Source organism: Lithobates pipiens, unplaced genomic scaffold (assembly GCF_037356315.1).
Source record: "Lithobates pipiens isolate NorthernLeopardFrog02 unplaced genomic scaffold, aLitPip1_a1.2 Scaffold_25, whole genome shotgun sequence".
Classification (NCBI taxonomy): Eukaryota; Metazoa; Chordata; class Amphibia; order Anura; family Ranidae; genus Lithobates; species Lithobates pipiens.
The window spans coordinates 101,048,820-101,120,908 of NW_027507787.1; positions in this window are offsets into that span (position 1 = coordinate 101,048,820).

Consider the following 72,089-nt stretch of genomic DNA (forward strand, 5'->3'; position numbering starts at 1 on the left):
TTGGCCTTTGTAACGCCCGTCAGTTTTCCAGGAATTTATTAACAATGTCCTCCGAGATTTGTTGCAGTTGTGTGTGGTGGTTTATCTCAACGATATCCTCATATTTTCCAAATCCCTGGAGAGCCACCACACAAATGTCTGTCGTGTGCTTCAGAAACTAAGAGAGAACAGAGAAACTTTCAGCAGTCCTACAATGGCCCTTACCCTGGATATATGTCCTCTGCAGCATTTTCTGGGCTTTGCCAACTATTATCGTAAGTTTATTCGTAACTTCTTGTCTATGGTCAAGCCCCTGACGGCTATAACCAGAAAGGACGGTAACCCACAGAGTTGATCTCCGGAGTCCGTTAAGGTCTTTGAGAGTCTCAAGGCTGTCTTTTTTTCTGCTCCTGTGTTGGCACATCCTGATCCTATGTTACCTTTTATTCTTGAGGTTGAGGCTTCTGAGACTGGTGTTGGAGCCCTTCTGTCTCCACGTCCTACCTCTGAGATCGCTATGCATCCTTGTAGCTCCTTTTCCAAGAAATTGTCACCTGCGGAGTGCAATTACGAGATTGGTGACAGAGAGCTGTTAGCGATCATTTTAGCCCTGAAATAATGGAGACATCTGCTCGAAGGTACAACTGTGCTGGTTATCATTCTCATTGTATTCCAATTAAGAAGTTGCCCACTTCTAAGGAACTGGCTTCCAGTTTTGCTTGGGAGATCTTTCACTTACATGGGCTGCCCAAGGTGATTGTCTCGGACAGGGGTAGTTGGTTTGTTCCCCGGTTCTGGTGAGCCTTTTGTGCACAGTTTGGAATTCAGCTTGCTTTTTCCTCTGTCTATCGCCCGCAGTCTAATGGGAATGCAGAACGAGCCAATCAGTCCTTGGAGCAATTCCTATGTTGCTATATTTCTGACCATCATAACAACTGGTCAGACCCTTTACCATGGGCAGAGTTTGCTCACAATAGTGCCTTGAATTTTGCTTCACGATTGTCCCCATTTATGGTGAACTATGGTTTCCAACGATCCATGTCACCTGCCTCATTTGTTCCACAAAGCAATCCTGCGTTAGAGGAGAATCTCCGTGGTCTTCGTTCCACTTGGGCACTAGTCCAGGAGGCTTTGCGAAATTCTAATGATAGGTACAGACTCCATGCTGACCGCAGATGCCTGCCTGCGCCTTCCTACAAAGTTGGGACAGGGTCTGGTTGTCATATCGTAACCTCTGACTTCGTGTTTCCTCTCTGAAGTTCGCACCTCGGTTTATTGGGCCTTTCCATATTCTTCGCAGGATTAACCCAGTGGCTTAAGCGTTAGACCTTCCTTTAGACCTTCCTTCTAATATGCATATCTCAAATGTATTTCATGTCTCCTTATTAAAACCTTTGGTCTGCAGCTGCTTTACCACCTCGGTGCCACGTCCTCACCCTGTACAGGTTGAGAACCATGAGGAGTATAAAGTACAGTCCATTGTTGACTCTCGTAGGTTCCGTGGGCGCATGCAATACCTGGTACATTGGAATGGGTACGGTCCGGAGGAACACTCTTGGGTCTCATCCTCGGATGTACATGCCCCTGTCCTCCTTCGTGAGTTCCATATATGTTTTTCCCTCAAGCCTGATGGTCCTCTTAGGGGGAGGGGTTGTTGAGGAGGGAGGTACTGTCAGGGCTGGGCTCAGCCCTTCCTTCTCTGAGCTGGCTGCTCAGCTGTCAGCTAAGTCAGGAGCTTAGGGGGTTACCTGGGCCTACCACTAATGCTGGTGATCAGTAAAAAATATGAAAACTGCACTTTTCGACACAGTGACAGGGAGTGAAGGGGTGATAAGTGTGCCTATGTGTACTGTGTCAGTGTAGTGTTGGTGCAACTCACGTTTGGATGTCCTCTCTCCTCGCTCTAGAAATGAAAAGCATTCCATGAGGAGTGGTGGCATCACTTCATCTGCCTGTGTTTACATTACACAAGCAGAGGACAGTCTGCCATTCTCCAGAGCAGATCACCAGGTCCAGGCCAGAAATCATTGGCCTGAGCATGGAGACTGATCAATTCTGAAATAAATCCGATCACCGCAGGTTCCCCCACATGCAGCCATGTGCCTGACATAAAGCTACGGCGATTCGCCCAGGGGAGCCAACTTGCCACAGTATAACTGCGGAGGCAGGTCCTTAATCACTTGCCGCCCGCCCTATTACAAATTGACGGCGGCAAAGTGGTTTCATTATCCTAACCGGACGTCATATGACGTGATTAGGATAATGAGCCGCTGCGCGCCCCCGGGGGCGCGCATCGCGGCGATCGTTGTTGCGGGGTGTCAGTCTGACACCCGGCAACTACGATCTCGGTAAAGAGTCTCCGACGGAGACTCTTTACCATGTGATCAGCCGTGTCCAATCACGGCTGATCACAGTGTAAATGGGAAGAGCCGGTGATCGGCTTTCCCTCACTCGCGTCTGTCAGACGCGAGTAGAGGAGAGCCGATCGGCTGCTCCTCTGACAGGGGGGGTCTGTGCTGATCGATTATCAGCACAGCCCCCCCGAGGATGCCCACACTGGACCACCAGGGACACCACTAGACCACCAGGGAAAAGGTAATAAAAATCCATAATCCTCCCTAGACCACCAGGGTGCCAGTCAGCACAATGGGTGCCAATCAGTGCCCATAATGGATGCCAATCAGTGGCCACAATGGGCATCACTGATTGGCATGCATTATTGTTTGGCACTGATTGGCATCCATTACTATAACACCGATGCCGCCTATGAGTGCCCACCTGTGCCGCCTATGAGTGCCCACCTGTGCCGCCTGAGTGCCCACCTGTGCCGCCTGAGTGCCCACCTGTGCCGCCTATGAGTGCCCACCTGTGCCGCCTATCCATGCCCACCTGTGCCGCCTATCTATGCCCACCTGTGCCGCCTATCTATGCCCACCTGTGCCGCCTATCCATGCCCACCTGTGCCGCCTATCCATGCCCATCCGTGCCGCCCATCCGTGCCAGCTATCAGTGCCAATTTGTGCCACCTATCAGTGTCCGTCCGTGTCGCCCATCCGTGTCGCCCATCCGTGTCGCTCATCAGTGCCGCCTATCAGTGCCACTTCATTGGTGCCACATTGGTGCCCATCGGTGCCACCTTATCAGTGCCCATCAGTGTAGCCCCATCAGTGCCCATCAGTGAAGGAGAAAACATACTTATTTACAAAGTTTTGAAACTGAAACAAAAAAAAACATTTTTTTTTTCAAAATTTTCGGTATTTTTTTATTTGTAGCGCAAAAAATAAAAACCGTAGAGGTGATCAAATACCACCAAAAGAAAGCTCTATTTGTGGGAAAAAAATGATAAAAATTTCATTTGGGTACAGTGTAGCATGACCGCGCAATTGTCATTCAAAGTGCGACAGCGATGAAAGCTCAAAATTGGTCTGGGCAGGAAGGTGTTTAAGTGCCCTGTATTGAAGTGGTTAACTGGGTAATAGAGTTTGAAGCTCAGCTCCAAACATTTTACATGTTCAGGAGTTCTGGTGTGAACCAAACAGGGGGGGGGGGGTGTTCGGACCAACTCTTTTTAGAACATATCACACTGCTTGTGAGTCACTTTGTGATTGGTCACAGAGCTTCCTGGGATACCATAGGCATCTATTTCCATGTATTTATAAAAAAGCAGATCAAGGAAATATAGTGCGATAGGCTTTTATTTATGTTAAGCCCCAGAAACAATAACAATATAATAGACTCCCATATTAATGGTGCTTCTCTGGCACCTAAAAGACCTGCCGATACTCTTTCAATAAACACCGCTGCTCTGAACCAATCTGGAGCCAGCGTCGCGCATTCCAAATGGTGGAAGCAATGTCACAACTGGAAGTTCTGTGCATTTTGTAACATCCAGGACATTATCAGGAAGCTTTCTTGCACAAAACTTTAGCAGTTCATGATTGCATGAATTACTTAAATTAGGTATCTAGTTTATTTGGCACCAATTGGCCTCATTAGGGGGCTTTAGTGCTCAGGTTTTCATATTTAGCAAACCTGAAGTTACATTCAGACAAACAAGACAACTTGATACAAAGTCACTGTTTGGGCAGGTAATAAAAACTCTCTAAGGAGGATCTTTCCATGTGGTGGATGCCCCTAAATTTGGGAAGGGGAACAGGTTAATTTATCCAATGGTTATTTCCGGTCCCTTCATCAGCATGTTAACTTTCAAACCACTGACATGTTCAGTCTCAGGATATGTGATGTAGGATCTTTTATATCGAGAAAACAAATCACCAATTTTGGAGACGTATTTATTACCATCTCTATTTTGTTTCAAATTGGAAAATATCCTCTCCCATCAGTTGTCACATAGGGTTATATCACAAATATGACCCTAAAGCCAATCAATTCTGTGCCTTTGAGCATGTGACCCCATCCTCAAGAGGGGAAATATTGACAGGCAACTATCACAACTGGAGACAAAACGGATGAATGTGTTAAATGCAACAAAGTATTGTATTCTCTTTGTATTGCTTCCTTTGTGTGAAATCTCTGGTGTTCCTGCCAGTCCCTCTGCTTTCCTAATAAAAACTACCCATGCTATGCTGGCAACTCAGCCTGCTCTCCTCCAATCATCAAACTTGTCCTGACACCCCAACCCCCCCCCCCCCCGCACAGCCTTTCACCAGGAAGATCAGTGTGCTGCTGCTTGCCCAAGCCCCCCCTTTCTAGCTCTAATGCAGGTATTTATAATGTTTTTATATATGTATACACAAATGTTTTGCTTTTCCTTTTTTATTTTAAACAGAATGAGTTGTTTTAGAAGGTGATTGTTTACAATCACATTAATTAAATGATTAGTTGTAAACATTTATTTAGCTCATCTGTAGATAAAACTATCTAAAGTATTAGAGGATTATTCTTCTATGTGCTTTACACACTTGATACTTAATATCCAAAGCATCTATTGGTATGCTGCTCAAACATGCATTAATCTATCTAATCTAATCAATCAATTAAGTTATCTGCTACTTATGATATACTGTACATGGTCTATGACTATTTATCTCTAGAAATTTATATTATTCTCCTTTTTCTGTCCACGGTATTAACAATTTATTAATTTTTTCATTGATGTTATTAATTTTAGTTTTTTGTGTAACCGATGCAGTTATTAGTGATATGTGGTCTTTTATTTCTTCAGCAGGGGGCTTACAAGCATCGCTATGTCAGGAGACTGCTTATACTGACCCGATAAGTGGGGGATAGGGCTGCGTTCATGACAGGAAAGCCACGCATGCCCAAATGCCCAGTGACATGCCCATGTCACGATGATGCTTCCATGGTATACACCAGTGGTGTCACACTAGGAGGGGCAGAGGGGCATGGGCACCATATTTAAACAGCCCAGAGATGTTCCTTCATTGCCAACCTGGCCTGGAGAAAGGGTCACCTGGACACCTTTCATTTTGCTGGCAGGTACTTTTACACACTTTGATGTCCGGACATGTTTAGATCTACTATGTCAGTGATGGCGAACCTTGGCACCCCAGATGTTTTGGAACTACATTTCCCATGATGCTCATACACTCTGCAGTGTAGTGGAGCATCATGGGAAATGTAGTTTCAAAACATCAGGAGTGCCAAGGTTCGCCATCACTGTACTATGTTGTTGGAATTGGGGGCTTTAAAGGGTAAGTTCATTTGTAACATGTTTAACCCGTATACAGGGTGTAACATGTTACAGTATAGCACTAGCTGCACACTTCCCTCACACTCTCAGCCCCAACCCCCCCCCCCCCCCCAGCTGTGCAGGACTCTGCTCTCATGCTCTCGCATAAATGTAATTTATTCACAGAGTTCTCCGAATGAATGGACAACAAGTACGGTGGATGGCTTGTAGTTCTCAGTGAACTGTGAGAGCACTGGAGAGCACTCTCGTAAGTCATTGATTCTTCCTGCCATTCAGTAACTAACCACCTGCCCGTATGAGAAGTCCCGGTAGACAGCTGACAGTGTCTGCAGGATGCTGGTATTGCACCTGCGATCTGCTGATCACGGATTCAGTGATTTACAGGCTGTAGTGTATAAAAATAATCAATGCATATTTTTGGTGAACTTAGCCTTTAAATGGTGGATGTGACATGCCCGATTGTGTGATACAGCTGATATTTTTGTCCAGGATCTTCATCATCACAGCTGACCTTACACCAGGGGTCTCAAACTGGTGGCCCTCCAGCTGTTGCAGAACTACAATTCCCATGAGGCATAGCAAGACGGACAGTTACAGGCATGACTCCCATAGGCAGAGACATGATGGAACTTGTAGTTCCGCAACAGCTGGAGGGCCGCCAGTTTGAGACCCCTGCCTTACACTATGTATAGTATGGATTACTTCTACACCCTGTGCACTTTTTTGAGTCCCTGTACTGCTGAATCCTATCATTTTATATATTTACTCATAGGTTTATCTTTATGGGTTCAATTACCTCTCCAGTCCTTCTGCCATCCCTCTTTTGTTGGATAGTGCTTGGTGTCATAGGACTCAGTGCTAATGCCCATCTCCATGCAGCAGTGGCTAATTCCCATTCCCCTAACGCCAATGGGCATGCATGATGTCTCCAACAGAGGCGAACGAGTTTCGGAACGAACATGTGCACGCGCGCACCCATACGAAATTGTGCGCCTACCCGCACGCACATTCGCGTCCGCCAATCCTGGCGCATGGGGCCCTATATAAACAGAGTATCTGCCTGATACCAGTGCTGGATCATCTTAAGCTTGTTCCTGAGTTCCTGATTGCTGTTTGACCTGTTACCTTACTCCTGACAAACCCGGCTTCCTTGACCATTCTTCTGGATCACCCCTGCCTGTTATCAACCACTACTGATTATACAGACCTCGGCTTGAAATTCTCTACTACGGCTCCGCTTCCTGATTCTGTACCTCGCTGCCAGCCCATTGCCAACCTCTGGAGAAACAGGAGCGTGGGATTACAATTAGAATATACAGTAGCATTTATTATAAAATAAACAAAGCATACTTACATCTAAACTTCTGTATAGCAGCAGGGGTATAGAGACTGAGGGGTGTAACATCAATGTACACATATGCGGCTGCTCAGGACCCCTTGGCCGGCTTAGAGGGACCCACTTAGTGTTGCATCATTTGTCCACCAAATCACGGCATCCACCACACCAAAACTGACTTGTGGCAAGGCTTAGCATCAGTCTCAGGGGGATTAACGAATGCATTTAGAAAAGGAAATCCTTCTTTGTAAGGTATTTGCCTGGATCTTAAAAGGAAGCTGCAGGAACCTGGGAATAAACATATGTGTCCAATTACAGTGGACACTGTGAAGCTGAGACTTGATGTGCGCTTTTGTGGTTTGTCCTTTTTTTCTTCCCCATTTTTGGGGAAGCCCATTTTTTTCTGCTTTCAACTTCATCAACTTCTGGGACAATGGTCTCCATTCACAAGATACCATATGAACTATACCAGGCCAAATGCTGTCAGCATGGGGGGGGGGGGGGCTTTGGTGCAGGAGGGCTCTGCCCCCCCCCTCAAAGCACCTTGTCTCAATGTTAATGGGAACAAGGGCCCTTTTGCCCCAACCCTGGCCGGTGGTTGTGGGGATCTGTGGGTGGGCAGATTATTGGAATCTGGAAGCCCTCTTTAACTAGGGTATTCCCAGATCCCGCCCCCCATGTGAATAAGTATGGGGTACATATTACCCCTTCTCATTCACCAGAAACATTATGTAACATATCAAAGATAGAGACTTCTATAGTGCCTGCAGTAGATCAATTCCAACAATGCCGACTCCGGTAGGGGGGACCAACCCGCCACCCCTCAAAGGAACTGGCTGTGCTGAGAAGGGAAGGCCCCCCCAGGCAAAGCCGAATGTCTAATAACAAGGTATATAGTGTAACAAAAATGGACCAAAACATTAAAGACAGGAGAGAGGAAAGAGAGCGTACCTCATTCAAAGTGTCTAGCATGAAGACATCATTGCTGGCATTATTTTTTTTTTTTTACATTCAGCTGTCAGTGGGGAACCTGCTGACAGCTGATGACTCATTGGTTGTTAAGGACATAGTGGCCGCCAGCTCCTTAACAATTATATTGTTTACTGCTTGTTAAGGACGCCGACGGCTGCAGGTTCCTTAAACATCGCATGACGGGACCACTTCTTATTTACCACATGCATTTATTTTTATTTTTCTGAATCGACTTTCAATCCTGTTTTATGTGGTATTTACTGCAAGTTTTTGCTTCATGCAGTAAATACCGCATAAAGCAATAGTGAATTGACATTTTCAGGATTGCATGCAGTATTTGTTATCCACTGTCAGTGGTCATATAAAGTTATGGCCGGTTGGTATATATCCTGTTGGTGTAAAAACATCAATCTTGGTTTAATACTTGAAAAACTTTTAACCCACAATATGTCAATAGTATTATGCTTTTAAAGGTATTTATATGACTCATATTGCTTGAGAGGTAGTACCTTGGTCAAAGTGCCATTTTTCTATGTGTTTGAGTATACAATTTACTAAGGATTTGGTGCTAAATTGAACCACCGATACACCCATATTTACAGTTGATACAAAAAGTCTACACACCCTTGTAAAAATGCCAGGTATTGAGATATATAACAATCAAACCAAGATAAACCACGTCTGAATTTAATGTGACCTAATGTGTGACCTAAAATATGTGCAATTCAATTAAAAGCAAAATTTAATCTTTTAATTGAATTACAAATATTTTAGGTCACATTAAATTCAGAAGTGGTTTATCTTGGTTTAAAATAACATGGTTGCATGAATATTATGCACACAAAAAATAATTTGTTGAAGCACCTTTCGATTTCATGACATCTTAACTTGGGAATCTTACCGTGAGAATCTTACCTTGGGAATCTTTGCCCACTCTTCCTTCCAAAGCGCTCCAAATCTGTCAGATTGTGCACAGCCCTCTTCAAGTCTTTCTGCTTGAATCTGTTTGCAAGATTTCAGAATAGCCTCCCAGAGCTGCTGTTTGGATGTAAACTGCCTCCCACCTCATAGATCTTTTGCTTGTGGATGCTCCAAAGGTTTTCAACAGGATTGAGGTCAGGGGAGGATGGAGGCCACACCATGACTTGCTCTCCTTTTATCCCCATAGCAGCCATTGATACAGAGGTATTCTTTGCAGCACGAGATGGTGCATCGTCATGTATGAAGATGATTTTATTACGGAAAGCATAATTCTTCCATCTGTACCAGGGAAGGAAGTGGTCAGTCAAGAACTCCACATAATTTGCAGAGGTCATCTTTACACCTTCTGGGACAGTCCTGTGCCAGTGTGCCAACCTGTGCTTGAGTCCCTGACCCCTCCCTCTGCCCGGCCCTTACCCCCACCTATGCAGGGCTCCACTGCGGTGGTCCGGAGGTGCCAGTCCAGTGCTGATCCTCAGCCATGGTGCTGGCACTGCCTGCTGATTGGCTTCTCCGCTGCTACCTCCCTCACTGACACCAGCACTGAGATAGAACACTGACACCAGCACTGAGATAGAGACTGAGTACTGACACCAGCAACGTGATAGAGAGCACTGACACCAGCACCGAGATAGAGAGCACTGACACCAGCATCGAGATAGAGAGCACGGACACCAGCATCGAGATAGAGAGCACGGACACCAGCACCGAGATAGAGAGCACGGACACCAGCACCGAGATAGAGAGCACGGACACCAGCACCGAGATAGAGAGCACTGACACCAGCACCGTGATAGAGAGTACTGACACAAGCACCTTGATAGAGAGCCGACACCAGCACCTAGATAGAGAGCACTGACACCAGCACCGAGATAGAGAGCACTGACACCAGCACCGAGATAGAGAACACTGACACCAGCACCGAGATAGAGAGCACTGACACCAGCACCGAGATAGACAGCACTGACACCAGCACCGAGATAGACAGCACTGACACCAGCACCGAGATAGACAGCACTGACACCAGCACCGAGATAGACAGCACTGACACCAGTACCGAGATAGAGAACACTGACACCAGCACCTCGCTGCGGGACCCAAAAATATGACACAGCTCAACCTCTTCAAACAGGAGGGTATAGGCATATAGTATGGTAAAGGAAGGAAAAAAGGTCCGTGCGCTAGATTATATAAATCGTTTATAGAGTTATGCATATACATGGTCTACTAGTCACATGTGTTGAATTCCTCTGAGGTCCATGCCTCATTCATTTTTATAAATGTGAGGTAGTCAACACTGTCGTGAGCTAGGCAAGTGCGCTTATTTGTCATGATCCCCCCTGCTGCGCTGAATGTCGTTTCAGACAGGACACTGGATGAGGGGCAAGCCAACAGTTCCATTGCAAATTGTGCAGGCTCTGGCCAGAGGTCAAGCTTGCCCACCCAGTAGTCCAGGGGTTCATCACTTCTCAGAGCGTCCACATCGGCCGTTAACCCGATCTAGTCGGACACCTGTCGGTCTAGGCGTTCCTGATGCTGCATCCGGATGACGCCTGTCGATGGGTCGGCTGAAAGAATGATCTCATATCAGAAGTCACCAACACATCTTCAAACCGCCCTCTTCTTGCTGTCGCTGTTGGATTGGTACCCACAACTTTTTCTGCGGAAGTGGGAATTCCTCTGCCAGCGCACGCAAAAGCAAAATGCAGCATTTCTCTAAGCAAGGCCTGGAAGTGCTCCATTCTGACAGCCCTTTGTGATGATGGTAACATTTCCGCCATTTTGTGTTTGTACCGGGGGTCCAAGTACGTTGCCACCCAGTACTGGTCCTTGACCTTTATGCTTTTTATACGGGGGTCCCTGTTAAAACACTGGAGCATGAAGGACCCCATTTGCACTAAACTGGAAGCAGTGTGGTGGCCTGGCTCCTGCTTATCATCCAGGATAATGTCGTCCTCCTCGTTATCCTCCCCCCATCCACGGACAACAAAAGGGATCCCAGAAAGGTTTAAAGCATGCTCTTCTTGCTCCTCCTCATCCGCCCTGGCACCATCCTCCTCTAACTTCTCTTCAGACTCCTGTTGTTGACTTGTCTCAGATAGAGTAGCCCCCCCCCTGGGAATTCATCCAGAATTGCGACTTAGTCATCTTGCTGCTCCTCCACAGCTTGATCAATGACACGACGCAATGCAGACTCCATAAAGAAGGCGTACAATGTCACTGATGGCGCCATGGCTGCGACTGACCAGTTTGGTGATCTCATCAAATGGCAGCAGAAGTCTGCATGCATCGCGCATGAGCAGCCTCTGGCGTGGTGAAAAAAAACCAAGCTCCCCAGAGCCACAGAGGTCGTACAGGTAGTCGTTAACTGCATGTTTCTGCTGGAGCAGCCTATAAAGCATATAGAAGTTTGAGTTCCATCGCACCGGGCAATCACAAATAAGATGTCTGACTGGCAGATTGCGTCGCCGCTGAATGTCAGCAAGGTGAGCCATGGCCATGTAAGGTCTTCTGAAATGGGCCAAGATTTTCATTGCCTGCAGCAAGATGTCCTGGACCTCAGGGTATTTGACAACGAATCGGTGCACGACCAAGTTTAAGATGTGAGCAATGCATGGCACATGTGTAATTTTGCCCTGTTTCAATGCGCTAAGCAGATGGCACCATTGTCACACACCATTTTACCAACTGTCAAATTGAGCGGTGTTAGCCACTGATCTGCCTGTGAACGCAAAGCTGAAAGGAGTGCAGGACCAGTGTGGCTCTTGGCTTCCAGGCACAACAGATGCAGCACAGCATGGCAACGTCTCACCTGGCATGTCGAATAGGTTCTTGGGTGACGCAGCGGAAGAGACGCTAGCAGCAAAAAAGAAGGAGTCAGCCAGGAGGAGGAGGAGAGGGAGGATAGAGTAGGAGGAGGAGAAGCGGCAGGCCTGCATGCAATCCGTGGCGGTAAAACTAAATCTACATGGGTGCCACGGGTTACATGCAGTATTGTCAGCAGCGGACACGTTAAAAAAACGTCCACACTGTGGAGCCATGTGCCGGCGTCCTGGAAGCGCCAGATGTGACCCTACATGATCGATGCCTCGCTTCTGATACATTAGCAGTCTGGTTTGTCCCTCCTGTGCAATGTAAGTTCTGCCTGCTTCTCTTCCCTCTCTGCTGGTCCATATCTCCCTCTGAACTCCCCTCCTCTTCCTCTCTTGTGGGCACCCACGTGACATCACTAGACATGTCATCATCGACGTCACCTTCCCCACCGCTATAATTAGCGATCTTGGAGTAGGCAGCAACAGCGGGGACCAACCTCCTTGGGCTGATCTGGGTACTGTCGTCAGACTGCTGAGTGGCGGTTGTTGCTACCTCCTCTTCCTGATCCAATGCCAAGAATGGCTGAGCATCGGAAATGTTTTGTGATGGATCGGAAAATAATTCCTGTGCGGAAGAAGGTATATAACACCCCGCTTCAATCTGTCATTTTGGGGGGCCACTGGTCTATCACACCAGTTATAATACTTTTTTCTAATTGTGTTCGTCACTCTTTGTAGTATCGCTGCAGAACCGCTAAGCAGTCACAATGCTGCACAGTAGAAATGCACTATACTATGCTTTCTATATTTGAAAGTATTTTATATGTGTATTACACCCCTATATACTGCACACCAAATAGTACACCTATACCAGTCCTTAAAAGGACGTTTGTGGACCTAATAGTAGTTAGCTAGTGAATTACAGACTGTCCCTGCTCCAAACAGCAAACTCTATTCCTACACCGAGAAAAGACAGCTGCAGAATCGGTCAGCACTGCAGTGCACTATAATATGCTTTCTCTATTTGAAAGAAAGTATATTATAAGTGTATTACAATTACAACCCTATATACTGTACACCTATACCAGTCCTTAAAAGGACTTTTGTGGACCTAATAGTAATAGCTAGTGATTACAGACTGACTGTCCCTGCTCCACACAGCGTCCTTTCCCTACACTGACAAAAGACAGAATGTAAAATGGCTGCCAGATCAGGTCTATTTAAAAGGTAGGGGGTATGTCCATGTGCTGAAATGTCTCAATTGGCTGTCTTGTACCCCATGATGGATGTGTCATGGGTCAAAGTTCTTCACAATGTAAACGAATATGGCCACCGCGAACAGCGCCATAAGTCCGCCGGTTTGGCGAATCGTGAACGAGCAAACTTCGCCGTGAACCGACCGCGGGGCGAACCGCAAGGCCATCTCTATGCAACAATCTTGACAGCTTTGCATGATGACTATGGACATTAAGGAACAGACAGAACTATCCGTTTAGTCAGGGATAAGTTCTATTGGGCCAACATGAGGCAGAGTTATTGTCACTCCTGTTCAGCTTGTATCCAGCACAAGACATTACCAGTTCAGGCTGCTCCCATGGGACACTTGCAGAGCCAGGAGCCTTTGGAGTTGGTTTGCATTGACTTCCTGGGCCTGGAACCTTACACAGAAGAAGCAATGTCCTGGTGGTGACCAACCATTTCACTGTTATGCACAGGCTTATCCCACTAAAGATCAGCAGGCGACCACAGTGGTCAAAGTTCTTGTTGAAAAGTTTTTCCTGCATTATGGACTGCCAGTTCAAATCCACTTTGACCAAGGCCGGGACTTTGAGAGCAGGTTAGTCCATCAGCTGTGTACCTTTTTGGGTGTAAAGAGGTCTCGGACCACACCTTATCAACCGCAAAAGGGATCCTCAACCCAAGAGATTTAACAGAACTTTGTTGAATATGCTGGGGACTTTGCCCACTGAGACGAAACAGCATTGGGTAAGTCCCATTGCAGCTGTGATACATGCTTACAACAGTACTGTAAGTGATGCCAATGGCTATTCCCCCTACCAACTCATGTTTGGAAGAGAAGCTCAGCTTCTTATTGATCTAGCCTTTGGAACCTCTGTTGACAACACTGCCTTGGCTTCTCATGGGGGTTACATTGAAAGGTTATAAAATAATCTGCAACGACCATATGCAAAAGCCATGGAACATAGCTTGACCAGAGAACTGGGAACAAAAATAATTTTGATTTAAAAGTGAGAGTTCAGGATTTGCAGCCTGGAGATTGTGTGTTGTTGAATAGGGAAGAGCCAAACACCCGCCGGTTCGGTTCGCACCAGAACATGCGAACAGGCAAAACCTTTGTACGAACACTCAAACACTGTTAAAGTCTATGGGACACAAACATGAAAAATCAAAGGTGCTAATTTGAAAGGCTTATATGCAAGTTATTGCCATAAAAGGTGTTTGGGGACCTGGGTCCTGCCCCAGGGGACATGTATCGATGCAAAAAAGAGTTTTAAAAATGTCAGTCTTTTCAGGAGCAGTGATTTTATTAATGCTTAAAGTGAAACAATAAAAATGATATATCCCTTTAAATATCATTCCTGGGGAGTGTCCTTAGTATGCATGTAAAATAGCACACTTTACCGTGTTTATAACAATGCCACAGCAAAATTATATTTCTAAAAAATATCATTTAAAACTACTCGCGCTGTAATGTATTGTCGTGTCCCAGCAATATAGATAAAAATCATTGAAAAAAAACTGCATGGGTCCCCCCCCCCCCAGACCATTACCAGGCCCTTTGGGTCTGATATGGATATTAAGGGGAACCCCACACCCAAATATAAAAAAAATTGTGTTGGGTCCCCCCAAAATCCATACCATTTCTGATATGGATATTAAGGGGAACCCTTGCACCAAAATTTCAAAACAATTACATAAAGGGTCCCTCCAAAATCCACACCAGACCCTTATCCGAGCACGTAACCTGGCAGGGCGCAGGAAAAGGGGGGACAGGAGAGCGGCCCCACCCCCATCTGATGTCATGTAACCCCTCAACCCCGCCCTCAACTATATAACAGCTCTCATCACGGAGAGGCTTCAGTCAGCAGGAGCCTCCCATGGAGGCAGAGTTTTTTCTGACCCCACCCAGGACCCATTTATGACAACTAGATTCTATACCCATTGTGTCACAGGAGGAAGAGATAGATTGTGAGAATGAGGAAATAGTACCTTATTGGCTGTGGCCTACAGAAACAGAGACTGATAAAAGGACCAGTGGAGTGAGTAGAGGAAGAGAGCTGACTGAAGCCATAAGAAGTGTACCTAGTCCAGAAGTTGAGACTTTACCATCTTTTCAGGAAACTGACCAGATCAAGGTTGAAAGTACTAGCCCAACTTCTGAGAAAGAAACAGGAGATTTGATCAACTTCATTGATGAAGCTTTAATACTGCCTGAGCTAGATTGCCCTTCAGAGATTGAAAGTAGGGAATGCCAAACACTAGCCCCTGTGGTCATTGAGAAGATTGATCTCCATCTTCTAAAACCTGGCTCTGACTCTGCAGGTACGGATTTTCCTCTGGAATCATGTAGCCCTGCCCATGCCAGGAGCCCAGCAGGGAATTCTCACCAAACACCTGAAGAGCATTCCCCCATTCGGCTGAGTAGAAATATACATCCTCTGTAAGAGAACCAGTTGCTCCTGTCCATTGCTCACTCGTGTGCGCGTGCATCCGCACATACCTGTGCGCATCAATGTGCATGGGCGTGCGTGGCAGGTTGCATGCATGCGTGGGCATGTGCCCATGGCGCAAATTGGCGCCAGAAGGCCTATTTAAAGGAGTGCTCTGACCCCAAATGGTTGCTGACTGATCTTCAGCTGTTCCTGTTACCCTGCATTCTTCTGCCTGATACCTCCTGATGTACCCAGCTTGCTCTGACCATGCTTTTGGATCCTGTTCTGGCTCTGATCCCCGGCTCCTGACCCTGGCTATTCTTGTAACCTCGCCTCTGCCTGCTGACCTGTACCACATTGCCCGCCTGCTGCCGAACCTGGCTTCCCACAAGACCCTGCTTTCGCTGCTGCTCATCCTGCCAATGCCTGCTACCTTGATCCAGTGACCTTCTGCGATCTTCTGCTGTAAGCCTATCAAGGACTTAACCACACCGCACATTCCAGTTCCACTGTTCCTGTGGAGTTCACCTTTAAGTCCAGCTGATCCTGGGTACCAGACAATCCATCCAGTCCTGATGGCTCATCTGACTGTCCAAGTTTGCTTCCTCTGCTGCAAAGCTCTGGGTTCACAGTTGCAGGCACTCGTGTTCCTTCTGGCCCTCGGTTCCCTCTGTACCACTCCCAGTAGGGCATGGGCGGAAGATACAAGAGAGGCTGACCTCGTCAATTCAGTCTCCTCCAAGGTACGTGACATCCTCCAAAGAGACTCACTTATGACACTTTAGAGGAAAGCTCTGATAAGCTGATTCCTTCTATTGAAAGGCAATCTCCCCTACCACAACCCCCTACTGTCAATTGGGTAGGAGGGACTCTGCTCTGACCTCTGACACCGATGGATGGGACACTGCAATTGTCCTGGCCTGTTCGAAAACTGATTTTGATCTAACTGAAAAAGTGTATATAAATGGTTCCAGCAAAATCCAGATGTGTGTCAATATTTTCTGAATTTAGATTGTGGTTAATGTCATTATAGACCTATTAATTTACCCTTTCCTTCCATAATGTTTAAATAGTTTATTGTCTCCCAAAGAATGGGGACCAAAGAATTCAAGTGGGGGGGGGGGGGGGATTTATGCAGGAGCTAGCAATTCAGGGACAGTGTACAGCATTATTAATGTGGGTCTATCCCCTCTAGTGTTGGCTTGGATTTCATGTGTAATTTCCTTTGAGACAAAACTTAGAGCTGAGCCAAGCATCATGGGATGTGTAGTTCAGAAGACTGAGGTTTCAATTCCCGCAGGACTGATCTGAACTACCACTACCAATTGCTGAGGAGAGACAAAGGGAATGCTGGTAGAGGATGTAAAAAGGGTGGATGTGGCCTAGATCGTTCTCTTGGGATGCCGGTTTAGAGCTGCTGCTGAACCATGACCTGTACAGAAGGTAGCTTCACAGTTGCATCCAGAGGGATACCTGCAGACAGCATCAATTGCCATCTACAGCGGACCGGAGGCTGTTCCGGGTCCTCCTGCAAAGCCTGCACTTCAGATCCGGGTAGGCCACAGCAGAGTGTGATGGAGGTCAGATGCCATTCCCAGAGCCAGGATCCAGAGCGAGTTCCCGAAGGAATCATCCTTATCATCTGCACCATTATCAGCAATCTCTGTGATGTCGGCAGTGAGCAGGTATTTGCCCATTTAGTTCCTTAAGACACTGCATAAAGACATCACTTAATCCAACTTCCTGGTATTGTGGTACTACTAAAGCCAGTTTATTCTTTTCACTGAACACTGGATGCAGACATCAGTGCCCTGTTCATGTTTCTATCATCTGTAATCTTATTGTATAGAATAATATTAAAGCGGAGTTCCACCCAAAAATGGAACTTCCTCTTTTCAGATCCTCCCCTTCCACTGTCACATTCGGCACCTTTCAATAGGGGAGAGGGGAGCAGATACCTGTCTAATGCAGGTATTTGCTCCCACTGCCGGGCATAGATCACGATGCAGGCTCCACGGCGATCTATGCCATGTCTGGCCCCTCCTCTGTCTCCCCCGCTGTCTTCTGGGATGAAGACAGCAGGGACCAGTGAGGAGGGGCTGCGTGACTCCGGTATGCACAGTAGGGACCCAGGCTGTGAAGCCGCAAGGCTTCACTCCCTGATTTCCTTACCGAAGATGGCGGTACCCCCACCTGTGAGCCGAGAGACAGGTCTGCTTTGGGTGAGGACATCGCGGGCACCCTGGACAGGTAAGTGTCCATATTTTAAAAGTTTTTAGCTGCCGACTTTAAAAAAAATAAAACATTTCTGCGGAACTCCGCTTTAAGCCACATAGAAAGAGTTTTGAAGTAAAACAAGGCTAAACCACAGATCAACTAAATTTATTCTACCATACCATCAAGGATTACCCTATTCATAATACTTCAAAGCTAGCTGAAGATTTGTCGGATTTCAAGGAATAATATTCAAACCTTTTTTGGCCTCTTCTTATTTGAGTAACCGCCTCAATAAAGGGCACGTTCACCCCCTTCCTGCCCAGGCCATTTTTCAGCTTTTAGCGCTGTCACAGTTTGAATGGCAATTGCACGGTCATGCTACACTGTAACCATGTGAAATTTCTATAATTTTCTTCACACAAATAGAGCTGATTAGGTGGCACTGATGAGGAGGCATTAAAATGCTGCACTTATGGGCACTGATGGATGGCACTGATGGGCATTTATAGGCACTGATAAGCAGCAATGATAGCCAGCACTGACTGCCATCACTATTGCACTGATCAGCTATCCTCGTCACGCACTCTGTCAATGTCAGGCAAGGAGCGCTGATTACCAGCATCTCCGTGTTTACATGTGACTGGCTGTGATTGGACACAGCCAATCACATGTTTAAAGAGCCACTTTTTACAGAGATGGGGGTCATGCCATGTCCTAGCAACACGGCGCGGGCGTAAGAGCAGTCGTTCTGGAACAAAGTTAAATGACGTCATCCCTGAACAAGAGCCACACCGCCCCTCTGTCATTTGGCGGCGGGTGGGCGGCAAATGGTTAAAGTGACTAAAGTTTTTAGCACAAAGGGTCTGCTCTCACTTTTCCTGGAACTCTAAAGGAGCCAGCCACTTTAAACATAATAGTTTGAATAGTGTTTGTCATGTTGTATTGATTTAATGGGTCGTGGGTTGAGGAAACAGAAGGGAGTGAACCTGACATAGGAAGTAGAGTGTCAGGTCTCTACCCTTCTGCCAACCTGTCCACATTGAGGGACGAGTTATAGAGTCTCTATGCAGACGATACGTTGCTATACCTTGCAGACTCTGGCTCATCACTAGCTAAAGCACTACTACTTATAGAGCAATTCGGAGCATTCTCAGGCCTAAAAATAAACTGGGACAAGTCCCAGATACTGCCACTGGATGCCTTCCCCCCCACGTACTCTTATAACACCCTCCCTCTACAAAGAGTTGCAACACTTAAATACTTAGGACTGAACATCTCCAGAACCCCAAGTGATTATATTGCCATAAATATTGAACCCCTTTTCTCTATAATTAGAAGTAAAACACACGCATGGTCTCGCCTCCCTCTTGGAGTGTGGGGGCGCATTAATCTTATAAAAATGATAATTTTACCTAAAGTACTGTATGTCCTCTGGCATTCCCCTATCTATCTTCCATTAAAATATTTTAAGAAAATAGAGGCACTCCTAGGTCAATTCGTATGGGGGCGAAATAGACGTAAACTCCCATGGCAAGCTCTAAAAAGCCCAACAGACAGGGGAGGAAAGGCACTACCGGATTTGAATCATTATTACATCGCAGCGCAGCTCTCTCAATTTTTCCATCTGGATAAATCCGATGGAGAACGGTTTATGACACTGATCTGCCCCAAATGGGTCCAACAAACAGGAGACCCTCTATATGCTATTGCCGCGGGTTTGGGAGCCTCCGGTTGGATGGAGCCCTTGCTCCAATCCTGCAACAGTATAGGCGTATCTGGGATATAGCTTCCCGCAGGCTGGGGACCCCGACCTATAATGATTTTACACCTCTGTGGGCCAATAAATAAATGAATGAATTTCTTAATCTACAAGGACAGGATGTATGGAATAAGCGAGGCATATACTATTTACAGCACTTACTCATGGATGGGGCCCTTAAGACCTTTAGTCGAATAAGGGAAGAATTGGGGATCCATAACAGAATGCACTTTCCATATATGCAGATCCAGCATGCGGGCTCGACGCAATTCTCAAGAGGGAGATCCACAATCCACTCCCAATCGTGTCCATAGCCAGAAGTGAGGACCCCAAAGGCCTTATCTCCTCCTATTATGCTATGTTGTCTACCCCTGTAGCAAGCAAGTATGCATATGCCCCAAAACCGCACTGGGAAAGAGATCTAGGTCCCATGGAAGATAGAGAGTGGGAGGAGGCACTGGAGACATGTAGGGAGGTCTCTCCCAAGTTGTCGAATAGATTGTCCCAAATTTATATAATACACAGAGCCTATTTCATCCCTCTTAGAATAATAAGATATAGAAAAGACTTCCCACTCACCTGCCCAATGTGCAAGCTAACTACGGGTACCTTCTTCCACCTCATCTGGTCCCGCCCCCAAGTTCTGGGGTTTTGGGAACAAGTAGTACACTTTCTGCACAAAAAACATGGGTACACCTGTGGGATTAGATCCCAAACAATGCCTTCTAGGTATCTACCCTGACACACCAAAACATTTATGCAGGAGACTGTGTTCTCGGCTAGAAAAATCATTGCTAAAGTGGATGAGACCTACTCCCCCAATGTTGGCAGAGTGGAAAACAGACATCAATCTGACTCTTCCCTACAAAAAATGTATTTATAGTAATAGGGGTTGCCAGGCCAAATATTATAAAATATGGGACAGATGGCTAAATGACGCAGACTCATGTGGGTAGACATATGCTGGAAATTCCATTATAGGCTTGCTGGTCAGGAATGGGCAATATCCGTCATTTCCATATCTGATGCATAGATATTATCATCTTGTGGGATTACCAATGATCAATGTGAATTGTGTTACAGCATACAGATGTATTATACCATGGTGCAAGTTTTTCTTACTGTGCATGTACGTATTGTACACCGTGCTTTGACTGTCTGTACCTTTGTTAAATAAAAAACGTTGTTTATAAAAAAAAATGACTGAACCCAGAGTGTTAGAGGACTTTCAGAAGTGGGGCAACCAGTGAGGTACAGATTCTATCAGCGGCCCTCACGAGGGTAGCGATACACATTTTTAAATTTTAAACTTCATTTGCCATGTAGCTGCCCACCCCTCAATTCTTTATCCTTGGAAAGTTACTATATACTGTTGTGAAGTTATTGCCCTGCTTAGCTTTGTATCATAAGTAAATTACTTGATTACTAGACCGTCCTAAGGAGGAGAGTTTAAGGTTCCTTTCACACCAATGTGTTTTTTCATGCTTTTTGCAGAAATGAACATTATTTTTAACATTGGTTCCTAGGGAACACGTTCGCATCAATCCATTTTTGTGGCTCTGTGTTTTTGGAAAGGGTCCGGGACTTTTTTAATGCAAAACTGTGCTTTTTTTGTTTCAATAGTTGGTTTGGTTGTCTTGGTTCTAATGCAGAAAAGCATGTAGTGCATTTTTACCGTGAGTTTGCTGCCCAATGACAAATTTTCCCCCCAAAAAAAGCATTAAATAAATGCAAAATGCAAATTGCGGTAAAAAAAATGCAAAAAAGCACTGCAGAAACGCTCAAAAGAAAACTGCATAGTTGTGAATGGAACCAAAAATTTAAGTCTGTTTTCAGAAAGGCAATTACCTTTGGTGAGTGAGTTTCTGTCAGGAGAGGGATCACAGATCACCACCTGGAGCACTTTTGTCCAAATATGTTTGAGCATGGACTATAATATATGAACTTTTATATAGCGCACATTTTCCTGCTGTCTCAGGGATCTTTCCCCAGCCTGGACTGGCTGACTGATGTCAGCCGACAGCTTGAACTGACTGGCTGAAAACTGTTGTGGAAATTGTTGTCCCCCAGTGTCAGTTTTGCTGTAATACGCTCATGCAAATGTATTCACACATACAGACGTTGGTGGAAGACCATTGGCTGCGGAAACTTTCCTGTGGACACGACAGATCTGTTTGCTCTTTTAGGGATGATCGTTTATGCCTCACCAAGAAAAGGGGCCACCTCATGGCAATTGCTTTAACGCTCCTAGCAAACGGATCTGCGTACATGGTAACTATTGCATAACCATACAAAAATCATGGCCCACTGAGCCATGTTAGCGTATGGCTCGCATCATTGGTAGCGGTGGGAATGTGCATAGGATCGTGTTCAGAGCCCTGTAAGTAGTGTTAAAATTGTGAGACAATTTGTGTTTCACAAGAAGCTGGCCGCATGGTTCTGCACACGTCACTACTGGAATTCTATTTGAATATATACATGTGTGTGATTGGTTCTTTTGAAAGAATACAAGTGTCTGATCTGCTGATTCTGAAGCTACCACCTTCCTTTGTTATTCATGTTTACAATACTGTATAAATAAAAGCAGCAGGTCATTGTTGTGAGTATTTTTCTAAGCTCAACGTGATACCAGCATCTGTCTGTGTTACTTGGAGATAAACAAGCACGCTTTCCCAGCATTATATTAGCGCATGGAATTATTTGCTAATAGGAAAAGCTTAGACTGTCCACCACAAAACAGGTCACAGGAGTGCAGAACGAACTGTACACCTGTGATCCATAGATCTATGGGCAAAAAAGCTTTGGCCATACCTCTCCTTTAAGGGTTTTAGAGGAGCGGCAGCATTAAGGTTTATTTCTATTTGATTTTTTGAAACACTTTTGGCACTGCAAAAGAGCGCAGAGTGGGCAAATTGAATTTGTACTACTAAAGATACTATTTTCATCATAAATTCTAGTATATGGTCCCTTTTTCCTTCCAATAGTTTACATACTATTGATGTTAGACTGACTAGTTTGTAGTTTCCAGATATACAGTATATATCAGCTCTCTTTCAAATATTGCTAATCACCAAATTAGGGAAAATAACCTGACAATAACATGGCTAAGTTCTTTGAGAACTCTTGGGTGCAAAGTCACATTTTCTAGTCTTTTTTGAACACTGGTTTCTGTCGGCCACAAGGTTAAATTTCATATAATGTTATTAACATTACTGTTGTGCTAATTTATTTTTTAAATGTCTTTATTATTAGTGGCAAAGTTCCTTAAATACAGCAAGTCACGTAATTTTCCTATACATGGATACATTTAGTCGACACATTCCGAGATACACGGCATTCTGAGACATTCCGAGATATATGGTAGCATTTATAAACATTGAAACCCGGAGGCCTAAAGTGCCCCTAAAAACCTTTACCATGCTAACCAAAACATTGAAGGTTTATCAATTAAGTGAGTGAATCTAATACTAATCACATTACTGACAGACTCAAAAATCCTTAAATTTCTTATGATCACTACAATTATATTAGCAGCCATAACAACAGCTGAGGTGCAGAAACGTAGCTTTGACAAAAGAAAAAGAAGAAATAGGAGGGAGGGGGAGGGGGAGGGGGGAGGGAAAAAATGGGGAGAGGTATCGTACTCCCACCCTGTAAACAGACACCCCAGTACAATGCTCAGCGCTTTGGGTAAATTAATTCAATTGGGCTTTGGAGTGAGCCACCTCCTGCAGGTACGCATCTGGGCATGTGAAATGTCTCCAGGGCCTCCCCTTGTCTAGGAATTGTTCTTCTGTATTATAAAGAGTAGCTGTCAATTCCTCCATACGGAGTATACAATTGACTTTGGAATACCACAGGACCCTGGTTGGTGGTTGAGGTTGCCACAACGCAGGGATACACGCCCTTCCTGCATTGAGGAGTTGCACCGTAAGTGTCTTTTATATTTCCGAATGGGTCTCTCTGTCAGGTGTAGGAGACATGCGGCCAGGTTACCTTTAAATTCCACTGAGGTCAAGTTTTTGATGGTTGTTGTTACCTTCTCCCAAAAAAATACCAGTACAGGGCAGAACCAAAAAATTTGAAGAATAATACCAACTTCCGCATTACATCGCCATTACTTATCAGGAGAAGCTCCATCCATCTTGTGGAGTATATAGGGAACTCTATACCACCGGGATACAATTTTGTACCCGATTTCCTTGTATCGGTTCGCAATGGAGGACTTGTGTTTGGAATCCTTATTCCAATGCCAGTCTATGACCCTCGAGAGGTGCACTGCCCTGTAGTACTTGAAGAAATTGGGAAGACCTATGTCCCCTTTCTCCTTTGGCATAGATAATAATTGCATTTTAATCCTAGGTGACTTATGAGCCCAAATAAAGTCTCTAATTATCGCCCGAAGCTGTTTGAAAAATATCAAAGGAACACGGATCGGCATAGCTTGGAGTATATACAAAATCCTCGGGAGAACCGTCATCTTCAAGGCCTTACACCCCCTGAACCACGTCAAGGTCAGGGAGTGCCAGTTGCGGGGGTCAGTTTTCAGTCTATGTAGCATGGGTAGAAAATTGGAAGGATACAGGTGTGCCAAGTCCCGAGCGATGTGTGGTAGTGTGGTACCCCACCAGTGTATGGACACAGCATTTTCAACCAGGCGGGTTGAGGGGCTCCAGGGAGCTTGCAACGTTGAGAGGAAACTGACTTTTCAGTTGCCTCATTATTTACTAAATTCTGTTTTGGGATCTGGAGCCCGGGGATTTCGTAGTGATCCGGGTGGGATGAAATCCCCAGTCCTGGGTTCAGATTTTGGGATTCACCAGCACACTCACTGGTCAGGTGTGTGTTGGTCTGTTTCTAGACACCTGACCATGGTTCTGGGCTCCACCCTCCCGAGGAGTCCAGGCAAACAAGGGAGAAGCATGCATGTCTGCATGGTGTAGTCAGAAGGCCCAAAGCTGTTGGATGAGCAGTGAGGAAGAGTAAAAGAGGTACAGTCCGTGATCTCTGTTATATGGCCAAGAGGGCTGACGGGTAAAGCCCAAACGGCAGTACTGCTGACCATAAAGCCAGGTGGCTTGGTATTTTTCGTTTACTACTACTGCTGTGAAATTGAAACCCCTGCGTGGGAATTATTAATGGACATTTTCTTTTCTTTTTTTTTTTAAATAAAAGTGGGTCATATAGCCCTGAAATTGAGTTCCTGGTGTGGATTGGTCTCGCTAGCGGGTGCTACACTTGAGTTAAACAACCCCCAATATCACAAGTGGTGCTTGGATGCGGGCAGACCTGGAGATCCCTGCAAAAAGTGAGTTCATCTGTTATATGAACTGTGTTTGTGTGCATGAGACAGCACAATCCGTGTGTGCAGGTGAGGAGAGCTTGCACGAAGAGAAAAGCAACTTGCTTTAAAGTGGCAGTGTTATATATATATATATTTTTTTTTTGCTGGATGGCGCAAAAGTCTGGTGGAGAGACTGCAAAGATGAAGCAAGGGTTTGAGCCTGCTGGAGAGTATTGCAGACTGTTTTTTGCTACACCAACCCCAGTTAAAGGGGACGTGCATATTGTTGCCCCTGACAACGCTGGTGCAAGCAGGCCAGCTATGAATGTGCGGAAGCCTAAGTTCGAAAGAGGATGCAATTGGGGAAGCCATGTTAAGGCTCTGAAACAAGAGCGCTGTTTGCAGTGCAGAGAGTGGGGTCATGTTGTCGCCATGTGCCCATTGTCTCTGTCTCCAATACAAAGTGACATGGCCATACAAAAGTCTACAGCACTGTTTGGGAAGCCTGATTTGTGTGCCAGGAGTGATCAACATGCTGAACGGAAGTTGGAGAGGTATGTGGTTGCCCGTAAAAACAGTGGTAATTTCAAGGCTGCAGACCACCACATGAGAAAAGTATTGCCTGCAGAGGGTTGTGGCAAGGTGAAAACAACAATGCTGCAAGGAGTGCAAAATCGCTGCATTTGGGAGAGTCCAAGTACAGCTGGAAGAGTGCCATCTCCCTTGGCAACAAGAGATGGTGTGTTAACTGGAAGGAGGAGCTACAGTGGAGATGTGGAGCGGCGTCCCACTAAAGATATTTGCAGAACTGTACCATGCCTGGAATGTGGTCAACTGGGGCATGGAATTTTTTTTGTCCCAGGTTATGGAACTTGCCTGGAGATGTGGTTACTGGGCAGAAGTCTTTGTCCGCAAGCGATTTTTGTGCAAACGTGTTTTCAGTCACCTCTGGCAACAGTGAGGAAGTACCTGTTGTGCTTGCAGGGGGTGCTAAGGAGTCAGAAGTGGCTGTTGCAGTTTCGTTCCATGGCCACCAGGGAGAGTTGGCCAATAAAAGTGTGACAAAGGAGAGACAACGTACTCAAATGAACCCAGAGTTACCTGCTACAGATTATGGTAAGACTGTTGCAGTTTGTGGGACTGATTCCAGTGAAGTGGGAGTATATCCGGCTGGGAGATCGGCAGAAGGTGTAAAAATGGACTTGCTGCAGTGTGCTACCCTGAGTAGTGGGGAGACACAGGTTGAAGCTCAACCTGCAGCAAGGTTAAGAACTCAAAAAGACTGGACTCTGTGTGTGCCTGGTGTAATCCACCAGAGTGCTGGAAGTGGTAACCTAGGGGTGACCAATACAGTTTGTGTGCCAGGTTCCCTAGTGACTGGTGCTACAGAGATGCCCAGGGAAACCTACCAGGAGCCCGCAGTGGTGAGGCACGTGGTTTCCCAGGACAACTGTGAAGTCGCCCTAATAGCCAAAATAATGCCTTTGGAGAGGAAGGGTGGTATGCTGAGCGGTACATGGGGTGCTGAGTGTACTGACCAAAAACAGCCTGTAAATGCTTATAACACTGCTATGTCTATGAATGCTGATGGTAAAGGTATTGCCGATGATAAATGTACTTATTCTGATTTGTTCAAAAGTAATGAGGAAAGAGGGATGTCTCCCTTGGCAACCTGACGCAGAGCCACAGGGTTGTCCATGGAAGTCTCAGGGGCTCTCCATGCATTTGAGCCAGAGATTTTCCAGGACAGCACTGAATTTGCTCTGGTGGAACAGACTGGGTCTACACCATGCAATGATAGTTTGTGTGAGCAGTCTGTTTACCATATGTGTAACCCAGTTGGTAAGGGGTTAAGTCCACTGGCCAAAGCTGAAGGTACACAGCTGAGTGTGCTTGCGCCCCAGAAGCAAGGTGGTGATGGTGTATTGCAGCCTGCCTCATTTGATGAAGCATTAGCGAAGAGTAAAAGCATGTTGTCAAAATGCAATTTATATAGAACTGACAAAGGTACTGATTGTACTGTAGAATCCCAGGTGCCTCCTAAAGCAGATGATGAGGTACTGCTGAACCCTCATTATGGAAGCACAATGGATTGGGACAGTTGGGCCAAACAATTACTAGCCATGTTAGACAAGGCTATGTTGAGTGACAGGGGTGTGAATACAACAACTGCTATGCCAGACAGGGAGATTGCAGAGCGACCGATGGTTGAGGATGCTGTGGTCACTGTAAGGGATGTTTCCCTCCAGTCGGAAGGACCAGATCAGGGCGCATGCATGGCAGATGTGGTGCTCACAACCCAGCTGCGAAATGTCAAGTGTCAAGGTGACACGGTAATAAATTTTGACTTGCAGAGACTTATTGGTGAGTTAGAGGGGATGAATGGGAGACATGCATCTAACAGTGTTCCAGAGCAGCATCAGGTGGTGATGGATACCTCCAGTGAGGTGGAGGCCCCCTTAAATGTCATGGCCCCTCACGCTGAAGTGAATGAGCCCCTTTATGTCTCTGATAAGGCAAAGGTCCCCAAAAATGTTTTGCATGTTGATGTGGAGTGTGTAGAATTTACAGATATGCTAGTGGAATTACTTGAACTGATGAAAGCACATTCCTTGTATACCTGCGTGCCTCTGTTACAGTCAGATGTGGTAATGCTGCATGGTACCAAAGGGTGGAGTCAGGTAATGCAAGCTGTGCTGGGTAACATTAATCACCAGTGGAACTGGGTGGTATGGTGCTTAATAATCTGGAAAGTGACCTCACAGTTCCCTGTGAGAGTGCTTCCAGATGCAGTTCAGTACAGAAGGCGCTCTAGGGGGTTGCTGGAGACATCAGAGGTCTCTCCGCCTGATGCAGTGATAGACATGTCTGCTAGTGCAGTCCGAGGTGCGGCTGAGCAGGGTATAGTAAATGGTGTGGATACTGCATCATCCGCTAGACCTCGTAAGAAGGAAGGGCCAGATATGGACACGGCAAAAGCAGAGATTCTGTCTGTCACCTGCAGAGAGGTACAAGTTTGGGTACCCGGAGACGCTCTCAAATATAGTATGGAGAGGAACAAATATTGTGACATGGAAAAAGGTGAGCTGTCAAAGATTGGTACTGCTGGAAATGGGTCATGCGTTGTTCAGTGTCAATTGCCCACTGAGATTTGGACAACAGGTGAAGTGAAACCTTGTGAAGATCCCATAGGAGATAGCTGCTCACCTGTGTGTTGTCCCTCCTTGGGCCTGGCCCTAACAAATCCCGAGCAAGAAAGAACTGACGGTATTGGTAATTGGAGAAATGGTGGTATATTACTGAATGTTAGTGTAAATAATGGCCTTGATATGAACATGAATAATTTCTTGGAAAATGGGCAATACACAGATGTTGAGCTCTGGGGAGTTGGTGGTCAAGGGTAAAGGCAAAGGAGTTGGTAAACCCAAGAGACCTTTTGTGATGGGGAAACCAGGTACCAGTGAGGGAAAAGGTAGTTCCTCATCAGGTGTACTGTCTGAAGCAGGTTCCCTACGGAATCTGGAAACTGAGTTGAAAGGAAGTAGTAGGAAAGGCGGTGGGCCACCAGAAAATAAATGTGAGCTCAGGAATCCCAAGGACAGAGGGAGTAGGCTGAGGATACAGAGCTGTAGGACCCCGTTGTGATCCAGGGTAGGGCGTGCCTGGAAGCACACCCGGAAAAAGGGTTGGGCCTACGTGGCTGATGGCCAGCACAGAGGTGTCCCAACTGCTATGGTGGGTGCAGGTGTTCCTCCCTCTGGGTCAAAACAAGGGGGGGGATATGTGGTAGTGTGGTACCCCACCAGTGTATGGACACAGCATTTTCAACCAGGCGGGTTGAGGGGCTCCAGGGAGCTTGCAACGTTGGGAGGAAACTGACTTTTCAGTTTCCTCATTATTTACTAAATTCTGTTTTGGGATCTGGAGCCCGGGATTTCGTAGTGTTCCGGGTGGGATGAAATCCCCAGTCCTGGGTCCAGATTTTGGGATTCACCAGCACACTCACTGGTCAGGTGTGTGTTGGTCTATTTCTAGACACCTGACCATGGTTCTGGGCTCCACCCTCCCAAGGAGTCCAGGCAAGCAAGGGAGAAGCATGCATGTCTGCATGGTGTAGTCAGAAGCCCCAAAGCTGTAGGATGAGCAGTGAGGAAGAGTAAGGCCGCGTACACACGGGCGGACTGTTCGCCCAACCTTGTCCGCTGAACAGTGTTTGGGCGGACAGTCCGCTCGTGTGTGGGCTTTCAGCGGACAGTTTCAGCGGACAGTTGGACGGACAAAGTCTTTCGGAAATTCCGAAAAACTGTCCGCTGAAACTGTGTTTGAGCGAACAGTCCGCCCGTGTGTGGGCCTGTCCGCTGTACTTTTCGAAATGAGCGGACTGTTCCCGCTCGGAAAGTCCGCCCATTTCGAGCGCGTGTACAGGTAGGCGGGGCCCGCGAAGGAGACGTCGCGGGCTCCGCCGCCTGGAATGGGCTTAAAGGGGAACCCCAACGCCGAAAAAAAATCGGCGTGGGGGTTCCCCCAAAGTCCACACCAGACCCTTGTCCGAGCACGCTACCCGGCCGGCCAGGAAAGGGGGGCGAGCGAGCGCGCCCCCCCTCCTGAGCCGTACCAGGCCGCGTGCCCTCAACATGGGGGGTGCCTTGGGGAAGGGGGGGCCACGCGGCCCCCCCACCCCAAAGCACCTTGTCCCCATGTTGATGAGGACAAGGGCCTCTACCCGACAACCCTGGCCGTTGGTTGTCGGGGTCTGCGGGCGGGGGGCTTATCGGAATCCGGGAGCCCCCTTTAAGAAGGGGGCCCCCGGATACCGGCCCCCCACCCTATGTGAATGAGTATGGGGTACAATGTACCCCTACCCATTCACCTGTGAAATAAAGTACAAAAAAAAACACAGGGGAAAAAATATTTTATTGCACAGCTCCGGGGGTCTTCCGTCTTCGGGGGTCTTCTCGCCGGACTCCTCCGCTATGTGTGTGTAGCTCTTTTGCTAGCGGAGGAGTCCGGCTTTCTTCCTCCCCGCCGCCGGCCTCTTCTCCCGACTTCGGGGGTCTTGTCCCCCTCTTCGGTTCTTCTGCCGGGCCACCGCGCCTTCTTATAGCTCTTTTACAGGCGGTGGCCCGGTCTTCTGTCGCCGCTGCCTTCCGTTCTTCTGTCGCCGCCTTCGGTTCTTCTGCCGGGCCACCGCGCCTTCTTGTAGCTCTTTTACAGGCGGTGGCCCGGTCTTCTGTCGCCGCTGTCGCTGTCGCCGCCTTCCGTTCTTGTTCTTCTTCTTGTTCTTCTTCTTCTTCTCCAGGCGATGTTGACACGTCGCTCCCTCCGGCCGGAATGCCAGGGACACGCTCCGCTGCCACTTATATAGTGACAATGGGGCGGTGTCACATGGTATATGTCACATGGGTTGGTCACATGGTGACCCCGCCCCCTTACGATGTCATAGTCCCCATGTGACATCAACCCATGTGACCAACCCATGTGACATATACCATGTGACCCCGCCCCATTGTCACTATATAAGTGACCGCACAGCGCGGCTCTGGCATTCCGGCCGGAGGGAGCGACGTGTCAACATCGCCTGGAGAAGAAGAAGAAGAACAAGAAGAAGAACAAGAACGGAAGGCGGCGACAGCGACAGCAGACCGGGCCACCGCCTGTAAAAGAGCTACAAGAAGGCGCGTTGGCCCGGCAGAAGAACCGAAGGCGGCGACAGAAGAACGGAAGGCAGCGGCGACAGAAGACCGGGCCACCGCCTGTAAAAGAGCTACAAGAAGGCGCGGTGGCCCGGCAGAAGAACCGAAGAGGGGGACAAGACCCCCGAAGTCGGGAGAAGAGGCCGGCGGCGGGGAGGAAGAAAGCCGGACTCCTCCGCTAGCAAAAGAGCTACACACACATAGCGGAGGAGTCCGGCGAGAAGACCCCCGAAGACGGAAGACCCCCGGAGCTGTGCAATAAAATATTTTTTCCCCTGTGTTGTGTTTTTTTTTGTACTTTATTTCACAGGTGAATGGGTAGGGGTACATTGTACCCCATACTCATTCACATAGGGTGGGGGGCCGGTATCCGGGGGCCCCCTTCTTAAAGGGGGCTCCCGGATTCCGATAAGCCCCCCGCCCGCAGACCCCGACAACCAACGGCCAGGGTTGTCGGGAAGAGGCCCTTGTCCTCATCAACATGGGGACAAGGTGCTTTGGGGTGGGGGGGCCGCGCGGCCCCCCCTTCCCCAAGGCACCCCCCCATGTTGAGGGCACGCGGCCTGGTACGGCTCAGGAGGGGGGGCGCGCTCGCTCGCCCCCCTTTCCTGGTCGGCCGGGTAGCGTGCTCGGACAAGGATCTGGTGTGGACTTTGGGGGAACCCCCACGCCGATTTTTTTCGGCGTTGGGGTTCCCCTTTAAGCCCATTCCAGGCGGCGGAGCCCGCGACGTCTCCTTCGCGGGCCCCGCCTACCTGTACACGCGCTCGAAATGGGCGGATTTGCCTCCGCCTTACGTGGGCGAGTCCGTTCATTTCAAAAGTTGAGCGGACTGTTTGGCAAACAGTTCGTTGAAACAGTCCGCTCGTGTGTGGGCAAGTCCGCTCATGCAAATTTTGAGCGGACTGTTTGCCGAAACTGTTTGACGAACAAGGTTGGGCAAACAGTCCGCGCGTGTGTACGCGGCCTAAAAGATGTACAGTCCGTGATCTCTGTTATATGGCCAAGAGGGCTGAAGGGTAAAGCCCAAACGGCAGTACTGCTGACCATAAAGCCAGGTGGCTTGGTATTTTTCGTTTACTACTACTGCTGTGAAATTGAAACCCCTGCGTGGGAATTATTGATGGACATTTTCTTTTCTTTTTTTTTTTAAATAAAAGTGGGTCATATAGCTCTGAAATTGAGTTCCTGGTGTGGATTGGTCTCGCTAGCGGGTGCTACACTTGAGTTAAACAACCCCCAACATTACAGATGTCAATGCCCAAATATCGTATTGATTTGTCTGCCCAATGAAACGAAAAAAGACGTGCGCATGCTATGGACTTCAGAGTCAGGGATCGTTATATTCAGTACTGCAGACTTGGCACAATTGACCTTAAAGTTTAACAATTCTCCATACAACTGTAGAGCCGCTAGAATATTGGGAAGCAAAACACGCGGGTTTGGAGAAGTATAATATCAAGTCATCGGCATAGGCTGCAATTTTATAGTGCCCTGAGGGTTTCTGCACACCCATAATATTGGGGTCATCTCTTATGTAGCATAGAAAAGGCTCAAGAGTCAAAATAAAAATGAGGGGAGACAGGGGGCAGCCATGTCTTATCCCATTCACAATTGTGAAAAAGTCAGAGCGCCATTCATTTACCCGTACAGCCGCCGAGGGGGTGGAATCGAGAGATAGAATCCATCTAAGCATATTGTGGCCTAATCTAATGTGTCACAAAATTCCCCTGCTATATCCTTAGAAGTATGTGCTTTGGGTCCCCTGTCTAGTTGTAATATATGGGATGAAGGTGCACTTCCTCGGACCAGGTAGAGCTCTAGCAAGCATTGAACCAAGTTTATTTGAGAATTCAGATAGGGAGCTTCTTGACCAGGCCAAGCTTTGAGCAGTCTTTTGGTAGAGCAGATCTTTCAGCTCCTCTCTGGCCTTCAGTAGAGCCTTAAGATGAGTTTCTGCCAATGTACATTTGTGTAGTAGCTCAAGAGAGTGCACCTGAGATATTAGCAATTCAATCTGACTAGATCTTTCCCGCTTCTTTAATGCCCCCATCAATAAAGAATACAATCTATAGTGTGCTCTAGTGTTGGCTATACAGAGCCTGGTGCAAGTATGCACGGCCTATATGCGGGGAGTGGAAGACTGACCCTGTAATGCAGTGGGAGACATGCTGTCGGGTGAGAACCTATGATCAGAAAACACTAGACTGGGACCTCAGTTAAGGAGTACCTCACTCAAACCAGGGTATTGGCCTAAGAGGGAAACTGAGTCGCTATTTGCCGCATCTGATGTGTATCTCGTACAATCACTATCGGCCTGAATGTAAACTCAGTGGAACAGAACATAACAATAATACAAAAAACTCAAAACACGGCGTCCCATAACCTTCCAGAGATAACCTGCCACACACCCCAGTCACATGCCAGGGGAAAACAAAAAGAAAAACACCTAGGATGTAGTGATGGGGGGGTGTAGCAAGTCAGTCCCCATCCAGCCCCAGAACAAGGCAGATCGGACCTTTTGTCTATGTGAAAAAACATAACATGAAGAATGTTCTAAAGGTTCAGAGCTGAGCAGGCCATCCACTTGGTTAGCAAACCCTAGGCCCGGTTTGAGAGGACAAAAGATACATAGAACTTGTCCAATTTCAGGGACATTGGAGCACGTGGTCATCTTATCCCAAAGGGCACCCGGTAAGCCAGTTTAAATTAAAGTTCAGGTGAAGTCGGTGCTCCCCTGGGTTCAACTCTTGGTCTGGAATGCTGTCGTTGTCTTCTGGCTCTTTGGAGTCTCAGAGATGCAGGATGGGTATTAGCAATTGTGATTGGAAAGTCCAGCCAGTCAGGGATGGGTACCTCTGGGATTTCCAGGAAGGTGAAAAGATCTGGAAGCTGGTCAGGCCAGCGCAGAATGAAGGAGTCATTCCCTTTGAGGACTGCAAGATGAAAAGGGTGGCCCCATCTGTACATGGCCCCTGCATTTCTAATGGCTTCCAGTAATGGATGTAGCACACATCTCATCCTGAGAGTAAGTCGTTAGAGATCTGAAAATAGATGCACAGATGCGCCAAAGTCTACTGGGCCCTTTGTCCATGCTTGCTGCATTATTTCCTCTTTGACTGTATAAAAATGGACCCTGGCCAGAACGTCTCTCGGAGAAGGTGCGCCCCCCCTCTGGGTCCCTGTACTTTGTGTACCTGGTCGAACTCCAGCTCTGCCGTGGGCAGCTTGTCCAACAGACGATTAAAAATGGCCGTGACCCTGGCTCTAAGATCACCCCCAGAGGTGGTTTCTTAACCACTTTCAGACCGGACCATTTTGCTGGTAAATGACCAGAGGTCTTTTTACAATTTGGCACTGCGCTGCTTTAACTGGTAATTGCGCGGTCATGCAATGTTGTACCCAAACAAAATTTGCGTCCTTTTCTTCCCACAAATAGAGCTTTCTTTTGATGGTATTTGATTGCCTCTGCGATTTTTATTTTTTGCGATATAAATGGAAAAAGACCGCAAATTTTGAAAAAAAATGATATTTTCTACTTTTTGTTATTAGAAAAATCCAATAAACTCAATTTTAGTCATACATTTAGGCCAAAATGTATTCAGCCACATGTCTTTGGTAAAAAAAAAGTCAATAACTGTATATTTATTGGTTTGCGCAAAAGTTGTCACATCTACAAACTAAGGTACGTTTTCTGGAATTTACGCAGCTTTTAGTTTAAGACCGCCTATCTCATTTCTTGAGGTGCTAAAATGGCAGGGCAGTACAAAACCCCCCCAAATGACCCCATTTTGGAAAGTAGACCCCCTAAGGAAATTGATAAGTGGCATGTTGAGCCCATTGAATATTTTATTTTTTTGCCTCAAGCGATTGAATAATGACAAAAAAATTTTTTTTTTTTTTTTTTTACACAAAGTTGTCACTAAATGATATATTGCTCACACATGCTATGGGCATATGTGAAATGACACCCCAAAATAAATTCTGCTGCTTCTCCTGAGTACGGGGATACCACATGTGTGGGATTTTTTGGGAGCCTAGCCGCGTACGGGGCCCCGAAAGCCAAGAACCGCCTTCAGGTTTTCTAAGGGCGTAAATATTTGACTTCACTCCTCACTACCTATTACAGTTTTGAAGGCCATAAAATGCCAAGATGACACAAAACCCCCACAAATGACCCCATTTTAGAAAGTAGACACCCCAAGCTATTTGCTGAGAGGCATGTTGAGTCCATGGAATATTTTATATTTTGCCACAAGTTGCGGGAAAATTACAAACTTTAATTTTTTTTTTTTTTTTCACAAAGTTGTCACTAAATGATATATTGCTCACACATGCCATGGGCATATGTGAAATGACACCCCAAAATAAATTCTGCTGCTTCTCCTGAGTACGGGGATACCACATGTGTGGGATTTTTTGGGAGCCTAGCCGTGTACGGGGCCCCGAAAGCCAAGAACCGCCTTCAGGTTTTCTAAGGGCGTAAATATTTGACTTCACTCCTCACTACCTATTACAGTTTTGAAGGCCATAAAATGCCAAGATGGCACAAAACCCCCACAAATGACCCCATTTTAGAAAGTAGACACCCCAAGCTATTTGCTGAGAGGCATGTTGAGTCCATGGAATATTTAATATTTTGCCACAAGTTGCGGGAAAATTACAAACTTTTTTTTTAAATTTATTTTTTTCACAAAGTTGTCACTAAATGATATATTGCTCACGCATGCCATGGGCATATGTGAAATGACACCCCAAAATAAATTCTGCTGCTTCTCCTGAGTACGGGGATACCACATATGTGGGACTTTTTGGGAGCCTAGCCGCGTACGGGGCCCCGAAAACCAAGCACCGCCTTCAGGCTTTCTAAGGGCGTTACAGTTTTGAAGGCCATAAAATGCCAAGATGGCACAAACGCCCCCCAAATGACCCCATTTTGGAAAGTAGACACCCCTAAATTTAGGGGTACACTAGTGAGACTAGGTAATAAATGGCGGGTGCCCGGAAACTATAAAAAAAATAACTAACCAACCAGCGTCACCTGTAACCGTTATATGGTGATCACTGGTGAAAGGGTTAACTAGGGGGCAATCAGGGGGCTTTATGCGGTAGTATATGGGGGTCCCTGGCGCTATAAAAAGCTGCGGCGAACCTAAATACCTACCTGCCTAACTAGCGTCACCTGTGACACTAATACAGCGATCAGAAAAACGATCGCTTATTAGGCTGGGTTCACACTGGAGCGATGCAGGAACGCCACAAATCCGCGGCGGGTTCCCGCATCGCATGCCTCCCGGCGGCAGTTCACACTGCCCTATGCGAACTGCTGGGAGTGTCAGTGAAATGTTAATGACACCCCCAGATCAGTTCGCATATCGCAGTGCGATCTGCAAACTCGGATCGCATGGTGTGAACACCCATGCAAACCGATTCTGCTGCGGACCAAAAAAAGGGTCCCGTGCGTGTTTGCGGCGGGTGCGACACGAATTCAGCCATACTATCTGTATGGCTGAACTCGAATCGCACAGAGATCGGATGTGATTTGCACTGCAGTGCGGTGCGAATCACATCCGTTCTCAAACCGCTGCAATGTGAACCCAGCCTTAGTGACACTGGCGACGGGGGGTGATCACGGGGTTAAACCTTTATTGGGGGGGTTAGGGGGGTACCTTAGAACTAAAGGGGGCTAACCCTAACTGCCCTAACAGTTATTACAGTCACAAATGACACCCGCCGGGTGATCAGGGGGTTAAACCTTTATTAGGTAATAAATGGCGGGTGCTCTGAAACTATAAAAAAATAACTAACCAACCAGCGTCACCTGTAACAGTTATATGGTGATCACTGGTGAAAGGGTTAACTAGGGGGCAATCAGGGGGCTTTATGCGGTAGTATATGGGGGTCCCTGGCGCTATAAAAATTTGCGGCGAACCTAAATACCTACCTGCCTAACTAGCGTCACCTGTGACACTAATACAGCGATCAGAAAAATGATCGCTTATTAGGCTGGGTTCACACTGGAGCGATGCGGGAACGCCACGAATCTGCGGCGGGTTCCCGCATCGCATGCCTCCCGGCGGCAGTTCACACTGCCCTATGCGAACTGTTGGGAGTGTCAGTGAAATGTTAATGACACCCCCAGATCAGTTCGCATATCGCAGTGCGATCTGCAAACTCGGATCGCATGGTGTGAACACCCATGCGATCCGATTCTGCTGCGGACCAAAAAAAGGGTCCCGTGCGAATTTGCGGCGGGTGCGGCGTGAAGTCAGCCATACTATCTGTATGGCTGAACTCGAATCGCACAGAGATCGGATGTGATTTGCACTGCAGTGCGGTGCGAATCACATTCGTTCTCATAAACCGCTGCAATGTGAACCCAGCCTTAGTGACACTGGCGACGGGGGGTGATAACGGGGTTAAACCTTTATTGGGGGGGTTAGGGGGGCACATTAGAACTAAAGGGGGCTAACCCTAACTGCCCTAACAGTTATTACAGTCACAAATGACACCAATGCAAAAAAATAAAAAATGCAATTGGTGTCACTGTGACTGGGGGGGGCAGGGGTAATTGGGGGGGTGATCGGGGGGTAAAGGGGGGGTGTGAGTGTGCCTGGCATGTTCTACTGTACGTGTGGTGTGTTGGTGCAACTCACCGATCCTCTCTCCTCGGTGCCGGAACGAAAAATACCGACACGGAGGAGAGATTACATCACTTCCTCTCCTGTGAGGAGAGGAAGTGATGTCATGGAGCATTTCTATTCGTCGGGAGCGATCGCGAGGGGGTGGCCATGAATGAATGGCTGCCCCCTCATCCCGGATCGCTCCCGAATGAATGCCGACCGCCGCAGGCACCGGGGGGGGGCCCGATCGGGCCCCCCACCCGCGGGAAGGCAGGGACTTATATATACGCCCATATGCCTGCCCGTGCCATTCTGCCGACGTATATCGTCGTGCGGCGGTCGGCAAGTGGTTAAAGACCACGTAGCCTAATATTATTTCTGCGATTAAGGTTTTTACTATTGTTTTTTTTATACCCCTCCTTTTTATTCATATAAACTGAGGATAAAAATTTAGTGTCTACAAACTATGGTATATATAAAATATAACATGAAGAATGTTCTAAAGGTTCAGAGCTGAGCAGGCCATCCACTTGGTTAGCAAACTCTAAGCCCGGTTTGAGAGGACAAAAAGGTACATAGAACTTGTCCAATTTCAGGGACATTGGAGGCAGCGGCTGTCTTATCCCAAAGGGCACCTGGTAAGCCAGTTTCAATGAAAGTTCAGGTGAAGTCGGTGCGCCCCTGGGGTCAACTCTTGGTCTGGAATGCTGTCGTTGTCTTCTGGCTCTTTGGAGTCTCGGAGATGCAGGACGGGTATTAGCAATTGTGATTAGAAAAGCAGCCAGTCAGGGATGGGTACCTCTGGGATTTCCAGGAAGGTGAAAAGATCTGGAAGCTGGTCAGGCCAGCGCAGAATGAAGGAGTCGTTCTCTATGAGGACTGCAAGATGAAAAGGGTGGCCCCATCTGTACGTGGCCCCTGGAGCATTTCTAATGGCTTCCAGTAATGGATGTAGCACACATCTCATCCTGAGAGTAAGTCATTAGAGATCTGAAAATAGATGCACAGATGCGCCAAAGTCCACTGGGCCCTTTGTCCATGCTTGTTGCATTATTTCTTCTTTGACTGTATAAAAATGGATCCTGGCCAGAACGTCTCTCGGAGAAGGTGCGTCCCCCCTCTGGGTCCCTGTACTCTGTGTACATTGTCCAACTGACAATTAAAAATGGCCGTGACCCTGGCTCTAAGATCACCCCCAGAGGTGGCTTCTGGAAGACCACGTAGCCTAATATTATCTCCGCAATTATGTTTTTTACTGTTGTGTTTATTATAACCCTACTTTTTATTCATATAAACTGAGGATAAAAATGTAGTGTCTACAAACTATGGTATATATACTGGAATTTGTATTTATTTATTTTTTTATACTTGTAATGGCGGTGATCAGTGACTAATATTGGGACTGTGATAGTGCAGCGGAAATCTGACACTGACACTGGGTGGAAACTGACACTGACATTACTAGTGACCCTAATAAAGTTGTAACAAGGGGTTAAATTCCATGTTACATTTATTTATTGACAGGTTCATATATTTACCCTTCAGATTTGTGTATGAAGTACAATGATTAAAACAACACACAAGTAGTATGGTAATAAAAGAGATTTACTTAGCTTTGATTAAAGATGTATTACAGATGATACAACAGGATAGATTCAGCTTCATATCAAATTCAGGAGACTCCCACGATTTCTGCTAACATCAGAAATTCCTGAAAACCGTCAGTCTTACAAAGATTGGGCACATTCACCAATCTGTCCCAGTAGAAACTCCACTGAACTTCTCTATTGTCTAACCTTTTCTATGTATGAAAGAAGGCACGAAAAAGCTGATTTTATCCAGTGCTAACAAAAGAATGTCCATAATGGTACTGAGACAATGTGACCATCTGTGAGCTCAGAAAGATCAATATATGTAGGAATGGTATAGGAGTATACAGAAATATATTATATATATGCATACACAGAAGTAATCATCTTAAAACTATCATAGTTAATAGCTACTTAAGGCCGTACACGCGATCAGACTTTTTGACAACAAACATGCAAATTAGCTGTTTTGGAGCAACATCCGACCTTGTGTGCGCTCCATCGGACAAACTTTTTCGGTTTTCGTCTGACTTTTGTTGGCTGTGCGAACGGACAAACTTTTCGACAACATAAGTCCAATGGAGCAAAGTCTGATTGTGTGTACACAAAACCATCGGACTTTTGTACAAAGTACAAACACGCATGCTCAGAACCAATGCAAAAGATCAGACAACAATACAGAAGTTGACCAAAGGTGACGCTGGAGTGTCTTTTGAAGTGTCGTCAGTACGTTGAAACATCACTAGGTTCGTGTTTGTTGCCTAAAAAGTCAGATCGTGTGTATGCAATACAAACTTATGGCCAACGCACTTTGTACAAAAGTCCACGGGAAAGTTTGTACAAAGTCCAATCGTGCGTATGAGGCTTAATACCAAGTTATTTGTAAATCAATTATGAACATAGACCCGTTCTACAACAGTGATCAGCGATACTATACACTGTCACTGTAATAATGACACTGGCCAGGAAGGGGATAACATCCCAGGGTAATCAAGGGGTTAAGTGTGTGCCTAACAATGTGCCTAAAGTGTGTAACTGTTGCGTTTCACTACAAATTTGTGTTCTCCTTATCCCTGCTTTGCAGGGAGAATAAACAAAGAGATTGTTCCCTCTGTACAGAGCCCTGTGTTTGTTAACACAGGGCTCTGAGCTGCAATTGGACACAGCTGATCAGCAGGTATAAGTCATTGGCTGGGACCGGCTTACAAAATCCTGCTGTGTCCAATCACAGCGAGAGTGGGGGTTACACACCCTCCCTGATCCCGGAAGCAACATAAAGGTACGTGCTTGTAGGTACAGTTCACTGCAGGTGGGCAGTTCTAAAGTGGTTAATACAGCTGCCTTCTCTCTGTCACTTGTGACCAACATCCCTGATCATCTTTTATGGAGATTCATTTTTATTTTTGTAAAAAAGGAAAAGAAACTGCGCTGAGGAAAAAAATCACACCAAAGTGCGAAAGTTAAATCTAGAATATGTGTGAAGCTGCAACTCTACTGCATGAACATATCTTACAGTAAAAACAAACAAAACAACTACAGAGCTGCGCTAAATCCAAATTAATAGTGTACATAACTGTACAAGTGCAAGGAATTTTTGTGAGAAAAAAATAAAAATATAAAACTTTCCCAAACAATTATGTCATTTGCAACTGTAAATCACAACACACTTGACTACATCACTCAACCATATACAATCCCACATGTAGAGAACAAAAAACGTGAATGTTGATTATCCAAAGATTATAAAAAAGAATATTATTAGGAAACAATATTAATCTGTGCCCATATGAAAGTGGTACAAACAAATACCCAATTTATCAAGTCCATATAGACAGTGTGTATATAGAACACCCGTGAGAAGATGTAAAATTTGAATGAAGTCCATCCATAAAACTAATCTTCATATGTATATATTGTGATCGATCCACCACCAAAACGTAAGGATTGGCTGCTAACCAAATGCCCACGACCTCCCGTTACAGAAGGTCATAGAAAGCCTGTAACAACAATGAATCTCCCAGATCTCCGCACAATCACGAAGTTTCCTTATAATATGTAACTTCCGGACAGTGGACAACCTCTCGGTGCTCTCCAGTCAAACAATTGTTGGTCTGCACGGACGTTGACACATAGAAGACAAAAGAGCTCCAATAGTGTAAAACCCACGTATTTATTGTATAAAAAAGAGTTATGCCTCATACATACGATCAAACAATCTGGTGGAAAAGTCCGGCGGACAATCCGCCCGTGTGTGGGCTCCGGCGGACTTTTTTTACCGAAAAGTCCGGCGGACTAAAGCCCCATACACACTATCAGATTTTCTGCTGATTTTTTCCTTCAGATTTACCAAAACCAGATAATATGAGGTCAACCCTTGGAAGTTTTAATGTGTATGCAATCAGTCAGGCCCTTGTACTACATGGTTTTGGTAAATTTGAAGCCAAAAATCAGCTGAAAATCTGATAGTGTGTATGGGGCTTAAGAAAGTATTTTGCACCAATCTGCCCTCCGGACTCACATTTCGGCGGACAGTATGGCCGCGTGTGTGCCAGTCCGCCGTACTTTTGAAATGAATGGACTTTTCCCGTCCGGAGAAAAGTCCGCTCATTTTGAGCGCATCTCCAGGTCACCTGGTATGGACTTAAAGGGGAATCCCTACGCCGAAAAAAATTGGCGTGGGGGTCCCCCCTAGGTCCATATCAGACCCTTATCCGAGTATGCTACCCGGCTGGCCAGGAAAGGGGGTGGGGACGAGCGCCCCCCCTCCTGAGCCGTACCAGGCTGCGTGCCCTCAACATGGGGGGGTGCCTTGGGGAAGGGGGGGGCCGCACGCCCCCCCACCCCAAAGCACCTTGATGAGGACAAGGCCCTCTTCCCGACAACCCTGGCCGTTGGTTGTCGGGGTCTGCGGGCGGGGGGCTTATCGGAATCTGGGAGCCCCCTTTAATAAGGGGGCCCCCGGATCCTGGCCCCCCACCCTATGTGAATGAGTATGGGGTACAATGTATCCCTACCCATTCACCTGTGAAAAAAAAGTAAAAAAACAACACACAAGGGTTAAAATAGTTTATTGCACAGCTCCGGGGGTCTTCTCGCCGGACTCTTCCACTATCTTCTGCTCTTTTGCTAGCTCTTTCACTAGCAGAGGAGCCCGGCTTTCTTCTTCGCCACCGCCCTCTTCTTCCGACTTTGGGGGTCCTGTCCCCCTCTTCGGTTCTTCTTGCCGGTCTTCTGTCGCAGCTGTCACCGTCTTCTGTTCTTCTCTTCTGGAGATGTTGCCTCATCGCTGTCTCCGATCCCAATGGCAGGGACGCGGCGCGCGGCGACTTATATAGGGACATCGCCGGGGGATGTCCCCGCCCATTATGATGTCACAGTCCCAGCATCTGGCGCTGACGTCACCTCGTGTTTGCAGATGAATGCTCAGGAGGAACGGGTTTGTCCGAGTGTGTATCAGCTGATGCACCGGACTTGAGGCTCCTTTTGATTTTATGCTTGTAATGCCGCGTACACATGATCGAATTGTCCGGACTTTATAACGAACGGACTTGGCCACACACGGACACTCCGAAAGTCTGGCGATTTGTAACGTGATGACGTACAGCACGTACGATGCGACTAGAAAAAGGACGTTCAATAGCCAGTAGCCAGTACAATGGTTGTACTTGCTTCAAAGCATGCGTCATTCTTAGTGTGCCGGACTAGCACACTGACGAACGGATTGTCCGCTGAAAGCCAAGTCCGGCGGACAAATTTTGAGTCAAAACTACTTTCTAAGTCCGCCGGACTTTTACAATGAAAAAGTCAGCTGGAGCCCATACACGATCGAATTGTCCGGCAGACTATGTTGGTCGGTCAATTCGATCGTGTGTACGCGGCACAAGTGTTACTCTTTTTTTATACAATAAATACGTGGGTTTTACACTATCAGAGATCTTTTGTCTTCTATATTGCAACGTCAACGTCCGTTCGGACCAACAATTGTTTGACTGGAGAGCACTGAGAGGTTGTCCACTGTCCGGAAGTTACATATTATAAGGAAACTTTGTGATTGTGCAGAGATCTGGGAGATCCATTGTTGTTACAGGCTTTCTATAACTTTCTGTAACGGGAAGTCATAGGCATTTGGCAAGCAGCCAATCCTTAAGTTTTGGTGGTGGATCGATCACAATATATACATATGAAGATTCGTTTTATGGATGAACTTCATTCAAATTTTATATCTTCTCACGGGTGTTCTATATACACACTGTTTATATGGACTTGATAACTTGGGTATTTGTCTGTACCACTTTCATATGGGCACGGATTAATATTTTTTCCTTTTTTATAATCTTTGGATAATCAACATTCACGTTTTTTGTTCGCTACATGTGGGATTGTATATGGTTGAGGTACTCAAGTGTGTTTTGATTTAAAGTGACAAATTACATCATTGTTTGGGAAAGTTTTTTTCTCACAAAAATTCCTTGCACAAATGTTATGTACACTATTAATTTGGATTTAGCGCAGCTCTATAGTTGTTTTGTTCATTTTTATTTTACTTTTCTCAGCAATGTGTCTCTCAATCTATTTTAGCTTTGAGAAAGTGACAGAACCGGTCATAAAGTGAGCATGTGGATTGATGAATGAGAGCAGGAGTGCACGTAGTGATTTAATTTAACATATTTGAGCACATTTATTTTATATCCTTGTCCATTTGTAAAAGAGAATTACACATTATATATTTAGTTTTTGATTGATATCTTGTGAGGATTGAAGCAATTAGGAGTACATCTGGATTAGATGGGGAAGAAGGAGATGTGATAGATCAACACAAAGTGCTAGATAATTGTGAAGCGGAAGGAAAATGATAAATGGCTTGCTTTCAGTAATATTAAACTTCTTCTTAACTTCATAGCTTAACCACTTCAGCCCTGGAAGAATTTGCCCTCTTCCTGACCAGGCCATTTTTTGCGATACGGCACTGTGTGACTTTAACTGACAATTGCGCGGTCGTGCAAAGTTATACCCAAACAAAATGTATGTTCTTTTTTTCCCCACAAATAGAGATTTCTTTTGGTGGTATTTGATCACCTCTGCGGTTTTTATTTTTTGCGCTATAAACAAAAAAACAGTGACAATTCAGTTTTTGCTATAATAAATATGCCAAAAAAAACACAAAACAAACAATTTTTACTCAGTTTAGGCCATATAATATATGTATTCTTCTACATATTTTTGGTAAAAAAAAAAAAAAAATCACAATAAGCATATATTGATTGGTTTGCACAAAAGTTATAGCGTCTACAAAATAGGAGATAGATTTCTGTAATTTTTATCAGGACTGCGACATTGCGGTGTACAGTAGACAAACAAGATATTTGGGGGGCACACCCTAAAAAAATGCATAAAGATGGTGCTGCCATAAGACGATACAACAGAACAAAAATATTACAGCGCACACATGCAAAACTAAGGCCGCGTACACACGCGCGGACTGTTGGCCCAACCTTGTCCGCTGAACAGTGTTTGGGCGGACAGTCCGCTCGTGTGTGGGGCTTCAGCGGACAGTTTCAGCGGACAGTTGGCCGAACAAGGTCTTACGGAAATTCCGAAAAACTGTCCGCTGAAACAAGGTTTCAGCGGACTGTTCGCTCGTGTGTAGGCTTGTTCGGCCAACTAAGTCTCGCGCATGCTCAGAAAGGATTTCCACGTCGGAAGGTTGCATTGCAGTGTATAGGACGTCGTATTTTTCGTCCCGTCGTACGTGCCGTTCACGTCATCGCGCACGGTTTCAGCAAACTGTTCGTCCGTCGTGTGTGGCCATGTCCGTCCATGCTAAGTTTGAGCGGACTGTTCGCTCAAACTGTTGGACGGACAAAGTTGGGCCAACAGTCCGCGCGTGTGTACGCGGCCTAACAGTTCCCTCCAACAAGGCTTTTTAAAAACACCTAGACATTTTCAAAAAACATTATCAAAAAATATGAGGATTTGGTCACACCATATTGCTATACGGTGCTTAACCACTTCAATACAGGGCACTTTCGCCCCCTTCCTTCCCAGCCCAATTTTCAGCTTTCATCGCTCTAGCGCTTTCAGTGACAATTGCGCGGTCATGCTACACTGTACCCAAATGAAATTTTTATCATTTTGTTCGCACAAATAGAGCTTTCTTTTGGTGGTATTTATTCACGACTCCGTTTTTTATTTTTTGCGATATAAGCGCAAAAAAGCGGAAATTTGGAAAAAAAAACAATATTTTCTTTTTTCTATTTTAAAAGAAATCCAATAAAATCTAATTTTGTCATAAATTTAAGTCAAAATGTATTCTGCTACATGTTTTTGGTAAAAAAAATTCCGTTAAGTGTATAATAATTGGTTTGTGTGATCACGGACATATGTATGCAAATGATCATGTACATATGTGTGCAGGTGATCACGTACATATGTGTGCAGATAATCATTGGGACATGTGATTTTTAGTGGGACATATGTGGGGGACATGTTTTTATTATTTGGGGACATGTATGTTTTGGGGACATGTGTGGGGACATTGTGTTTATACTGTGTGGTGTGTTTACTGTGTGGTGATTTGTGTTTACACTAGACTGGTGATCAGTGAGTAAAAAGCTGTAAAAAACAGCTCATACTCACTGATCATCAGCCGGCTGCAGCGATCTGCTCTCCTCTCCTCAGCGATGACTTCTGTGTGAGGAGAGGAGGAGCCGATTGCCTAGAAACCGGCTGTTTGTTTACATCACATGACGGCCGTGATTGGACACGGCCGTCATGTGATCAGGAGGGCCAATCACAGAGCCCTCCTGCCGATCTGAGATGCGTCGTGTCCGGGTGACACGGACGCATCGGGATCGCGCCGCTGCGCGGGCACGCGCGCGCGCGCGATCCCGCTCCTTCTGTTGGACGTTCCTGAACGTCCTATCAGGAGTAGACGGCTCCCACCCGGCCGTATATGTGCATTGGCCAGGTGGGAAGTGGTTAAGCCCACTTACTGCGACAAAGTACCCCATGACCTCATGTTCTCCCATATAGAGGAGTATAGCTCCCATGGTTCAGAGAAGCAGGATCTTCTAGTCTATGGATAGTGTAGGACCCGCTAATCATGGGGTACTTTGTCGCAGTAAGTGGGCTTAAGCACCGTATAGCAATATGGTGTGACCAAATCCCTATATTTTTTGATAATGTTTTTTGAAAATGTCTAGGTGTTTTTAAAAAGCCTTGCTGGAGGTAAATGTTAATTTTGCTTGTGTGCGCTATAATATTTTTGTATTATTGCGGTGTACAAATCGGACACTTTTGACACTATTTTGGGACCATTGGCAGTACAGCGATGCACAGCTTCAGTTCATACTCTGCAGGATCAGTTTGGTGGCCTGAAGGAAGAACTGGGGTTTATTAGGCATGATCTACAGAAAACAAGGGAGCGCACCACCGCGGCGGAAGGCCGCATCAGTGAGATAGAGGATAAGCTGACACCCCTGCTGAGAGACACACAAATTACAGCCAGGATTGCTAGAGCGAATGAACGGAAATCCGACGAAATTGAGAATCGCTTGAGACGGAATAATATCCGTATAGTGGGGCTCCCCGAGAAGACGGAGGGTAGGGACCCCACTGACTTTGTTGAACAATGGCTACTGGAGGTGTTTGGGAAAGAAGTGTTCACACCATTGTACTCGGTTGAACGCGAGCACAGGGTACCGCCCAGGCCCCTTCCACCAGGGCACCCGCCCCGCACTATGATAGCCAGGTTACTTAACTTTAAAGACAAAGAAATAGTACTGCGCCAGGCAAGAGAGCGACGCAATGTCCAATTTAACGGGGCATGCATCTCATTTTATCCTGACTACTCAGCGGAGATACAGAAGCGCAGAGCAAGATTTACTGATGTCAAAAAACGATTGCAAAGGCTTAGAGCGTCATACGCCATGTTGTTCCCGGCGAAACTGCGGATTACGGCGGGGGGCCAATCCCACTTTTTTGAGGTGGCTGCCGAGGCGTCCGCGTGGCTGGACACTAATGAACATATTATCAGACAAGCGGGTAGAAATGTGGCAGAAGGAGACTGAACAGACCTCCATTTCAGCATGATTGTACAGCGATTGTCATTACACCACTTGGCTGGGAAGCCATTACCCACTGATTGTCCACAAGCGACGTGAGCAAATGAAGTTACCTTTAACACAGTTAAGCAACACTTTGGTTTGGAACACTCAGTAGTTTAATTGAAGAGACATTTGGAGCTTTTGGGTATGTTCAACCCATGTTTGTTTGTACACTCTTTCTCTCTGTATTCCCCCTTCTATTTAATGATCTTTACCACCTATTTTGCCGCATGGAGGGCCCGCTCTCACTTTTTGGAGAGGGTTACCCTCTAGGCCCCTGCAGGGTCCGGGAGAACTTTTACTTTACTGTTGTGATTCTTATTTTTTTGTTTTTGTTCTGTTGTTACCGCAGCTTCAGCTCGAGTAGGAACCGACAGGCGTACAGGAGGGACTGTGCTCTGAACTGTTTCGCCTTCCATGCCATGGCAGACTCAGTTTCTTGGGACTCGGGTATCGAGATTTTGTCACACTTGGCGCCCCACACATATGCACGCCCTACGGCGCCTAGGGCACACACGTTGCCTTACCCTATTATGTTGATGAATGCCTATCTTAATGAGTACTGTACCTTTGTTGTCTTGGAACATTAGGGGCGTTCAGAATCCTCTGAAACGATCTATGGTCTCTGCTATTCTTAGGAAACATTCTCCTGCCATTTATGCACTGCAGGAGACTCACTCGGTGCCGGGGACGACCTCCTGCCTGGGATTTTCCTGGGTGGGTAGTGTGTTCCATTCCACTCACACCTCGTATTCCAGGGGGGTGAGTGTACTGGTGCACCGGGCCATAGCTTTCCAACTGCTGGATAAATTGATAGATACTAAGGGGAGATATGTGATCCTACTGTGTAAAATTTACCAATTGCATTGTATACTTGCTGCTGTGTATGTGCCACCTCCTTTCACGACAGAGGTGTTGAGGGTCATGCTGACGTACCAATTGGGTCACTCGGATGTACCCGTTATTATAGTGGGCGACTTTAATTGTTACATGGATCCAGTCCTGGATAAGCATCCGTCTCCGGTGGCCTCCAATACGAGGGCTCGAACGGCATTGCGGAGGTTTACAGAGGAGTTTGGATGGGCTGATCCGTGGCGCAATCGTAATCCACTACAGAAACAATTTTCTTGTTTTTCGAAGACCCAGCTCTCTCTGTCGAGAATTGATCTGTATCTCTGCTCGCCTCAGGCGATCCATTTATTGGAAGATATTAGGTATCTGGTGAAGGGTATTTCCGATCATTCGCCCCTATTGGTCTCCTTGGTTGCCAAGCCGGCTACGGATTTGCTGAGGGCACCATGGAAACTCAATGCATTTTGGCTTAATCTATTTCCCTCCCATGACAGGGTATTGACTGAGATCTCTGAGCTTTGGAGACGACATGAGGATTACCCTGATCTAAGGCTTGTATGGGAGACATTTAAAGCACATCTTAGGGGACTCCTGATCAATGAGGTGGCGGAAATTAAACAAATCACATGCTATCAGGGAACAGACAGAATGACTGGTTAGCCGACTGGAGGCAGACTATATTGCTGACCCCTCAGAGACAGCAAGGACGGCATGGCTAGCCACGCAGGAGGCGGTTACCCGGATCTCCAAGAGATTCTTCCACAAGCAGGCCTTCTATGAGGAGGGGGAGCAAACGGGCCGTCTTTTGTCTTTTCATGCTATACGCAGATGATACCATGCTACTTCTGGGAGACACATCTGACTCCCTGCGGGAGGCTATGGACACGATAGGAAAGTTTGGTGTGCATTCAGGACTAACTATAAACTGGACCAAATCCTCCCTGCTGCTGCTGGATGCTGATCCGGACAGTGCCGGTCGGATGATACACGGTGTGTCCGTGTCCACAGGTCTGAAATACCTGGGTATACAGGTCACGTCGGACCCTCTTGATTATGTTTCCCTTAACCTGACACCACTTTTAAATAGGATTCAAATTAAAACCAAAATTTGGTCCCGTCTTAAGATGTCATTGGTCGGTAGAGTCAATTTGATAAAGATGATCTTTATGCCCCAACTTTTATATATTTTACACAATACCCCTATGGTAATCCCTCTGAAATTCTTTCGCATGATTAACAAAATTTTTAGAGCTTTTATTTCATGGGTCTTCAAACTATGGCCCTCCAGTTGTTCAGGAACTACAATTCCCATCATGCCAAGTCATGTCTGTGAATGTCAGAGTTTTACAATGCCTCATGGGATGTGTAGTTTGGCAACAGCTGGAGGGCTGTAGTTTGAGGATCCCTATTTTATTTGGTTAGATAAACCCCCACGGATTAAACTGGAACAATTACAACGGTCCAAGGAAGCGGGGGGCCTCACCCTCCCTAATCCTTGGGCCTATTACTTGGCTGTGCAGGCACAACATATAGCAAGGGCTATGCAGGGGGGGGGGTCAGGGGAAGAGGAGGAGACCCTATGTTTGGACCCAGTTAAGGCCCTGATGTGCCTGACCTCTGGCCATGGTGATGTACCCGCGGGAATGGAGGCCTTGGCCTACGCTAAATCTAATAAACGCCTGGCCACCTATACCCTTATGCAGAAAATTTGGAATAAACTACGACAAATACAGGGGGTGGAGGGCTTCACTGAGTACAGCCCTATATGGGAGAATAGGCATTACGAGGAGTTGCTCCTGTTGGATTGTGGTGCTTGGTGGAGGAGGCACGGGGTCACGCACTTGGCACAAATTTTTACAGCGGGGAGGCTGACTCCCTTCCCCGATTTGAGGGAGAGATTTCACTTGCCGCAGTCTATGCTTTTTTTACTACTTGCAACTGCAACACGCGGTAAAGGCACAAACGGGGAGGGGCCCTGTGGACTCTTTCATCGACCCCGATCTTCCGATCTATGGTTAATGTACCACAGTTCCAGGGCTTTATCTCCAGAACTTATTCCATGGTCCTTAGTGCCTGCCTCGGGGGATTCCCGCAGATGGCACTGAGTAAATGGAAGAGGGATTGTGGTGCATTTGAGGAGGGGCAATGGGAGGAGGCTCTACAGGCAGTACAGTATTGCTCACTAAATGTGGCCCAGCAGCTTTCTCAACTATATATTGTGCTCAGGGTACACTACACGCCGGACAGGCTGTTTAGGATGGGGTGCGACAGGACCCAGACTGCCCTAGATGTGCTAGAGACCATGGGGATTTGATCCACCTGTGGAGATGCCCCAAACTACACCTGTTCTGGACAGGGGTACTGGACACTATTAATAGAGTGTTTCAGATTACCATACCTTCTGACCCAAAACCATGTCTCCTTGGGATCCTGGATGACGTTTCCTTGGGGAACAATAGTGGACAGGCCGTGGCCAGGGCCCTGTTCCAAGCACGGAAGATGATTCTTCGGCACTGGAAGGCACCTACACTGGGGGAATGGATCGCCCAAATGGGGGATACTATCAGGATGGAAAAGTACATTTTTCAACATAGAGGGCGACCGGAAAAATTTGAGAAGCTCTGGGCGTTTTGGTTGGATACTCCTGGCCTTTCACCGGTTGATTTAGTTTTAGAGAGAATGCTGAGATAAGGGCCAGGGGAGTGAAATCAGAATAGGAGGGGCAGTGACCGTTAGACACTCACTGAAATTTATGACTCTGTATGGGCAAATCAGGGGACAGGTGAAATGTAATACGTCAATGTATGTGGAGGCTGGGGTGTTGAGGCATGTGAAGTGGTGAAATAGTTGTCTGTGTATTCCTTTTGTAAAGATGAACAAGTTTGTACACTGAGCCAAAGATTTGAACTTGAGATGTAAGCTGTAAGTTGTACTCAAATGTTTTTGTTCTTATTCAATAAACTTTCTCTGATTTAAAAAAAAAAAAAAAAACTACTCGTGGTTATAATGAATTGTCGGTCCCAGCAATACAGATAAAATAAGTCATTGAAAAAATATGGCATGGGATCCTTCCAGTCCCTTTGGGTGTGGTATGAATATTAAGGGGAACCCCGAACCAAAATGTAAAAAAAAAAATTGCATGGGGGTCCCCCTTAAAACCCATACCAGGCACTTCAGGTCTGGTAGGGTTGTTAAGGGAAACCCTGCACCAAAATGTTAAAAAATAAAATAAAATGCAGTGGGGGTCCCACTCAAAATCCATACCAGACACTTATCAGAGCAGGCAACCTGACAGCAGACAAAAAACAAGCTCTGGACTGCCACACTCTTCAGAAAACCGCTTTCATTGGAAAACTACATCACAGCTCAACAAACACAGCGAACAAGGAACAATTGCTGACGTTTCGCACTAGCTGTAGTGCTTAATCATATGATTAAGCACTACAGCTAGTGCGAAACGTCAGCAATTTTTCCTTGTTCACCGTGTTTGTTGAGCTGTGATGTGATTTTCCACTAAAAGTGGTTTTCTGAAGAGAATCTGGAAGCCCCCTTTAACAAGGTGACCCAAAGATCCCGGCCTACCCTCCCTGTGTGAAATGGTAACAGGGTACAAATGTACCCCTACCATTTCACAAAAGAGTGTGAAAATGGTAAAAAAAAATTACATGACACGGCTTGGGACAAATCCTTTATTAAAAAATAAAAATGTCCCACAAAGTGTTCTTCTCCTGCTCGGCCGACGGACCGAAAAAAAAATAAAAATAAAAGCGACCGATCTGCCTCCATGGGAGGCTCCCGCCGTATTATGTGTCTTTGCTTTGACAGTTCTTTTATAATCGACACTAACATTCTCGGGTGACCCCTGCCCCCTCTGACACACAGGACTTCCCTATGGCTTTCCCGGGGTGTCAGAGGGGGGCGGGGCCACCCATTTACGTAACCGGGTGGCCCGCCCCCTCTGACGCTATAGGGAAGTCCCCGTGCATCCGAGGGGGTGGGGCCACACGGTCATGTCTCCGTTAAAAAAGAACTGTCATCTGCGAGGATGGTCATTGCGGCGGGAGCCTCCAATGGTGTCAGGTCGGCCGCGTTTTTTTATTTTTTGGTCTGTTGGCGGAGCAAGAGAAAAAGAAGAAGACTTTGTGGGACAGTTTTATGTTTTAATAAAGGACTTGTCCCAAGCCGCGTCATGTCATTTTTACACTTTTTTTTGTCAAATGGCAGGGGTACTTTTGTACCCTGTTACCATTTCACACAGGGGGAGGCCGGGATCTGGGGTTTCCCTTCTTAAAGGGGGCTTCCAGATTCCGATAAGCCCTCTGCCCGCAGACCCCCAAAACCACCGGACAAGGGTTGTGGGGATGAGGCCCTTGTCCCCATCAACATCCCCTTAATATCCATACCAGACCTGAAGGGCCTGCTATGGAATTTGGGGGGACCCCCATTCAATGTTTTTTTTTACATTTTGGTTTGGGGTTCCCCTTAATATTCATACCCAAGGGGGCGTGTCCAGGATTGCGATGCGAGAGGTCGCACTCTCCGTGAGCTCCGCCGGCTTCCTCCGATTCACCCACTTCCACGGCTCGCAATGCCGTGATTTCCAGCCGAGTAGTATCTGGATGAGGCGACAGACTCCTCGTGCACAAGCCGGTAAGGGAGAAAATCTAAAATTACCCCCTTGGCGCAAATACAGTCACCTCCCGCCCCACACGCGCCAGGCGCCGCACTAACATGGCCTCCCAGACCCCCGACTCCAGGCCACCATGGCTGGCGGAGGTGATGGCGGCAATAGCGACTTGCCAGTCTACCCTCACCACCAAAATAGAGGAGGTACAACTGGATGTGAGCCTCATACTGCAGGATATCGACAAGCTCTGCTCCAGATTGATGTGTTCAAGATGAATCTATGGAACACGCGAGAACAGGAACAGGAGAAACAACCTCCGGATCATTGGCCTGCCAGAGGGGGCTGAAGGAGGTGACCCAATGACCTTTGTGGAATCCATGCTGCGCTTGGGGCTCACCGTGTCCCAACGAAGCCCCTGGGGGCCCCTCCAAGGACCTTCATTCTCCGCATGCTCAATTTTAGGGACAGAGATGAGGTCCTTCGCACATCCAGACTACAGGGGGAACTCCACTATCAAAATGCAAAATTAATGATATTCCCGGACTACTCCGTCGAGACCCAGAGGCTAGGCAAATCTTTTTACCAAGTCAAGGAGGCTCTGAAAGCCTGCAACATAAAATACAGCGTGCTCTTCCCTGCCCGGCTTCGGGTCCAAGACGGGGAGTTAGCACGCTTCTTCCACTCGCCCATGGAAGCCTCCACATGGCTTGATACTCTGAAGCCACACCGCTGACCATGCTAACTGTGAGTAGCCTATCTTATGTAAAAATGTTGGGGTACCTTACCGCGGTGCGACAGGCTATTTTGTTGACTTGTTGCTACACCCGTCGCATAACCCCCATCCTCCCTTACAATGGTGGTCTCCCTTGGTTCTACCCCCCTCTGGAATGCTTCAAGGGCTAATCCTGATTTAGCTGTGGGACCGTTATACCCCTCTCACTGGAGCAGACTGGTCGAAACTGAGACATATACCTTGGGGAACGATGTGAATATTTCCACAGGCCCTTGGCCCGCTCCTGGGGTCCTTTCTAGGCCTGGTCTCACAAGCACCGTGGTTTACCTTTAGTTTGATGCAAGGCGTTTTTCGTTGCTAGTTCCCTTTCTCACTGCAACCCAAGTCCTATGCCCCTGAGGAACTCAGGAGACTACTCCCAATGCTTAATCCGTACCCACCAGGTACTGTACCGTGTTCAGAAGTGCCAGTTGGAAGACACTATTATTGCTGTGGGGCACATTGCTACCTCGGATTTATGGTCCTAATCCCTGTATCTTCCATGAGCCCTACAAGCCTTCAATACCCGGCGGAGGAGCGTATCGTGGAGAACAGACAGGCTCAATTGGATACCCCCGGAAGAGTTACAGTGGGCTCCAGCTCGCCTCTTGCACAGGTCCCCCTTTGCAGCCAGAGTGCAGAGTTGGGACTTGGGTATAGAAGCTCAAAGCAGGATGGGGTTCATTTTGGGCTGTTACGGTTGTAAATAGTTTTTTCTTTTTTTTTTTCCCTTATGTTGAAGTTCAGATGTTTTATTGAATGTGCATTGCATAGATCTCAGAGTAGACTAAATTCACAAGCAGAACAAGGGCCTACGGATGATCTGCTCCGGGTCCATGTGCCAGATCCAATGAATTTCTACTTAATCTATCCTAAATTTCCCATGCAATCAAGCCAACATGGCTGCTCTTAAAATAATGTCCTGGAATACCAGGGGCCTCAACTCTCCAGTCAAGAGGTCACTGGTCTTCCAATTCATAAAGTCACACAGCCCCCACATATGCATCCTCCAGGAGACCCATTTGGTGGGAAGCAGAACTATGGCTCTCAGAAAGCCATGGGTGGGCAGCCATTACCATTCCACCTACTCCACCTTTGCCAGTGGTGTGAGCATACTGGTAAATAAATCACTACCTTTTAAGCTTCTGGACATGGCACTGGACCCGAATTGGACATACTTTATTGTCAATGCTAGGATCCTTTCACAAACATGGTCCATAGTGGGCCTATACTTACCCCCTCCAGCTTCGCTGAAGTTACTAAATAAGATAACCGCTAAACTAGCAGACTTTGCCTCAGACCACATGATACTTTTTGGTGATTTCAACATGGCCCCTGAACCGAGTGTTGACAGACTGACGACTGCGGGTTCCACTGGCCCTGAGCTGTTAGCCTGGGCCGAAACTTATGGCTTAACCGATGTCTGGAGATGGAGACACCCCCAGACACAGGCCTACACCTGCCCCTCTGCAACATTTGGTTCCTTCTCCGACACATCAATATAATTTTTGCCGGTCAATCGGTTCTGTCCAGGGTGCAAGATGTCAAGATACTGCCCAGAGGGAATATCAGACCACGCCCCTTTACTAGTGAGCATAGGTAACTCAGGCTCCCCAGCTAAACTTTGGAGACTCTCGAGGTTTTGGATCTCGGATCAGGACGTAGATCCCCAATTTGCCAGGGCGATGGACGATTATTGGGTAGATAACTTGGGGACTGAGGCTTCTGTGACGGTGTGGGACGCCTTTAAGGCATTTACAAAGGGACGATATCAGTCCATTATAGCCAAAGTTAGGAGGGAAAGACGCTCCGCTTTGGTCATAGCAGAAAACGCAGCTACTACCCAGGAGGAACTCTATATTTCCAAACCCGAGACCCCCAGCACTATACCAGACTGCAAAACATGACTAGAGAGGTCCTCTCCCTTCGAACCTCCCTGACTCAGAAGAAGCTACTTGCATAATCCCAGCATATTTTCGAACAGGGAGAGAGGTCCGGCAAGCCCCTTGCATGGCTCTCTAGAGAACAATCGGGGGAGGACTAGTATTCCTCATATCCTTGGCCCCAATGAAGACCTCCTCTACACGTCCGAAGAAATTAATTGCTGCTTTGCCATGTACTACCAAACGCTCTATACTTCACAGGTGACATTCAGTGACGAAGATCTGGCAACCTACTTGGCAGAGGTTGACATTCCCATTCTGATGGACAAATATAGGAAGACGCTAGACAAACCCATCACCCTAGATGAGACGCTTAAAGCACTGAAATTCATGCAACCGAGTAAAACTCCTGGCCCTGACGGTATACCAGTAGAGCTATATAAACAATACACTGACGTTTGGCTAGTAGACTCCACGCCATGCTGACTGCGGCAGAAGACACAGTCACTCCCACCCTCCATGGGGGAGGCAGTCATTGTTGTAATTCCGAATCCGGAAAAAGACCCTTCCCTTTGCCCCTCGTATAGACTAATCTCACTTTTAAACGTTGATGCTAAAATATTGGCTAAGATTTTGGCTAATAGGTTGAATACGGTCATCACGGCATTGGTGTACCCCAACCGAATGAGGTTTAATGCCAGGCAGAGGCACGGATATAAATCTTAGAAGTCTCTTTACCCATATAGCCAGGGCAGACACGGAAGGAGAAACCCTGGTGGCCTCCGACACCGAAAAGGCCTTTGACTCTGTTGAGTGGAGGTACCTGTGGGAGATCCTGACTAAATTCGGCTTTGGATGTAAATATATCTCGTGAGGTAAAATGCTCTACGCTGCCCTCCAGGCCAAGGTATACACAAATGCTTTCCCCTCCGAGCCTTTCCCACTGCGTCAAGGCACGAGGCAGGGCTGCCCCCTATCCCGGGCCTGTTCGCCTTGGCCATAGAGCCTCCAGCCACGGGGTATTCCAGTCGGGACCATTCAAGAGAAAATCTCCCTATATGCGGACGACGCCCTACTGTACCTCGCTGACTCGTCCACCTCTCTGCAGAGAGTTCTGACCCTATTTAACCACTTTAGTGCATTCTCTGGTATACGTATTAACTTGGATAAGTCTGAACTTTTCTCACTCCACCCTTCCACGACCAGACCAAATTTACAGACACAACTTAAATGGGCGGAAGAAATCAAATACCTGGGGATAAAGATTACCACAGACCTAGGTGAATACACGACTCAGAACCTCCAGCCCCTCATGCAGCAGGTCACCACCAAATGCGCAGTTTGGTGATCACTCCCCCTGACACCGCTAGGCAGAGTTAACCTCCTGAAAATGATGCTATTGCCCAAATTCCTGTATTTCTTCAGAAATACCCCGATCCATATCCCCAAGGCTTTCTTCAGGAGACTGGAGGGACAGCTGGGGACCTTTGTCTGGATGGGGAGACCTCCCAGGGTGGCAAAACAAATACTTCACCTCCCCCTCCCCAGCGGAGCATTAGCACTCCCCAACTTTCAAATTTACTATTGGGCAGCAGTTTTGGTCACAGTTCGATGGTGGTTTCCCCAGCCCACACAGAACCCAGCTGTTACATTGGAAGCAGCCACAATGGGATCTTATGCAGCTCGTCGCAACCTCCCATTCAGGGGGAAAAAGGCTGACCCCTCTGTGACAACCCCCATGAAAACCACACTAAGGGTCTGGCGGGAGGCTAGGGAAATATATGTGAAACCCCTCCACATATCCCCCCACATGCCCCTTTAGGGTAACCCTCTCCTGCCTCACTTCGTCTCTCTGTGGGATCCCTCAGAGTGGGCAAAAAAGGGGATAAAGACACTAAAACACAGTCATGACTTTATAGGACATGAAATCCCTATACTCATTGTCAGAAAAATGGACATTCCGATACTGGCAACACCATGCTTTTAGGGCCTAGTTCCCAGAGGAAATAACTCTAGAATTGGACTTGGAGAGGCTCCTGACTTCTAGTACAATGGGAAGACCTCTTTCTTCCCTTTACCTATACCTGACTGTAGCCCATGACACCAAGTTGACCCGATCCTTTGACAAATGGAAACTGGGCATACCCACTCTAGGTGACGAAAAATGGGAGGAGTGCGTTTCCACATATATCCCGACACTGATAGCAGCAAGGGACACATTAATACAGCTTAAGTTCCTGCATAGAGCTTTTCACCCCACAGACTAGCCTGGATATTTCCCCAAAGAGATCCACTGTGTCCCAGGTGCAGTCGAGACATTGGCTCCTTCTGGCACATGGTCTGGACTTGCCCCAAGATCCAGCCCTATTGGCAACAGATAGTTGACACACTGAGTGAGGTGTCTGGTGCCTGGGTCCCACTTGACCCCCTGGTCCTCCCTTTGAGCCACATGGAGGAGATTCAGGGGGATAGATACACCAAACTATTTTTGACTTTCTCCTTGTTCTATGCCAGAAGAGAAATTCTTCTCAAATGGAAATCAGTGGAGCCGTCTAAGAGAGAGACCTGGCGCCACACGATAAACACTGTAATACCCCTCTACAGGCTTACCTATGAAAGCAGACAATGCCCCTCAAAATTTGACAAAATATGGTCGGACTGGATCGATGCTAACGGCTGAACATGCCTAGAATTTAACTCCGAAAACATCTATAGATATGTAACTAGTAACGCTGGGCCTAACCCCCCCCCCCCCATGGATGGCCCACCCTTCATTTATCCAGATGAGAAACTTAGAAAATGTTAACTTTATTTCTGTACTGGTTGAGCATTTAGGCTAAACACAGAGGACAATCGATCCTAACCTGGCAAGAAAAGGGGGAAAGGAGGGGGAGGGGGGTAAAATAAAGAGAACTGTGATTACAAACTAGAGTTGGAAATTGGAAAACGGAAAGGAATGAAAAAAAAAAAAAAAAAAAAAAGCAATTAATGTATATGCCTGTAAATAATTTTTCTGAAAATGAAACTTTCAATAAAACATCTGTTAAAAATAAAAATTCATACCCACAGGGACTGGTAATAGACTGGGGGGATCCCATGCCGTTTTTTTCAATGACTTCTTTTATCTGTATTGCTGGGACCAACAATTCATTATAGCCGCGAGTAGTTTTAAATTACTTTTTTTTCCTTTAGAAATGTAATTTTGCTCTCAAACTGTTCTAAACAAAAGAAACATGCGCCACTTCACAGGCATACTACACTATAGACACCCCCAGGCACAAAATTTAAAGGAATATTTCACTTTTATTGTTTCACTTTATCTCAAATAACATTTTATTAGTGTATTTGTGTTACATTGAAAAAATTGCAGCACTCACTATGCAAAAATCCTTGTCGACAGTTACTTGAGGCTTCACATAATACACTCTAAAACAGTAGTAGTTGCCTGTCTGAAAATCATGAGCATGTATTTTATCATCATGTAGTCACATGTGGTTATCCTTGCAAGAAGGTGACAGTCATGAGAATACTCTTGATAGAGAAGGAGAGGTTTATAGAGAAGAAAGAAGAGGTCGTCGCCATAATAGCCAATTTATCTGGTCATGGTGGGTCCTTCCGAAGGTGCCATATTCCTTGCACTTTGTCATGAGCTTCCAGCCTGTCCTGCATCCTGGCCGTCATCTTCTCCATTAGTTCCACATCCTTAATTCTGGAGTACAGGGCCTCAGGAGTAGGGGGAGATGTTGGAAGATAGCGTGCCGCTGTTAGCGTGTTAATTTTTTGGAGGATGTGGAAAGTTTTAGCTGTAACACCCCTAGTAGGAAAAACTTGAGGGTCATGGGTAGCTGCGACTTTAGAAGACGGGCCAGCAATTGCTAAACCACTTTCCAGAATTAGTGTGCAGCTCCAGTAAATATGGAGGAGGGTGCCTCTATCTCTTTGACATCTCCAGCAGCGATCAGAAATAGTTGGATATATGTATGGTGTGGAGGATATCTGGAGTCATATACCAGAAGAGGAGGATTTTATACACGTTCTCTTTGTACAGAGATAGTTTTTCGCTGCCTGTGACCATATTGCCTGCCCATTGTTCTATAGGAATTTCCTCATTGAGGGCTTTTCCCACTTGATCATATATGCATGTTTACCCTTGGTTTCCAGTTGGAAGGCATTTAGTATTTTCTAGATGTCTGAAATGAGACCTTTCTGAGCAGTGCCTGCTAGAATTATACTTTCAAAAGTGGTTGGGGGAGAGAATTGCAGGTCAGGTGAAATGGTCAGGGCATAGTGACATATTTGTTGATAGCTATAAAACATTTGGCGAGGCAGGTCAAATTTGGTCTGGAGGTCAGAGTAAGGCAGTAGTTTGTGTGATCTGGGGTCTACTAGAGGCCCATAGTGAAATAGATTTTGTGACGTCCATGGGTAGGACATTTGGTGAGTGAGGCTATCTGGGATCTTGGGATTACAGACAAATTAAGTCAGGAGCGATTTTTCTGATGACAGCTTATGTAAGTGGGATAACTTTCGCCAGTGGCGATGAAGCTGGGACATGGATCCCAAAATCCGTTCAGTGGGCACCCCCACACTCGCATTCCAAAGTAGACTATTTGGGTGGGTCGGGGGCAGGTTTTCAAGTTCTGTCCACTTATTACAAGAGCGCTGGGTGAACCACAAGGCTATTGCACAAAGTTGGGTGGCTTGGTAGTATTTAATAAGATTAGGGAATGCAAGGCCCCTGCCTGAGCGTGCTGCCATCATTGGGGTATTCTGTGCCTTTTGTGATTCCAGGTGAATTTGAGTAGGTCAGATTGGAGTTTTCTCTGGTGTTTGTAGGGGACAGGGATAGGTAGCGTTTGAAAAAGGTAGAATAGCTTTGGGAGGATCGTCATCTTTACTGAAGCAATCCGGCCTAAGAGGGAGATGTGATGTTTTTTCCACTGTAGGAGCAAGGTTCTAATTGAGCGGAAGAGGGGAGGTTTTTCTAGTATAGAGAAGTGAATTTTGGGGTGATGTGTATTCTTAGATATTTCAAGGGGGTGGTTTTCCAATGGTAGGAGAAATTGGCCTGCAGGTGTGTAGTTTCCACATCGGGGATATCGATTGGGAGAGCCTCTAAATTGGACATATTACTTTTATATCCAGAGAGGGCTGCAAGTTCTGCATAAAGGTTGGGAAGGGAGATTGTGGGTTTCGTCAGGGTGAGGATGATGTCGCCCGCGAATAGCGAGATCTTAAACGCTTTACCCCTAACCGGTATTCACCAGATAGCTTGGCTACCTCGGATGGATGCTGCCAAGGGTTCTACACAGTGCAAATAGCAGGGGTGATGGTGGGCACCCCTGCTGGGTATCATTAGTTACGAGAAGGAAGGGGAAAGTGCAAGGGGGGTCTTGACCTGGGAGGAGGGATTGGAGTAGAGGTGCTGGATCGCCTACAGGAAGAGTCCCTGAAACCCAGCATGTTGTAACGTGGCGAACAGGAAGGGCCAACCAAGTCAGTCAAAGGCCTTTTCAGCATCCAGGCCAAGTAGCAAGGATGCAGAGTTCTCCCTGTTCGCCACGTCCACCAGATCTATCACCTTCCTGTCGCCTGCTTGTCTGAGGCGAACAAAGCCCACCTGGTCCTTGTGGATAAGGGAGGGGGGGACCATATTCAGGCGAATTGAAAGCAATTTTGAAAATATTTTTAGGTTCAAATTTAGCAGAGCGATGGGCCTGTAGTTGGCGCATAGGATGGAATCTTTATCTGGCTTTGGGATCAGGGTAATGAAGGATCGTTGCATGTCTGATGGGGAGTCCCAAAGGAAAGCATTGAAGAGTTTGCACATATGAGGGAGTATGAGGGGAAGGAAGGATTTATAGTATTCGTAAGGCAGACTATCCGGGCCTGGGGACTTGTGGGATGGTAAAGATTTGATAGTTTGTTCTATTTCTTCCTCTGTGATTAATGCGTTTAGGGTTGCTAGGTCAGAGGCTTGGAGTTGGGGGACCCCACTCTGTTCGAGATATTGTTGCATGCGATGGGAAAGATCAGGGGGAGAGGGTTACTGGGGATATCAGGGTTATTATAGAGGTCCGTGTAGAAATCTGCAAAGGTGTGGGCAGTCTTTGGGGTGGGATAGTATGCAGCCTAATTCTTAATCTGGTGGGCTGTGGTCATATGGGAGTTGTCTTGTAATTTCTTTGCCAGCAGTGAGTGGGCCTTATTACCTTTATCGTAGTATACTTGTCTTAGCCTGAGGAGAGCTTTTTCTACACAGCCCAGCCAGGCCATTTAGGGTCGCTCATAGGTTTGTAATTTTCTTAAGAAGGTGTAAGGTAGGGGACAGTTGCAGTTGACCTTCCAGAGCCCTCAGGGCCTTTTCAGTTAGGAGCTTTGTGGCAAGAGTGTTTTTTTTTCATGGCAGAGGAAAGTGCCATGTATCTGCCTTGGATGACTGCCTTATGGGTTTGGGGGTGGGGAGGGATATGTCGGGTGTATTATTTTGAGCAAAATAAAATTTTAAGGTGGAGAGTAGCTCCGTTTTTGATGGGAGATGCTGGAGAAGAAATGTGTTTAATTTCCAGTTGTAGGGTCTACAGTTAGAGGAGCCTAAATGTACTGCAATTAAGATAGGAGCATGGTCAGACCATGAGATCGGGAGAATCTGTGATTCTCGTGAACATTTAAAGATACAATCTTAGCCATGGTGTCAGGTGGAGGGGGTCTAACCTGATGTGGAGAGGGGGGTCTCAACAACCAGAAATCAGGGGCAGACATACCGCAGGAGGAAAACCAGGAAAATTCCGCTGACTTCACTATGGAGCTACGTGATGGCAACGAGGTGGAGAGAAGAGAAAAGAGCTGAAAGAGAGAAAGATAGTTAGTACTCCCTAAACAATGAAAAATTATCTCTCGACCATTTCCACTCTGTCTGCTAAGTGTTTGAGGCCTGACTGGAGCATTAGTATTTCTGAACGACATGTGGACTTTACATCCTCCATCAGCTGTTTGAAATCCTCCTTAGCGGGGATCACCTGCAGATATAATTGCCATTGTGGGGGTATAGGTTAGGTCTGGGCTGTCATTGGGTCTTCTTGTGGCATAGTTGTGCGAGGCAGCAGAGGCTGAGGGTAAAAGGTGTTGGTGCCCTGAGCAGGGTGTACTGGTCCGGGTGGCAAGTCCCATGACCTTTCCCAGTGTAATGCGTGGGTAGGTGGGGGGGCCCTGTGGTTCCCGCTCCCTGAGGGTGGTGAGAGCACACTTTAAGTTGTTAATGGTGCGGCCTGGTCTTTGGAGGAGCCGAGGGCCTGTGGATGAGATAGTCTCTGGGCCTTAGGGGGTGGTGGTTCGGATTCAGCATGGCAGATGGCTGCTTGGTTCCCCACAGGCTCTTAAGGTGTCTGGCTGGCCAGATACATGGGGTCTGGCAGGGCCAGAAAGTCCATGTAGAAGTCTGAGGATGCTGAGGATCCGGGGTCAGTAACATGGAAGCAGGGGTCCGATGCTGTCCTCAGCAGGCGAGGGAATGCATCAGAACACTGTGTGTATTGTGGAGGGGAGGACCAGCCATGGCGGCCTGCAGGCCTTGCGGTGGGGCCTCGTGGGAGAGGGAACAGTATGGGGGACATCCACGTTGTATATGCTTTTAATAGAAATTTTTAAAATAAGCGCATTATGTAAGGGGGAAGAAGGGTATTATTAATAAAGGATACTACGCTATATTAGACCCCTTGCATTTTTTACATGTCCGCATCTAATGAGTGTGATCTAAATGGAGGACACAGGAATACACAGCGGGATCCTATACAGCAGAGATAGGCTCTAAAGATATTAATGTCTGGTAAGCGGCCATTTGAGTGGACACACACAGAGGTGAAAATCTGGTGAAGGTGTAGGATTCCACTTATGTATATCCATGATATACACCATAATCACGCAGAAAGGTGCAAAGGACTCTGTCACTGTTTGATGTTGGACTGAATAATACGGGACTGTGTTTCTTTTATATATGTTTTTTCTCTTTTTATGCTTGCAAGTTCCTAAAGTTTTTATTAATGACTATTAGGAAAATAATAATGTATTTAATTTAAACGAACTGCATGGCGGGAACAGGCGACTGCTAGTTCCACCAGTAAGCAGTACAAGCGCTGTTAGTGTTTGCCTTGATTTTAACAGGTCGATCACATTGATTTATATAGTATGGGGGACCCACTGCTCTGGAGGAGGATCCTTGGTGTCCATCGGAGCTGGTGGGTGGCCCGCGGGGGTCCGATTCGATGTGTGAGAGTTGCAATGCGGTATCCAGAGCCATTTGTCTGCTCCGCTGAACGGCATGTCAGTCGGAGAGATGGACGGGATGTCTGTGGAGGGTCCGGTGGGGGTAGTGATGTTCCTTGGGCTGTACTGGATCGGGTGGTCCCGGATCAGCCCATGTAGTGGAAGCAGAACGTCCCCAAAAGTGCTGGTGATTCTGGGGCTGAGAGAGAGCAGGAGGTTTAGGCTTCCATCTAGGTTAGCTTCCGGTCATGCCCCCTACTGATTCATTTTAAGCATTATTAAAGTCACTGCTCCCAAAAAAACTTTTTTTAAACTTTTTTTTGCATTGATACATGTCCCCTGGGGCAGCACCCAGGTCCCAGAACACTTTTTATGACAATACCATGCATATAAGCCTTAAAAATTTGCACATTTGATTTCTCCCATAGACTTTTAAAGGGTGTTCTGCGGCTTTCGAATTTGCCACGAACACCCAACGTTCGAGTTGAATTTACATTTGACTCAAACATCAGGCTCATCCTTAGGATAAGAGAGCCGACTGCCTAGCAACCGGCTCTCCATTTACATCACATGACGGCTGTGATTGGACACAGCCATCATGTGATCAGGAGGGCCAATCATAGAGCCCTCCTGCTGATCTTAGATGCACTGTGTCAAGGTGACACAATTACATTGGGATTGCACTGCTGCATAGGCAGGTGGCTGCGCAATTCCATTCCTAAGGGGTATTCCTGAATGTCCACTCAGAAGGAAGAAGCACCCATCCGGCCATTTATGTGCAGTGGCCTGGGAGGGAAGTGGTTAAAAGTCACAGTAACCCTTTTACTGTCAGGTCCGTACGGACCTACAGCACTGCTTCCAGCTGGCATTCCTCCTTCTACTACCCGTCTTTGTTGAAATCGGAAATGACCCATCCCCACTCTAATGCCCCTTTTCCCTGACACATCACCCCTGCTGCACTGACCCCCCCCCCCCCCACCTCCAATTCCCTTGTGGCTACCCTGCAGCTGCCCTCCCACAGAGAGCTGTACCCAATAAAACCCCCCCGCTTACCTGATCACCCAGTACACGGTCCCTGCAGCTGCTGGCTGGCTATCCCTCCTCCCCTTCTGCCTACATTAGGTTCTGCTAGGGCGGAAGCTCGCTGTCAGGATGGCGTGCGGGGGGGGGGGGGGGGGGTGGTGGGTTGGCAATGGTAAACATGCGATGAGTCTATTTAGCAAAAATATTGTTTTGATAAACATTTGTGCCAATATCGCAGGTCATTAAATATCAGTTTATTCTACTGGTCATGTGCCTTCAGAAAATGTATGGTTTGGGGTAGGGGAGGTCTTTTACAAACTCTGAAAGCCGTAAGAGGATAAAAAAACAATAGAAAGATTGTAAAAATGATCTGGCCACCTGAGTTTCAAAGTGGAGCGCAGGGCCTGGTAGTGAAAGGGTTAAAGGGGGAAAAAAATTTAAGTGATTTATCTTTGTCTAATTATTTTTTTTACTTGCCATTTGCTATAGGGGTTTGCAGACTTTATCCACTATACAGTTCTGACCACGTTTATCCTAATTTACAACTATTTGTGACAGATCTTGATCAAACCGTTTATAAAAGTTGTGCAGTGCAGAGCTTATCTGTTAGAAAGAGGTGTACAACAGAATGTAGGCTGCACCTCCTGAAGTACAATAAAGCAGTTTGCCTGGGTGGTACTATTTACCAAGTGATAACCATATTGATTTTTTTACTTATCTCATAGGGAAAACAAAATTCTGGACAATGGGTGGACACTGAAAAGGAATCAACAAAAACGTGAGAAATTAAAAGAAAAACTAGAGACATTTAACTAATTTCATACTTTCACATACATGTTGAAAAGCATTACAATTTATACATAAGGCTATCACATGACTACCGCCCCTCTCCAATCAACGATGTGTTCAATTGAAATCAGGTGATTGGTTATAAATTAACAGATGTGAAGATGACGAGTGACAAGCAAAGAGTCTAACTATTGTCAACACATGAAATGCAAAACATACAAAGACTATCATTACATGTTAGAAAATACATATTTACTCGGTGTGACATCATCTGTCACATTATACAAAAAGATTGGGTTAACTTTACTGTTTTTTTCCCCCAAAAATACTGCGTTGGAAAAATTGGTGCAAATATACCGTGCAACATAAAAAGTTGCAATGGCTGCCATTTTTTCTCTCCAGGGCTGCTGCTAATATATGTATATGTTTGGGGGTTCTGAGTAATTTGCAAGCAAAAAAAAAATATATATGATTTTTTGCGAATCCCAGCACTTCTCTCCTACATGTAAAAATCATCTTTTTTTTTTTTTTTTGCCTGAAATTTACTCAGAACTCCCAAACATATACATATATTAGCAGCAGCCCCTAGAGAGAAAAAAATGTCAACCATTGCAACTTATGTCACATGGTATTTGTGCACCAAATTTCTCCAACGTGATTTTTTGGGGAAAAAAAAAACACTTTCACGAATAAAAAACCCCCCAGGAAGTTAGCCCAATCTTTTTGTATAATGTGACAGATGATGTTACGCCGAGTAAATAAATACCTCACATGTCATTTATCCTCACGTGGGGGGGGGGGTGGGGGGGGGGGGTCATCCACCGTGCACTTCTTTCACATGAAGTCTGGTGGATTTTCCACCTACAGACAAGGGTACTTACAGAGATGAACCACTGCTATGATATGGACCTTTTTATGAAATACATTTAAAAAGTCCTGGAGCTATAGGCATCGTATTATGCCCATCACTTGTGATACGCTTTGAATGTGTACTATCTTTTATGTATAGTCTTTATATTTCAAATCTTACCAATTTTTAAATTTATATATTTTTTTCATTAAAGATTCTCTCATAGGAGCTTTTAATATATGTATTTTCTAACATGTAATGATAGTCTTTGTATGTTTTGTATCTCATGTGTTGTACTATAGCTAGACTCTTTGCTTCTCACTCCTCATATCTGTTAATTTATAACCAATCACCTGATTTCAACTGAACACATCGTTGATTGGAGAGGGGCGGTAGTCATGTGATAGTCTTATGTATAAATTGTAATACTTTTCAACATATATGTGTGCTGTGAACAAGGCTTATCGCCGAAACTAGTCTGCTGCTGATTGTACTCATTGTGAAGGCTTTACAATAAATAGGCTTGAAGTTATGGAGTTGCCAGCTGCTTCTTTTTCTTGATGACCTCACATGTCATGCTTTTAAAATTCGCACACTTGTGGAATGACACCAAACTTCGGTACTTAAATATCTCCATATTCAACGCTTTAACATTTTTTATAGGTTACAGAGGAGATCTTAGGCTAGAATTATTGCTCTCACTCTAACGTTTCTGTGATACCTCCCGTGTGGTTTGAACATTGTTTACATATGCGGATGCGACCTACGTATGTGTTTGCTTCTCTGTGTGAGCATGATTATTCTTATAATGAAAGGAATCTCCAGCTGAAAAAAATATCTGAATGATGCCTATAACCACAGGCATCATTCCGGTATCACCACTGAAAGCCCAGGATCTCATGATGCTCTGGGGTATGGAAGTGGTTAATGTTTCTTAGCGATGCGTTACATAGTTATTCAGGTGTGAAAAAAAAATAAAAAAATAAAAAAATCACACACACACCCAAAACCTCTATATCCACTATCCTATACCCACAGTCGACCCAGATGAAGACAAAAAACACCACAATAAAGCATTAATGTTATACAGTGACAGGGGAGGGGGTGGGAGGCCTTTTTCCTGATCCCCATGAAACAATCGAATATTCCCTGGACCAACTATCCCTGGTGTTGTTATTAATGATTTGTACAGTGGCAAATTATCTCCCTTTCTCTGGAGTATATACAGTGTCTTGAAAAAGTATTCATACTCCTTGAAATTTTCCACATTTTGTCATATTACAACCAAAAACCTAAATGTAGTTTATTGGGAATTTATGTAATAGATCAACACAAAGTAGAAGGAAAATTATAAATGTTTTTTACATTTTTTCTTACAAATAGATATCTGAAAAGTGTAGCGTGCATTTTTATTCAGCCCCCCTTTTACTCTGATACCCCTAACTAAAATCAAGTGGAACCAATTGCCTTCAGAAGTCACCTAATTAGTAAAGAGTCCACCGGTGTGTGATTTAATCTCAGTATGAATACAGCTGTTCTGTAAAGCCCTCAGGAGGTTTGTTAGAGAACCTTAGTGAACAAACAGCATCATAAAGGCCAAGGAACACACCAGACAGGTCAGGATACAGTTGGGGTGAAGTTTAAAGCACGGTTAGGGTTTAAATATATATCCTTTGAACATATCATGGAGCACTGTTAAATCCATCATCCGAAAATGGAATGAGTATGGCACAACCGCAAACCTACCAAGACATGGCCGCCCACCTAAATGGACAGAGCATTTATCAGAGAAGCAGCCAAGAGTAACTGGGTACCACTGATGTACCACATGGTAACTCTGATTGAGCTTCAGAGATCCACAGCTCAGGTGGGAAAATCTGTCCATGGGACAATCTTTAGTTGTGCACTCCACAAATCTCGCCTTTATGGAGCAATGGCTAGAAGAAAGCCATAAGAAGTCCTGTTTGCAGTCTGCGAGAAGCCATGTGGGGAATACTGCAAACATGTGGAAGAAAGGTGCTCTGGTCAGATGAGACCAAAATTAAACTTTTTGGCCTAAAAGCAAATCGCTATGTGTGACAGGAAACTAACACTGCACATCACAATGAACACACCACCCCCACTGTGAAATATGGTGATGGCATGTATAGGGGAAGAAAAGGATAGGGAAAGGGATTATCGCGGTGCCAAAAACTACAAAGCCCAGACCAAAGAACAAGAGAAACTGTATAACAAAGGTTAATACAGTGGGTACTAAGCAGTTAATTTTACAGCTGTTGAACAAACAGAAAAACCACGCAGGCATAGATCTTGTTACTTTTTGGGTTTTCTATTAGCGCTGCACTGTTGTATCGAATGTTAAATCGAATGTATCTAATGTTTGTTTGAGGTTTTTGTTATATCTACCTTTAGTGTTTTAGCTGCTTTGTTATATTTTTTAAATTATTAGTATTTTGCACTGACTGATTCTACATTTTCGATAGATCTTGTGTTAGCCTGTGATTTGAGATATCAGCTCCTACATGTTTCGCCAAACCATTGGCTTACTCGGGGAAATTATATCTGCTTGTACTAAAGGTAAATGAAAAAAAAAAAAGTATAAGAATAAATAAAGCAATTTTAATCAAAAACATAATTGTATAAATTCAGAATGCATGGCGCAGTCACACATCTCCAAAGGAAGCCACTCAATCAGAAGATGCACCAGCAGTACATATCCCCAATGGTATGGTATTCATTGGTTATTTCTATTGTTTTAGGATAACAAAATCCCAAAATTGAAGGGGGGCTAACATAGCCTCAATTCCTTCCAATATATGCAAAGACCAATTTTAAAGCAGGGGCACTGAGAAACAGGTGTAGAGTGAATAGAATTTCACAGAGGATAAAAGATTGACACAGTTTTCTAAGGCTTCATGCACATGAGACGCAGATGCAAACGCTGCTGGACACATGTTGAAACCGGCATTTAAAAACGCGCGTTTTGCCGCGATTTTTACCGCGATTTAGCGGCGTTTTACCGCGTTTGCGTCTAGAAGCGTTTAGTTAAGCTAACATCATAGACCCTCCCCAGCTCAAAAAACAGTATTAACTATTTCAGCAATTTTGTAAGACCAGAGTGAGTAGCAGCAGCTGTGAGAGCTGCAGTGTACTTGTATTTAGCGTGTCACTTGCCACGGCACCTGCCACAAGTTGGGGATTGTCCACTTGCCACGTGACTTGCCACATCACCTGCCATGTCACTTGCCACGTCACCTGCCACAAGTTTTGTATTGTCCACTTGCCACGTCACTTGCCACGTCACTTGCCACGTCACCTGCCACAAGTTTTGGATTGTCCACTTGCCACGTCACTTGCCACAAGTTGGGGATTGTCCACTTGCCACGTCACTTGCCACAAGTTGGGGATTGTCCACTTGCCACATCACCTGCCACGAGATGTGGATTGTCCACTTTCACGTCATCTGCCATGCCACCTGCCACAAGCTGTGGATTGTCCACTTGCCACGTCACCAGCCACATCACCTGCCACAAGTTGTGGATTGTCAACTTGCCACGTGACTTGCCACATCACCTGCCACGTCACTTGCCACATCACCTGCCACAAGTTGTGGATTGTCCACTTGCCACGTCACTTGCCACATCACCTGCCACGTCACTTGCCACGTCACCTGCCACAAGTTGTGGATTGTCCACTTGCCACGTCACCTGCCACAAGTTGTGGATTGTCCACTTGCCACGTCACCTGCCACAAGTTGGGGATTGTCCACATCACCTGCCACGTCACTTGCCACATCACCTGCCACAAGTTGTGGATTGTCCACTTGCCACGTCACTTGCCACATCACCTGCCACAAGTTGTGGATTTCCACTTGCCACGTAACTTGCCACATCACCTGCCACATCACTTGCCACATCACTTGCCACGTCACCTGTCACAAGTTGTGGATTGTCCACTTGCCACCTGCCATGTCACTTGCCACAAGCTGTGGATTGTCCACTTGCCACGTCACCTGCCACAAGTTTTGGATTGTCCACTTGCCACGTCAGCTGCCACAAGTTGGGGATTGTCCACATCACCTGCCACAAGTTGTGGATTGTCCACTTGCCACGCCACTTGCCACATCACCTGCCACAAGATGTGGATTGTCCCCTTTCCATGTCACCTGCCACAAGTTGTGGATTGTCCACTTGCCACGTCACCAGCCACATCACCTGCCACAAGTTGTGGATTTCCACTTGCCACGTGACTTACCACATCACCTGCCACATCACTTGCCACGTCACCTGTCACAAGTTGTGGATTGTCCACTTGCCACATCACTTGCCACCTGCCAAGTCACTTGCCACAAGTTGTGGATTGTCCACTTGCCACATCACTTGCCACATCACCTGCCACAAGTTTTGGATTGTCCACTTGCCACGTCAGCTGCCACGTCACTTGCCACAAGATGTGGATTGTCCACTTGTCACATCACCTGCCACAAGTTGTGGATTGTCCACTTGCCACGTCACCAGCCACATCACCTGCCACAAGTTGTGGATTTCCACTTGCCACGTGACTTGCCACATCACCTGCCACATCACTTGCCACGTCACCTGTCACAAGTTGTGGATTGTCCACTTGCCACATCACTTGCCACAAGCTGTGGATTGTCCACTTGCCACGTCACCTGCCACAAGTTTTGGATTGTCCACTTGCCACGTCACTTGCCACAAGATGTGGATTGTCCACTTGTCACATCACCTGCCACATCACTTGCCATGCCACCTGCCACAAGTTGTGGATTGTCCACTTGCCACGTCACCAGCCACATCACCTGCCACAAGTTGTGGATTTCCACTTGCCACGTGACTTGCCACATCACCTGCCACATCACTTGCCACGTCACCTGTCACAAGTTGTGGATTGTCCACTTGTCACATCACTTGCCACCTGCCATGTCACTTGCCACAAGCTGTGGATTGTCCACTTGCCACGTCACCTGCCACGTCACTTGCCACAAGTTTTGGATTGTCCACTTGCCACGTCAGCTGCCACGTCACTTGCCAAGTCACCTGCCACAAGTTGGGGATTGTCCACATCACCTGCCACGTCACTTGCCACATCACCTGCCACAAGTTGTGGATTGTCCACTTGCCACATCACCTGCCACGTCACTTGCCACAAGATGTGGATTGTCCACTTTCCATGTCACCTGCCATGCCACCTGCCACAAGTTGTGGATTGTCCACTTGCCACGTCACCAGCCACATCACCTGCCACAAGTTGTGGATTTCCACTTGCCACGTGACTTGCCACATCACCTGCCACATCACTTGCCACAAGTTGTGTATTGTCCACTTGCCACATCACTTGCCACCTGCCATGTCACTTGCCACAAGCTGTGGATTGTCCACTTGCCACGTCACTTGCCACGTCAGCTGCCACGTCACTTGCCACAAGATGTGGATTGTCCACTTGTCACATCACCTGCCACAAGTTGTGGATTGTCCACTTGCCACGTCACCAGCCACATCACCTGCCACAAGTTGTGGATTTCCACTTGCCACATCACCTGCCACATCACTTGCCACGTCACCTGTCACAAGTTGTGGATTGTCCACTTGCCACATCACTTGCCACCTGCCATGTCACTTGCCACGTCACTTGCCACGTCACTTGCCACCTGCCATGTCACTTGTCACAAGTTGTGGATTGTCCACTTGCAATTGCAATTGTTTAAAATATTTTTCTAATGGTTTTTCATCATTTGCAATCATTTTTGAGATTTTTAATGTAAAAAAAAAAGGTCACCTTTAAAAACGCATATAAACGCAAACGCGGGTGCCGCGTTTAGCCGCGTTTTGCATCTGAAACGTGGAAATTTTTGCTTCTGAACGCATTTTTTTGCTTCTGGAAAAACAAGATTAAACGCAACTGCATAAAAACGGAAAAAAACGAGACTGTGTGCATGGACACATAGGATAACATTGAATGAGTTCAGGGGCAGTTGAAAAAACTGTCCAACTGCATCTGAACGCGCGTTTAACTGCGTCTCGTATGCATGAGGCCTAACAGGATGGCTAAAAAAGCAAAGGAAAAACTCAAACTAATAATCCTCCATAGACAATGATACCATATCATTAATACAACACAATAAAGTACAGCAGAAAACAAAAACAAGATCTCACCTAAATTTGCAATAAAAGCAAACTGCCAAACATGTTTGCCCAGTCAGGAAACTAATGTAAAATTTAAGTGACCACAGAGACAATTGAGCCATCAATCAAATGAAAAACAAACTTAGTTTTAAAAGGAAAAGATACATTTAAGCTGCAAAAGAACAAACT